The following is a 72089-nucleotide window of genomic DNA, read 5'->3' on the forward strand; positions in this document are numbered from 1 at the left end:
CAGTATTAATCTTCCCATAACACTTCAAATATCATTATTGGTACACCTGGATGACATAAATCTTATAATATCGTCTCAGTCATCAGAAATGCCAAAGAAAGAGTCTTTCCTCTTCATCTCATCCCAAACTTTCTTGGTGTAGTCACAATGAAAGAACAAATGCCCAATTGAGTCTGAACACTTTTTACACAATGAACACTTCATATTTGGAACATTGTTCCACTTAGTTATTCTATCTTGAATCTGTAACTTACCTAAAACTGCCATCTACATTACAGACATGTGTTTAGGAATTCCTTGTGTGAACCAAACAACTTTATGCCAGGGTACCTTAGTTTCACAGCCCCTTGTAGATATATATATATATATATATACTAAAACCTATAAAAATGTAAAAGTACTTTATGCGTGGAATGTACAAGCTTTTAAAGAACATAATAATTTTAATAAAATTTCGTTTTAATCCCTAAAAATTTCAAATTTTTAACTTTTACCCCATATCAAAATTTTTGTTTTCATTTTCGTGACACTAAAATTTTAGGTTCTTATGTTTTCATCAAAAAACTTTCACACAGTTACACCTTTACCGTTAAACATTTGGTCTTTGATATTTGTTCATTTGTCTTTTTATACATATAGCGTTGCATTATACAATAACTTTTATCATCGTTACGTCTTACGTTCAAGTTACATTTAATACATTAATATAATTATTCTTTATGTTTTTACACATCTTAATAATCTTTTACATTATTTTTTGTTGTATCGCTACATGTTTAGTTATTTTTTTTAATGAAAGTTTTCATCTTTTAACTTGTATCACACATTAAAATTTCGATTTTCATTTTTATTCACACTAAACTTTTGGGTTCTCAGGTTTTCATCAAACAATTTGCACACAATTATGGTTTTACTTTTAAAAATTCGATTTTTGATCATTTTCTTCCGTTTTTATACATATATATATATATAACGTTTTAAATATATAATAATCTTCATCATGCTTACGTCTTACATTTATGAAATATTCAAAACATTAATATAGTTATTGCCTGTTTTTTTGTACGATTTATTATTCCTTTACAATATTTTTAATGTTATTGCTAGATTATTTTTTAAAATTTGGGTTCGAATATTTGACATAAATTTGCCAAAATGTTATTGTATAAAAAACATACTCTACGGCAACGCGCGGAGTCATAACTAGTTTTATTTTTATATTGGTTTATGCAGTTTTTTTACTTTTTTTTTTCACTTACCCTTAGAATCTTCGTTTATGGAAATTGGAAATAATGCTAGAACTATGCATGGTCTGGGAAGTTGGAAAACAGGTTCAGATTAAAACAATTGATCTTTACTATTGGGTGACATGAAACCCTTTACACTACGTTCTTGAGTTATATTTTAAAATTGAGTTATATTTTAAAAGAAAAGAATTAAAATGATAAGATGAGAATATAAGAGATATAATCCTTCCAAATCATCATAAAAAAAGGAGAAAGATTTTTAAAACAAAAACAACTAAATAAGCTTTTCAAATCGTATCACTTCATTTTATTTCCATCATTAAAAAAAATCAAGAACTCAACTTATACAAAAATCATTTGGAATCTTTTCTTTTCTCTCCTACGAAAAACTTAAGAAGACAATGTTAGGGTGGTTGTTGATCGGTTTTAATTTTACCCAACTTATAGGTTTTACTTCTTAGATATCTGTGTCTGACAATATGCCAATATAACCCTTTACTATTTGTGTTGTGATTAACATGTCTGTTGTGAAGTAAAGAATCCTGTATCATAAACCACATGAGTGATACAAAGAAAGTGGAAGATTGGGCTTGTACTGAGAGTTCTGATACACTGGTTGATTTTTCATCTAGAGAAGGAGAAATAGAAGGGATATTGCAGAATGAGCAACGGGTAGTGGAAGTTTCAGTTACAATCGATTTTTTGCTGTTGGTTTGTTTTGTCTACCGGAGTTATCAAATGCAATGGAACCAACCATCCTAGAAAAGGTACAAAATGTTTGGTTTCTTTTTCAAGTACAAGTCAAGGTAACAAGTTAATTTTTTGTTTCAGTCAGGGTTGTTTTTGCACGGGTTGAACGGGCTATGTTGGATTGGATTGACACACAAATACTTGTTTGCTCTAGTCAAACTTTTAGTATAACTAATACAAGATTATTGATACGTCCCACGGTGTATCAATATACCAAAGTATATTGTACACATGATAGTTGTAGATCCGGTGAATATAACTTTTCTTGAACTTTAAAAACTTTTAAATAAAGGTTTTAAATAACTCTGATTCAAATATAAAGAAAGTAAAGAACAAGAATTAATAAAACTGTAAAGCAGAAATAAAACATTCTTTAACATAGATTGTGGTTTTCAAATGTAATCCTTTATTAAGAAATAATCTTTACAAAGAATTACAGGGTTGTTGCGGAATAAAGATAGCCTACAGATATCTAAACAACCGTATGAAATGACAAACAACAATCAATAAGTTCTAGCTCAAGAGAATCAACCCAAGCTGATCTCGTACACACAAAGCGGTGCGTAAGATCAGAGAAACTTGTGTGAAGAACAATTCTCACGAATGCATACAGGGAGTGTAGCTTTTATAGGCGAAAACTCATTCTTATCTTGGTATCCAATTCAGCCACGCATTCTTCTATTGTTGGACGACCAAGGAATAATCAATCATGCCTTCATCGTACTTGTGGTCCCCCACGTACAGCTGCACATTCTTCATCGTCCAATAACAGTATGGACACGCATATGTATATCTAACCACCAACCTAGATCCTGGGATTCTTCCTAGTCACGTCATTTATCCTTATCTTCAATTCAGGTTGTTATCTTCACTTGATTGTCAGACACAGATTGGACTGTTTGTCAAAGCACCAATCTACCTAAGTGTCTCCAAACTGACTACTAATCCCAAGCTGCCTTCCACTGCCAGCTTGGTCTTCTATCTTCAATCCTCCTATTCGACTTGGATTGAATGCTATAAACTTGTTGATGCAGCTTGAATAACACTATCTTCCATAATATTACATTACAAAGTATGAAGCATGATCTGGGTTAGTTATAGATCGCAAGTTGTGTCAGCTTTGTCTGACCCGGATTAGATTACAAGAACCAAAAGATTTATAAGTGTTTATAGGTCAGATTTGTCATCATTAAATTTATATTTATCAATGGGACTCAATAATCTCCCCCTATTTGATGATGACAAAACCCAACTACACTTCTAATTATCAGATTACAAAGAATCAAAGTAAAATAAGACTAACAGTTTGTGACCCTTTGAATCTTTTGGGTTCTTTTCAATCTGATTTGAAGTTTATAAAATATTACGATTTCTACACTGAATTCACAGATTCAATGATGGATTGGATGTGTGTGTGTGTTCTTGGTGTGGGAGTATGTGTAAAGGTTACAGGAAAAATGAAAGGAATGTTTTTGATCTTGTTAATGATTTCTAAGGTGTGAGGGTATTTATAATCTATCCCTATACATATGCTAATTATCACAACTAGTCCCTCAACCTTAGTAATCATTAAACTATGACTTAACAATAATTAAGTCCACTAATCTAAATTACAATTTATCACTATTTTTAGATTTCTAACATTCTCCCCCTTAGTGATATATTGTAATGAATGAAGTACGTGTTATCTTGTCTTGTAGGAATGAATTTGATGAGCCCGGTGGTGAAGACAATTGGTATGTTGAAACAATTCTTGGTCTTGGACTTCTTGAAGTTAAATCATAAGGCGATTCTCAATGTTCTTTTTGAACAGAGAATAAAGAGTGTGTGTGTGTGTCTTGAATCTTTGAAGATTGTTGAATCATGAATCAGAGTTGTCTTTTGAAATGCGGAAGGTATGAACATGGTATTGATTCTCCAATCTTTGATTCTTGAGCGAAATTCAACTTTCTTGAAATGAAGTATCATGAACTTGTACTCTCCACTTGATGTATGCATTGGAGCTTCTTGGAAGAGGAAAACAAAGTCGAACAAGTCTTTATGCTTTCTTGGAAAAAATATTATTGTATGACTTGAAGATCTTGAATGAAGTATGTTGATGAAGACTCTTTTGAAGCTTTACTTCTTTGACTTGAATTTTCTAACCAATCTTTCAACTTTTTGTAGCTTTGATCTTTGTCACATCGACTTGAACACTTTGGAGAGTAAACATTTGAATGAAATTTGGATAAGTCTCTTATGAAGTAATCATGCTCCCCCTCAATTCATGAGTATAAACATTTTGGAGAATCTTTGAACATATGTTCCATCTTGAGAGAATATCCTTTCATCTTCGGTCTCATTCTTATCTTTGTAATCAAATCAGTTCTTATTTTTCAAGTCAAGATCTCAATCAACTAAGATTTAGTAAAATTTTGAGTTCAATTGACTATCATGAGTAACTTTTTCTAGAAGGCTCCGCTTTGGACATGTGACCAGTCAAAACAACCAAGCACGAACTTTTCTCCCCCAATCAATCATAATATTTTCTCCCCCTCATAATGACAAAGTTGGAAACCAATGTCATTATGCAAACGTTATAGTATAGTGTTGGTGTTTTTTGTGTTTGTGACATGAGAAATGAGAAATGAAACCGGATAAGAATGATCCGTTATCATGTTCAAAAATCAAAAGGATTAATGAAATGACCGATAAAAATGTATAACATTTGTCGGATTTCCTATGTATCATTGAGACATGTACAAAGCAATACTCTAACATAGTTTGGTCTGCGGCTTTTCAACCACGAGATTGTTTCAAAGAATACAAATCATGGTTAGTACAGCCTAAGCGTTCGATAACCACAATCTATTATCCTTAAAGACTTTTAGGAAATATCCGAGGTCACTGTTAGACTTCTCGTTAACTCAACAACCACATAAATGTAATTATGAGACCTACGTTCAACGTTGGAAAAGATGTTAGCATTGGTAGGATTTCCATTTGATCATCGTAGAATATCAATTAAGATATCACTACAAATGTTCCGGCTATATCACAAAGATAAGCAATAATATCACAAAGATATGTCTCGAATGTGTCCTAAAGAAATGAATAATGAACTAATTAATGATCAATCAAGATAGCTCTAGACACAATGTGATCAAATGAAGTCGGGGACTGGAGTAGAGTGTCGCCTTTGTTCAATATCAACATCTTCCAAATGAAGAGTCAATAGAAATGTGAAAATCTCCGTGAGAAATAAAACAAGTATTTGTTAAGAAACACTTGAGTGGTTAGGTAAAGATGTGCATCGCTTCACTGGGTCCGTGAAGACTTATTCAATATCAACAAATGACATCCGATAGAAATATGTTTTACCCGGCGATTTGAGAATTTAGGGAAGGGTATCATTTCTTTTAACCCTTTTCTCACAACATATCACCTTAACCTTTCACTTTTCGACTTTACTCCCTCCATCCTATTTGCACGAAACCATCATCACTCACAATACCCTTACAATCTAATGAAGGAAGTGAATACTCCGGGGTTAGAACTCATCGGCGATGATAAAGTTCATGGAGTGAACGAATCGCTCATGTGCAAACTAATCACCGAACTTCAATTGATTGAAAATCATCAAATGTTTGTATGAAAAAGGTTTAAAACACATTTGAAGTTTTGAAAGTTTTGAAATCACAAACTCTCCCTTAATCTATGCAAGAATAGATCAAAATGTTTTCCATAGAAAGGTAGAGCAAAAATTGGTTTTTGTGAAATCAAAAAGAGTAAAATCTTTGTTGTGATATTTGACAGAAAAATTTGAGAGTCTAAAGTGAACTAGATTTTTCAAATTAAGAATTACAAAGTTTTGCTTCAACAACAATATTAATAATAAGAATGCTAGGGAGTACACAAAGGCGTTCGATCCGTCGCATCTTACATCAACATGTTGGAGGCAATAAAACATTTAAGCAAACTTTATTTGAAAACAATGAACTGCCATTACATATACATATTGATATAAGACCACTTGGAAGTACACAAAGGCGTTCGATTCCTTGTTTTCTTATATCAATCTATATGTGTAACAACATAATCTTAAAATGTATCAATATTTCAAAAAAAAATAAAGCATTTAAGAACGGGGTATAAACAGAGTATGTATAAGCCATAAAGAAATAAATAAAACAATTAAGAACGGGTTACATACAGAGTATATGTAAGCCACTGTGAAATAAATAAATCAATGAAGCCCGGGTTACATACATAGTATATGTAAGCCACTTTGAAAGAAATAAAGAAAATCTTTTTGTTATTTTCAAATTTTATATTTTTGTATTTGATTTTGTCTTTTCAAATTTTGTATTTTGTTTTTCTAGAATGTATCAAGAACAAAATAATTTAAGGTTCAAGATTTAACATGCCAAGCTTGGAGATAAGAAAGTTAAACCTCTTTTCATCCAATGGTTTTGTGAACAAATCTGCAAGTTGATAGTCAGTTCCCACAAAGTAGAGCTCGATGTCACCTTTCTCAATATGATCTTTGAGAAAATGATATCTAACATCAATATGCTTTGATCGAGAGTGGTTTACTGAGTTGACTGCGATAGCAATGGCACTCTGAGAATCACAATAGATAGGGATATGATCATATTTCAGACCATAATCAGTTAGTTGTGTCTTCATCCATAAAACTTGAGCACAACAACTAGCCACAACCACATATTCAGCTTCAGCCGTTGATAGTGACACACAATTCTATTTCTTGGAAGACCAACTCACAATTTTATCACCTAAAAATTGTAAAGTACCGGAAGTGCTCTTGCGATCAAGCTTACAACCTGCATGATTTGCATCTGAATAACCAGTTAGATTGAATCCAGTATTCCTAGGATACCAGAGACCTAAATTGGGTGTACCCTTCAGATAACGAAAGATTCGTTTCATAGCTTGATAATGTAAATCAGTTGGAGCAGCTTGATACCTAGCACATATACATGTTGCAAACATTATATCTAGGCGAGATGCTGTTAGATACAACAACGAACCAATCATACTTCGATATCTCTTTTGGTCAAATGTTTTCGCATTTTTATCAGCACTTATGTTTGTTCGAGCAGCCATTGGGGTGGAAATTGAAGAACATGAAGTCATATCAAACTTTTTCAACATGTCATGTATGTATTTACCTTGTGATATAAACATACCATTTGGTAATTGTTTGATTTGAAGACCCAAAAAGTAGTTCATTTCCCCAATCATGCTCATTTCAAAATGATTAACCATAAGAGATGAAAAGTTTCGACAAAACGTTTGACTGGTTGACCCAAAGATAATGTCATCAACATATATATGGACAAGAAGAACATGTTTACCTTGTTTGTGAATGAACAACGTAGGGTCAATTGTGCCTTTGGTAAAGTCAACTCTTAGCAAGAAAGTAGTTAAGGAATCATACCATGCGCTGGGTGCTTGCTTAAGACCGTAGAGAGCCTTGTCTGACCTGTAGGCATGGTTTGGCCTTTTAGGATCAACAAAAACTTCTGGTTGTTCAACGTAAACTTCTTCTTTGAGATCACCATTCAAGAAGGCAGTCTTCACATCCATTTGAAACACAGTAAAGTTTTGGAATGCAGCATAAGCTAAGAAAATTCGAATGGCCTCCATTCTTGCAACTGGAGCAAAAGTTTCGTCGAAGTCAACACCAGGTTGTTGGCAATAACCCTTTGCAACAAGTCGAGCTTTATTCCTTACTACCACTCCATTCTCATCCTTTTTGTTTTTGAAAATCCACTTTGTGCCGATTGGTTCATCTTTTCTTGGATTTGGAACTAATCTCCATACTTTCAGTCTTTCAAACTGTGCGAGTTCTTCTTGCATTGCCTTAACCCACTCTGGATCACGAAGAGCTTCAGAGACAGTTTTGGGTTCGATGTTGCTAAGAGAAAGTGCAACAAGACACTCGTTTACTGAAGTACGAGTAGTTACTACCGCTTGTGGATCTCCAATTATTTGATCAGTAGGATGATCTTTCAGCATACGTGACCATTTGCGATCATGAGGAAGAGGATCTTGTTGTTGAATATCAACATCATCATCATTAAAACCTAAGTTTTGTTGAGAAATGGAATCATAGCTTGGTAGATTTGCTTCCTCATAGGATGGATGATCAAAGTCAAGTGGCACATACACATTTGGAGTGTTCAATGGATTTGTTGTCTGAGTAAAGCGGGTAGGTTGTTCTTGAACATTCACTTGAGAAGAATTATCAGGAGAGGATGGTGAAAAAGAATCATCAAAAGAGGATGAAGAACTACTACTAGAAGATGAAGCACCTTGCTCTGAAGAACTTGATGAAGATTCATGATTGTTGTCAGGAACTGGTTCATTGATTTGAATTGGGTCATTGTCTGGAATTGGTTCAACGATGACTTGAGGTTCTTTATCATGAATTGGTTTAGAATTGTAGAATTCTTCAAAAAGAATATCTAATTCATCACTTGTTGGAGTTGGAAACTTCTTGAATTTAGATGCTAAAGTAGAAGCCCTTGTAGAAGTATTTGAAGCACTTGGATCATCACTTGTTGGAAGCAAACTTTCTTGCTCAAAGATCATGCCCGACATCTCATCAAACCAAACATTCATTGTTTCTTGAATTGTGTTTGTTCGGCGATTGTAGATTCAGTAGGCAATTGATGTCTTGGAATAACCAACAAAGTAACCTTCATTACTTTTCTTCTCGAATTTTCCAAGGTTCTCCCGATCATTCAAAGTGTAACAAACACACCCAAATATGTAAAAATAGTTGATGTTGGGTTTTCGTTTGTTAAGAACCTCATAAGGAGTCTTCTCGAAACGCTGATTGACGATGGACCGATTCTGAGTGTGACAAGCAGTGTCAACAGCTTCAGCCCACATATTGGATGGCAACTTGGAATAAGCAAGCATTGGCCTTGCTGCTTCCACTAGCGTTTGATTTCTCCTTTCAACGACACCGTTTTGTTGTGGGGTACGAACCGCTGAAAATTGGTGAGTAATGCCTTTGGATTTACAAAACTCATCATAGACGGAATTCTTGAACTTAGTTCTGTTATCCGAACGGATATAACGAACTGGAAGTTGAAGATTTACTTGAGTAGAAGTGATGAAATCAACAAAATTTGAGTTGTTTCATCTTTTGATGCAAGGAATTTGACCCAAGTATATCTTGAAAAATCATCAACAATAACCAAGATGTATTTCTTCCCATTTCGGCTTTGTACTTTCATTGGTCCACAAAGATCAATGTGAAGCAAATGAAGAGGTGCTAATGAGTTTGGAGATTTCTTCGGTTTCTGAGAAGCTCACTTAATCTTCCCAACAGCACAAGAATGACAAACATGCTCACTTTCATACTTATAGTCAGGCAAGCCTTCAACAAGATGCTTGTTGACCAAAGTATTGATTGTTTGGAAATTCAGAGGAGAAAGTCTTCTATGCCATAACCAAGAATTCTTTGATGTAGCCTTTGAAATGAGAAAAATATTATCGGTTGGTTGGTTATCATCGAGATTGACGGTAAAAAGATTATCATCACGGTCACCACAAAGAATGTGAATTCCATCTAGAGTTAGGACTTTGCAAAGAGATTGTCGAAAAAGAACTTGAAGATTGTTGTCACAGAATTGTCCAACACTGAACAAGTTATGACTTAACCCTTCAACATAGTGAACTTTCTTGATGACAATTCCATTGCGTTCAATGTCTCCATAACCTACGATAGGAGCAAAATTGTTGTTTCCAAATCGAACCGTTCCCATGAAACATTCGATAAAGTTCTTGAGCAATGCTTTATTTACAGTCATGTGCTTTGAACACCCAGAATCGAGTATCTAAACACAGATGGTTATTTCTTGCAATCAAAGAAATTTAACCGGCTTTAGGTACCCACTTGAAGACGGGTCCTTTGTGGTTAGTTAACATAGGCAAGGTATATAACTTAGGAACTGCATTCAAACATGCTTTAGTATCAACATAAGCATTAACAAGCACATCATCAATAAGCACATTTGGATAAAAGGTACGAACATTCATACATGAATTAAAAGTAACATGTCTACAAGCATTCAGATCAACCACACGAGAACAAGAATTGAAATTGTTTACAAACACACGAGGCCTTGCCTTGACAACATTAACATTGTCTAACAAAGATGAATTGTTTGAATTAATAAGAACACTCTTTTTCCTATTACCAGCCTTTCTCCTTCGCCTTTTCTTCTTTTTCTCAACATTAGTGAACTTAGGTACTAATGACTTAGCTAGCCATTTAGTATCACTATTTATGCTTTTTCCACCTATTGAATTGACACTAAGAAGATTAGAATGAGGGGTTTTAAACACTTTCATCTTTTTAGAATCTTTTGGAGGTGAGGAAACTTCTTGTTTCTTTGGTTTGTCATGTGAAAACCATCCATATCTATCCCTATATCTAGTTGCACCATTAGATGTATCCCTAGTTAGCAAAACTGAGCTAGATTTAGACACCTTAGGTAGAGAACTAGATCGAGAGTTAGACAAAGAAACATTAGGATAGTCTTTTGGAAGTTTCACTTTGGTGTACTTTAATCTGAGAGTGGTCTCAGCTTGTTCCTTTTTGATATGTTTAATCGGGGTAGGACACTTTGGTTCTAACTTAATGATCTTTGGTTCAGTCTTGACGAGTTTGGAATTAACTCGTTTCTTTGAATAAGATGAAGTTGGAGCTTTGGACAATGGATTTTGAGATTCCTCAGTTGTTTCAACTTTGATTTTGGTAGATTCAATCTTTTTCTCAGTTTCTGAGTCAAAAGCATATTCTCCCTCCATGAATTTATCAAAATCATCTTTTGTGAAGAATTTCACTGAAGGTTGAATAGTTTTAAATTCTTTTGAAAGTTTTGAAAAATCAGGAATCTTTGTGTCCAACTTCACATCATGGGTAGTCTCAGAAATTAGGTCAACTTGAACTGACACATTTTTGGTCTCACAAGAAAATTGAGTAGAAGTATCAACACCTATACTATCACTAAGCTTAGGGTGAACAACTAACTCATCAATTGAATTGCATGTGAAAAACCTATAGAAGTACCATATCAAAACTAAACTACGTGCAAGTTCGTCGTCAGATAAATCAAATTGCACATAATCATCAGCTATAAAACTGGCAGTATTTTGACAAGTACATTCAAGAGAATCAGTCAAGGTTTGAGTGGAGGAATTTGTAGATGAAACACAAGTAGTTTGGGTAGAATGGTCTACTAAAGCACTTAGGTCGGTTTGAGTAGAAACATTCACACAAACTTTCTTAATATCAACAACAATACATTTATCCTCTGAATTCGGACTTTGAGACTTTAGGTGATTAATAACATTTTGTTGAGATTCCACCTTTTGTTGTAAACCTTCTATTTGTTTTTCCAAAAATGTGGTTGGAACATACATTTTAGTTGGTTTAGGTGGAATACCGACAGATTCTTGGTTTTGAAAATTTGATGCAATTTCTTCCAATTTGAAAATTGAAGATTCTTTAGTTTTGTACAAAGTATTTAGAGCATCATAATTAACCAAAAATTCATGTTTTGGTATTCTCTCAACTTCATCAGTCACAAATTCGTCATCCAACGGACGAATAAATCGTTGTATCATACCAAGTCGAAGGAATTTTTCATCATACAAAGGTTCAATTTCTTCTTTGGCCTTTTGTAATGGAGTGATATTCGCAAATCCCAACCCGTGAAGAAGATCCGTTTTGTCAATTTTTGACTTGTTGAAATAGGCAGTAAAATCCAAGAGAGGGTTTTGTTCAACTTTATATAACTTTTCTTGATAGAAAAGTATATTCTTTTTAAATTCCTCAACTTGTTTTTCAAGATTTTCAATCTCAACGCCTTTCAGAAAACAAGTATGATTTAAGTCAAAAATTTTTCTTTCGAGTTCAACATTGCTTGGTTTAGCTTCTTGGAGCTTTATATTAAGAATATCAACATCCATTTGTCTAGCATTTGCCCGAAGCCATTCATTGGTCTTTTGAATTTCAAGATCTTGATTGGCCTTTTCAAGATTATGAATGGTCTTTTCAAGATTATGACATTTTTGCAATAACTTAGAATCAGGAGAGGCATTCAACTCACATTCTTTAACCAACACTTGATCTTTATATGTTTGAAAGTCTTTTTTAATAGCATCATGTTCAAAAAGTAATTTTGAATGTTCTTCAAGAAGTTTTGAAAATTCACTTTTAGAAAATGAAACACTATTTTTCAACTTTTTGTTTTTGTTGGCTAAAGATTTGATGAGTTGTCAAATTTGACAAAGCTAATCTACATGACTCTTTATCTTTAATTAATGAAAAAGTAGAGTCAAGATTTACCTCATCATTCGGTTATTCATCATCAGTGCTTTCTGATTCAAAGACCTTGTCCTTGGCCAACCTCACCATAAAGCAAACATTAGCAGAGAGATCTTCATCTTCATCATCTGAGAGCAATAGCCATTTGTCATCTTCAGCAAGCAATGCATGACCTGCTTCAACTTGTTTGGCTAACAACATCTTCTGCTTGTAGTACTCATAGTTCCGCTTTCGAGGTTTCTTGCAATCAATAGCAAAATGACCTGGTATTCCACAATTGTAGCCCTTTTTGTCTGATGCTTTACCCTTCTCAACAACTTGTTTCTCATAACCTTCCTTCTTTTCACCATGCTTTGATCCACTTGATTCACCTTGTTCATAACTCTTGGAATGATAGTGTTCCTTCTTGGGAAATGCACTTGTAGAAGAAGTGCGGAGATTGTTGTTTGTTGGCTTCGCCTTGTAAAATTTCTTCTTGAAATGTTTTGTTACCGCGGCAAGAGCTTGATATAGTTCATTTGAGACACCATCTCTTGTAGCCAACATGTCATCTTCCTCCTCATCAGATGAAGAAACAACTACCATTTGCTTCTTAAGAGCTTTAGAAACCTTCCTCTCAACAAATTAATGCCAAAGGATCAGAAGATACAACTTCTGGCATTTTGCTTGATGAGGCTTTGCTTAGAACTTGGTTTTCATTGAGTTTGGAGGATTCATAGAGAGTATGAATGGTGAACTTGGTCAGATTTTGGTGTTGCTTGATCTGAGTTCCAAAATCATCCCATTCTGGACCAAGAGTTTTGATGAACTTGATGTTCAACTCAATCTCTGTTTTCTTGACATTGTTCTTCCTCAGTTCATTTATGACATTGCAAAACCTATAGTAGACACTCTCAAGAGATTCATTTGGTAACTTGTTGAAGTTGTCAAACTCAGTCAAAACATTGGTCAATCTGATTGTCGAAGTCATGTCAGCTCCTTCCATCTGTCTAGCCACCTCATCCCATATCTCCTTGGCTGTTTCATAAGAATCAACTGAGTCATAGATTTCATCTGGTAGAGCTTGATACAAGCATTATCTTGCTCTGTTATCTGCAGCTGTTCGATCTTTTTGTTCAGCATTCAAAAGATCAAGAGTGAGAATTTGTTTGACATTAAGGATGGAATCTTTAAGCATGTGACCATTTGTTTGACATTCCACATAGTCCATAAATCTTTTCTTCCATAGTCCATCAGAACCACAGTAGAGAACTGGAGGTCTTGTATCTGAACCCAATGCCAATGCTTCACGAGAAACCATTTGAAAAAGATTTGATCTGAAACTTGAATTGAATTAAGAGTTGAAGAAAATCAGGAAATGAAACGATCTTGATGAATATCGTCCTAGAATAAAAGAAAAAGTGAGACGATTTTGAAGATGATCGTCTTGGAGAATTTAGTGGAATTTGGCTAAGTATGAAATGAAATTGAAATTGAGGTTTGTTTTTGGATTTTTGAGAAATGAGAAATGAAATGAATTAAAGAAAATTGTTTTGAAAATAGTGAGAAATGGAACGGTCTTGAAGAGAATCGTTTTGAGATTTGAAAGGTGAGACGGTCTTGGAAGATCGTCCTGGGGTACTTGAGAAATTGATGAAATTTTCTAAGTATTTTGAAGAAAATTTGACAGGGTATTAGTATGAAATGGAAGTAATGAAATTTGAGCAAAACCAATCTTGAAGACCAGTTACCCAAGAAGTGTGTGATTCCCAATCACAACAACTTTGAACAACAACCAAACACACCAACTTTCAAAGAGACACTGAGACGATCTTGATGAAGATCGTCCGAGGGTCAAGAGCTGAGACGATCTTGGTGAAGATCGTCCTAGCTTGCTGTCTTAAAATTGTCAAGTATAAAGAATTTTCCAAGTATTTGAATTGACCAAACCAATCCTTTCGGATTTATTAGCCACAATCAAACACTTGTCAGAACGATCTTGAGAGGATCGTCCTACAAGCCACAAATCTCAAGAATGAAGTTTGAGGTTTCAAGGACTAAGACGATTCTGAGAGAGATCGTCCTAGTGAAGATCGTCCTGTGGTCATCTTCTTCATTAGGAAATTAGTTATTTTCATAAACTCCATTAATGACTTCTAAAAACTTCAATATCTTTTGAATTACTGGGAGTTAGAACTTGAAATAACTTGCAAACTGCTCGTTTTCACCTCAGCTACAAATCTACAAACAAAATTCAACACAAATTCGAAACCCAAAAATTGCGCCAAAATGTCAAAATTCAAACTCGAGATTTAGATCAAATTGGAACTTGAAACTTAACAGGAATATGTTTTAAACTATCAGGAATCTATTGGTGAACAAAAAAATATGATTTTATGAGATTTGATAGGTGAAAAATGAAGAAAAATGGACAAAAAAAATGGTTTTGAATTTGATTTTTGATGAATCTATGATCGAATTCAGTAATGGATCGATATCAAAATGATGTTTTGCTCTGATACCACATGTAAAATAACACGATTTCTACACTGAATTCACAGATTCAATGATGGATTGGATGTGTGTGTGTTCTTGGTGTGGAATTGTGTGTAAAGGTTACAGGAAAAATGGAAGGAATGTTTTTGATCTTGTTAATGGTTTCTAAGATGTGAGCGTATTTATAGTCTATCCCTATACATATGCTAATTATCACAACTAGTCCCTCAACCTTAGTAATCATTAAACTATGACTTATCAAGATCTACGGTTTCCTGTTTGGCTTCAAATGTGGGAGTAACTGTTACATTAACTTTTCTATCTAAACCCTCTTCCACAAGAAACTGCTCATACCCATTAGCTTGTTCGCTATAAGACACACAAAATCTGTATAAGGTAAATAGGTGCATAGTTGGTACTTCTTTCAGTTCAGCAGTCCTTTGGAAGACCAGTTGCCCTCTAGCATTGACAAAATACATGCCATGTATTGGTTCAGTAATGTGCATCCCACTCCGTGCATTTGGTACACCCTTAGGCAGAGACAGGTTTAGATGGTTCAGAAGTTTGTCAACAGCTTCAGGTGCTAGTTGCTCAAGTAATTATGAAGGGTTCAAATTTTTGATGAAATCTGTGTGTTCACCTTCAGGACCATCAAGCTTAACATGTTTTCTCTTTTTCCTTTTGAGAGGCTCATCAGACTCATCTTCATCTTCCATATCATAAGCTTTAGGTCTTGGAAGGCCAGTGATATCAATCTTGTTTTTCACTACAATGGCCAACTTTTTCTCAATAGCTTCCAAGACAGTTTCTTTGTGGATGCTAGTCATACCAACAATTATATCATGTAACTCAACCTACTTAGAATAACCTAGATCAAACAGCTTATCTAGATCATAGGTTTCCCAGCTGGTTTCATAACCTACTCTTGTAAGTCTTACGCTAGGAATGGTCTGTCCTCTTCTTCTCTTTAATTGAACATGGGTGATTGGCTCTGGGTGCCTTTTGTAATTTAATCTTTCTTTTACCTTGTTGATGTCCAGAGCCACCCACCCAACATGGGCTTTAACACTTTTCTTTACATCTCTGATTTCCTGAGATGGCTTAGTGTAAACCACCACTTTCTTCTTTTCTTTTTTCACAACTTTCCTTTTGGATCCTATAGCTGCAAGGTCTTCTTTTTCTTACTCATTCAGTGTTTCTTGAAAAACCTTGGCAACTTCAGGATCTGATTGTAATTTAGCCATCTTTTCCCTTTCTAGTCTGTCTTCCACCACCAGTTTATATGCCTCTTTAACTGACATCTTAAGATGAGGTGCTTGTTGAACAGCCAACTCCCAATCCTTTTCTTCTTGTGTTAAAACCATCACACCACTTGACCCAGTTTCAATTTTTCTTTTCTTTAATTTGAACTAAGACAAGGTGACTGTATCATCACTTGAAGAAGATTCAAAATTAACTTCTTTAGGAGCTGTGTCAGTTTTAGAAGACACAACTTGCACAGGGGCAGCTTGGACAAACTTCCCTTTATCCACAACTTTTTCACCATCTTCTCCCTCAACAACTTCTTTTTCAACATCAACAACATTTTCAACTCTAACATCCTCCCATATATCTCCAATTTCACCATTAGTGGTCTCCCCTCAATTACACCACTCTCCTTCACAGTCTCTTCATCTACAATTCTGACATTTGCATCACCAGACTCAGATTCTGGCATTTTTATCTCCTCATCTTCCACATTTGAACCAAACACAACCATCCTTCTATCATTAGCCTCCCATTCTTTTCTGGCCTTTTGATTCATTTCATCCAACTTCTTCAAGTACTCAGATTTGTCTTTTTCTACCTGAATTCTTTCTTACTCAATCTCAGCATCACTCCTTTCACTCCTTTTCTTCTCCCCTTTTTGGTCATCATCAGCAGGGAAGGAGCTAACTGGAGTAGCCAAGACACCACTAAGTTTAGTACTTCTTTGATCAATATTGAAGTTGTTGATGGTCCAGGCCCTATGAAGATCAACACAGTCATTGTAAAGGTTTTCAATGTTAGTGTTCACACTTTTTGAAATGTCCACCAGTTCTTTTTTGAAATCAGCTTGAGATTTGTTAGCATTTTTGAGTTCAATGGTGACATCTCTTATCAACTTGGTTGTTTCTTTTTCAATCTGACTCAGAGTGATTGATGAGCGATAATTATATAAAATTTTACCGCACTTGTTTTAGCCATTTTATAGCCATTTGAATGAACTTATGATACTTAATGACATGTATGTGTGATTTCAGGTTCATTGCTCGTGGCATGAAGGAAAACGTCAAGAAATGATGATAAAGGACTTAAAGGAAGATAAATGATGATTCGATGAAGATTCGGGTCGAGATTCAAGACTTAAGATGAAGGAACTTGTGTTAACTTGAAGCCTATGACCATGTGTTAGTATTTTGGGCATAACTTCTTCATACGGACTCCGTTTTAGACGTATAAGCTATCCACGGGACCGAGAGAGAAAGATCTACAACTTTCGTGTTTAGCTCCAGGACCAACGCCGCTCACAAAAGATCCAGCGCCGCTCACAAGCAGCCAGCGCTGCTGGAAGTAGGTCGGCCAGATTTGGACTTTTCGTAAACCTATAAATACCAACCCTAAACCCTAAAATTCGACACTCTACTATTCCAGACGACTTTGGGGGCTGTTCTAGAGTATTTTCATCAGATCTAAACCCTCGTAACAAACTCCATATCACACCGGAGATCATACATCGATTCTGTACTGCAGCATCATCAATCTAAGTCTCTTTCATTGTCGGTACATTATGTCTTCATATATTATTGACTTTGATTGTTCTACTATGTGAGACTAGATATTTAATCATCTACTAAGATGAAGTGATATGATTATGTGACGATTGCATTATTATTGTTATTACACTTACCGTTTTGTCGTGATCTTAGTATATTTAATCTTTGTTCTATATTATTGAATTGTTTGTCATGTATGCATGCTTGTAATGGTATTATTTGTGTGTCTTCATGATCTTGATTGTCTAAGGTTTAGATAGTCGGCTTTATGTCATGGACTGGTAAAGAATAGTTCAATAATAATAAGATTAAACGTATTAACGGATTGGTAATTCAGTAGACATAATTGTTATTTATATAGTTAAACAAACTAATTGGTTAGACAACTATAGGTGGATAGGGTGGTACTCACACCTGTAGCTAATCGGTTAGGGGATTTGGGCAGGACACACGGATTTGTTAGCGGATAGGCGTGACCAAGTCTAGTGACTTATTTAGATCCCAACTATTGTATTGAAGTAGTGCAACCTGAAACATGTCATGGATCTGATTCGAAGTAGATGATCTTTTAATTAAATTGTGTTAGAAATATTATTTCTAGTAGTTGATTTGTATTTCATCATATTTTGTACTTATTTCTAATGTAAATTGTATAGAGGTATATAAAGCCCCCTCCATAGCTTAGTATTGTCACCTTTTACACATTCAAGCAATCCAATCTTTCAACATACACTTTTTCTCTTTCGACATCTACACACACTTACACACACACAACCTCCATTAACATACACTAAAACACATACTTAATCTCAATTATCATCATTACAGTTGGTATCAGAGCAAAATTAGTCAATCCGAACGATCCATAATCAAAATTGAAGCTGAATTTGTTCTTAATTTTGATGTTTTGAGCTGTTCATACATATATCCATTTGCCGAGAATACTGTACAATCGATTACAGCATAAACAATGTGTTTTTCTTCAACATTTGTTCACCGATCGTCTAGGATTTTGATAATGATCATTCAGTATCAAAGAGTTCAATTCCATCAGAAGATATGATTTCATATAAGCTCGGCAAAAGCATAGATCAGTGGGTTTAAATTTTGTTTGATTTTCGATATTACTTTGTTTGAGGATTTGTTCGCACTTGTATTCTGAACAAATTGGTATAAGTTTGGAGCTTTAATTCACAAAATTGAAGAAGAAAATGGAGATTTTCAGTGAGCTCGGCATTTAAGTATTGCTTTGGACGAAGAAGACGACTGCAAATCGACAATTTTGTCATTTTGTGATCTCTAGTGTTTGTAGAGGTTGTTGATTTAGATTTGTTCTCTTTACAGAGCTCCTTGCTCGGCAATTACAAATATACAGAAGTTAAACAAAGTGTGGAGAAATTGATTTATTTGCAGAGTTATTAACTCAGCAAATAATTAAGTTTTTAACTCTTTGATTTCTTGGTTAAGATTTGGAACGACTTGTTCAGTTTGCAGAGATATCATCTCGGCAAACAAGAGAAGTTGAATACATTAGTTAAGTATTGGTGATCTGTGTTAGTGATTGTACTATTTGCCGAGATATAGTCTGTATACCGAGATTTTAGCTCGGCATTCTTCACAAATCAAATTTTGTCAAGAACATCTTGTTCTATTTTCCGAGGTCTGAGCTCGGCATTCTTCAGAAATCCAGTTCCAAAATCTTCTAATTTTTCTGTAATTTCTCAAATCTTTTACCATGTCTTCAAGAGAGGCTTTGGCTCTAGGTTCGGATGGAAGACCTCTTGTGTTGTTTAGAGGATCTTACCCTCTATGGAAGAAAAGATTTCTGAATTGGATTGATCGACAAAAGAATGCAAAGAACATCAGAAAATCTTTGAAAGATGGCCCTGAGATTCCCAAAAACCCAGTGAACAATGAACCTCTACCAAAAGAAAGCTGGAATGTTGAACAGAAAAATCGTGTGGAGGCTGATCAAATGTCCATTGCTTATCTTTATCAAGCACTTCCCCGATGATATATATTGCAATGTTGATTCATATGAAACTGGAAAGGATATTTGGGATGAGGTTGAAAAACAAATGGAAGGTTCCGATGTTTCAAACACCATAAGGTTATCAACTGTTTTGAACATATATGATACATTCAAACAGCAGAAAGGAGAACCTCTCAATGATGTCTACATCAGATTTTGCAATATCATCAATGAATTAAGAAAGAATGATGTCAAAAGAACCAACATGGATTTGAACATCAAGTTCATCAAAAACCTTGAAGAAGAGTGGCAAGTTTATGGGACTCAGCTGAACCAACAAGCAGACTTTGGGAACTTGACAATTTACACCTTGTTTGAAAAATTGACATTGAACACTGATCAAGTTCTAAAGACTCAAAAGATGAAAGATGAAAGTGTTCATTCTAATCCACTGGCTCTTGTAGTTGAAAAGAAGTCTTCAAGAGGTTCAAGAAAAAGTAAAGTTGAACTTGAAACTGATTCGGAGTTAAGTGATGTAAGTGATCCTGAACTAGATGAAAAGGACCTTGAGATGTACAAAGAATTAGCTTACTTCACAAAGGCTTTCAAGAAGAAATTCTTCAAGAAGAAACCTACCAACACTCAGCTTCGGTCTTCCTCAGTTTCATCATATGCCAAGAATGCAAGTGTTCCTAAGTTTGAGACCTACAAGGAGTCAGTTGGGGAAAAGAAGTTTGATAATGAGAAAAAGTTTGAAAGAAAAGTCTTGGAAAAGAAGAATGGGGATAAAAAGTGTTACAATTGTGGGACTCTTGGTCATATTTCCACAGATTGCACCAAACCTCGTCAGAAAAATTCAGAGTACTACAAGTACAAGCTCATGTTGGCAAAACAAGAAGAAAGTGGGATTGCTCTTCTAGCTGAGGATGATAAATGGCTTCATCTCACTGATGATGAGACTGATGAACTTGCAGCAAATGTGTGCTTCATGACGAAGATCAAGAAGTAAAGGAGCTTGATGATGAAGCTGCAGATTCTACTGAAGAGGATGATGAGGTAATCACAATTCCCAAGAAACTTTTAGGATTTTACATGGATAAAAGTGAAGCAGCTATTCAAGAAGGTAAAAATAAAAGCAAAGAAATTTCAAAAATAAACAACGATTTGAAAGAAAAAGACCAAATTTTACTCAATTTTCAAGTTAAGTTTCATCTTCTTCAAAAAGAATTTGACAATTTGAAATCTGAAAAAGCTGCAGTTACTTTTACTCCAAATTCCAAACTTCATCTTGAGAAACAAGAACTTAAAACCAAAGTTCTTGAGTTAAACAAGATCATGAAACAATTGGAAGTCGAGAAGACAAATGAGATGCTTCTGGCAAATGCTTTGGTTGAGGACATAGAGTTATTAAATGTCAAATTGAATGAGTCTACCCCTGGTTTGAAAGAAATGGAAGATACAATTTCTAACCTAAAATATGATTGTTGTATAAAAGATTCTCTTTATCAACAACTTGAAAAGAAAAATGAGGAACTCGAAACTGAAATAGATTTTTATCAAGAAAAGTTTTACAAGATTAATCGAACTTATCAACAAATCTATTTGAATAGGCCAAGAAATTCAAAAACTCAATTCAACTCAGGGTTAGGTTATGTCAATCCAGAACATTTGCTCAAAGCACAAGAAGAGGTTCATTCACTGTATAAAGAATCTCATATGAAAAGTGGGATGACTGATCAATTTGGGAGACCAAGTCATGGTGATGTTGCGGCAGATGATTTTCTAAAGAAGGGTGCAAATGTTTAATTCAATTATGAGTTAATTGATGAGTCATTTGATTTTTTTAACACGCCCTGTGTGTCAAAGCAATAAAGATAATCATGAGGTAGAGGTTCCTGATATACTTGAGTGTTTTAAGGAAAAACCTTTGGATGATTCAACTTTATTTCCAAAACCTGAAAATGTCAGACCTTATATACCTCAAAGTGTTTTGGAAAAAGAAATTGATGATTTGAAAAAGTCTCTTGATGAAAAACATGCACTCATAGAAAATTTGAATGCTCAAAATCGCTGTGATAACAAAAGAAACCCATCAAAGACAAATTCTCCAATTTGTGATCAACCGGGGTGCTCTATATGTGAAATTGTGAATGAAACTGAGCAAACCAATTCTGAAAATATTAAAACTTCGAATCAGTCTACTTGTTCAATTTGTGAAATTTTGAATACATCTGTACAAACTGATCTTGAAGTTGTGCATGTGTCTGTTCAAACTGAATGTACTCAAGATGAATATGATAATGTTTTTGTTAATCCAAATGATATTTGTTTTGATACATCAATTCCTAAGCTTTTAGAAGACACTCAAACTAACTTGAATGAATTTGATGATGCAATCAAAAAGTTTGAAAAGGAAAAGGATCAACGAATAAAAGTGGTTGAAGAACTTAATATAGTCAAAGTGGAAACTAACTTTGACAAAATTGCAACTTCAATCATTTTTGAACAAAGAAAAAACATCACTATCATTTAAGCAAAGTTCATGTCAAACAAATGTGACTGAATCGAGTTTGAAATTGAAAACAGAATCTCAGCTGTTCAATGATTTTATGAATGAAAATCATAAGTTTAATCCTGACTTTGAAAAAATCTTTGAGAAAAAGGAAAACAAACTTGAATTTGCTGAGACAAAGAATCCAAAATCATACTCTTCAGCGCATACCCAACAAGGTAAGAAGACAAGACCAAAATTCACAAAAGCTTCTTATGCATTTAAGACTTCTGGTGACTCAAAACAGACTAAAGTTAAAACTGAAATTAAGTCACCAAAAGAAGTAAAACTCCACAAGATTTCAAAGAAGGTGTAGAATGATTTATTAGGTAACACACAACTGAAGACTCATACGACATCTAGTATTCCTAGGAAGTCTCAGACGACCTCTAAGACCACTTTAAAGGTAGTTAGAGACACAACCTCATGGATTACTAAATATAAAGATCAGTATGGTTGGTTGTCACCTAATAATATTAAGAAAGGTCAAATGAGTAATGAAACCATCAAAAAGAATCCTGGCAAGAACACAAAGACAAATTTGTTTTCTAATTCAAAGAATGTTCATGTTTCAGGTGACGTGTGCTTAACTAGTAGCAGTAAATGGATTCCTAAAGATAGATTTTTACATGCTTGTAGAAAAATCAAGCTTGATGGCATTTCAACTCAAATCAAACAAGTGTGGATTGTTCGTAGATCAAAATCAATAGTGCTAATACATCTAGAACTACTCCCGCTTGTATCAAAACTTGTGTTTAGTCTGTGTTTTTGTTTAAACTTGTAATTCGTATGTCACATTTGAACAATTATGTGTGTTTGTTTGTTATCTTTGAATAAATTCATGTTTGTGTGCCCTTGTTTGCTTTTGATTATGTATATGTCTTTTTGCATGTTATCTCTCTCACTCGAAAGGACCCAGTATATGTGGGTACCATAACACTATAACTTGTCTTTGCAGGAATATCCGATCTGTGTTTGCATGTTATCTCTCTCACTTGAAAGGACCCGGTATATGTCTTTTTGCATGTTATGCAGGAAGAACTCAATCAATTTGAGAGGCTTCAGGTGTGGAGATTGGTTCCGAATCCTTACAAGAACAAAGAACCAATTAAAACCAAGTGGATATTCAAGAACAAAAAGGATGAAAACGGAGTTGTTGTCCGAAACAAAGCACGTTTGGTTGCAAACGGATATTGTCAACAAGATGGCATAGATTACGATGAGACGTTTGCACCTGTTGCACGAATTGAAGCAATACATATGTTTCTTGCCTATGCTGCTTACAAGAACTTTACTGTATATCAAATGGATGTCAAAACAACATTTTTGAACGGAGTTCTCAAAGAAGAGGTCTATGTTGAACAACCAGAAGGTTTTGTGAACTCTACACATCCGGATTATGTCTACAGGTTAGATAAGGCATTGTATGGTTTGAAACAAGCTCCTCGTGCCTGGTATGCCACTCTCACTGCTTTTCTCTTGAAATCTGGGTTCAACAAAGGTTCAATTGATACTACCTTGTTCATTAAACGACAAGGTAGTGACATTATTTTAATCCAGATCTATGTTGATGATATAATTTTTGGGTCGACTAACCCTAAGTACTGCAAGAATTTTTCTGCACTGATGATTAGCAAGTTTGAAATGAGTATGATGGGTGAATTAAACTTTTTCCTTGGTCTTCAAGTTAAACAATTGTAACATGGTACATTTATTTGTCAAAATAAATATATTCTTGACATTTTGAAAAAGTTTGATATGCTAAATTGCCAACCAATTGGAACACCCATGGAGACTCGAACAAAAATTCATGCGGATTTAAATGGTAAATCTTTTGATCAAAAGAAATATCACAGTATGATTGGGTCACTCATGTATTTGACTGCCAGTCGCCCAGATATTATGTTCTCCACATGTATATGTGCAAGGTACCAGGCCAATCCTAAAGAAAGTCATTTTCAGACCGTCAAGCAAATTTCCGTTACCTTAAAGGCACAGTGAACCTTGGTTTGTGGTATCCAAAGGATACCGGCTTTCATTTAGTTGCATATTCGGATGCTGACCATGCAGGTTGTAAGTTGGATAAAAAGAGCACTTCGGAAAGTGTACAGTTTTTAAGAGATAGGTTGGTAAGTTGGTCTTCAAAGAAATAGAATTGTGTATCTACATCTACTGCAGAAGCTGAATATGTTGCTGCAGCTAGCTATTCTTCACAAGTTCTGTGGATGAAGACACATTTAACTGACTATGGATTTCAGTTTGAGAGAATTCCTATCTACTGTGACTCAAAGAGTGCCATTACTATATCCTGCAATCCAGTTCATTATACAAAAACCAAGCACATAGATGTTCGGTACCATTTTATTAAAGATCATGTTGAGAAAGGTAACATCGAACTCTATTTTGTCCCCACTGACTACCAGTTGGCAGATCTTTTCACTAAACCACTGGATGAACAAAGGTTCAATTTTCTGAAAACCAAACTTGGAATGCTTGATTTACAAACTTAACTGCTTTCATGCTATGTATTCTATATTCATTTTATGTTTCAAACATTGATGTGTTTTACTTGTTATTACGTGCAATGTTTGAGGGGGAGAAAAAGGGTAGAATGCATGATTTTAGGGGGAGTTTGTAAATTTATTTTTCTCTTATATGCTTAATTCGAGGGGGAGTATGCAAATGCATGTAAATATTTGTGTGATTGTTACTAATTGTCATTTTGTGTTTATATTATTCTGCTATTTGTGTGTTTGTTTTAAAATTGGAAAACCAAATACAAAATTAGATAAGATTAAAAGATTTTATTTGTTTTATGTTTTAATTTTTTTTTTGTTTCATATGCCTAGTATTGTTTTTTATCCTAGAAATGAGCCCACAAATTTTTTTTTAAGCCCAAAAGGAGTGTGATCCGGGTTGACACGCGGGTCATACCCAGACCCGTGACCCGAAACTGATAGTTAAAAGGAAAAAGGAAATGGGTGGGCCTCATTTAATTCATTTCAAATTCAAACCAAATACTTTTGTCGGCTCTGAAACCGATCATATCATTCATTTTTTCATCATTCTGCTTCATTTGTTGGGTTGTAATTAAAGAAAGTTTAAGTTAATAATCATATTTGTAGTGTTTTCCGTACCATTTCATCAATCAGATCATCCTTTTAAGGTAAGCATCTCGTTCTTGAGTTTGTATACCAACTGTTTGATTACATGCCTATATGAACTGATCATGTTTGATATGATTTCTGTGATGATTTGCTGTATAGTTTGATGTGTTTAAATGCATGATTAGGGTGTCTAAATGATGTTTATCTGTTTTTGATGCTTTAATTTGCATGATTGGAATGTTCTGGGTTTGATCATCAAAGGGTTGGGTAATTTTCTAAGTGTTTGAAGATCGTGTTCTAAGTGCCGAGGTTTTTGTTCGGCAAACAATACAAGTGTCAATGATCATCTTCAAATATTCATATTTTCTGGGCTTACTTGTTAAAATCTTTCGTTTAATAAAGAATGCTGAGGTGTTTACTCGGCAAACAATTGTTTTCACAAAACTCATTCAAGTGTTTTCAACTATATGCAGAGTTTTGAGCTCTGCATACTTCAGTTTTTCATGAAAATCATTGTTTTTGTTGAAAATTTTGGCTAAGTCTTAAACATTATTATTTACAGAGCTCTTTGCTCGGTAAATAATACATTTTGGAGAAAATTTTCTTCTAAGGCATACTTTAACTATTTGTAGAGATCTGAGCTCGACAAATAGTACAAGTTGGATAGAATTTTGTCTAAAGTCATCTTCAACTATTTGCAGAGCTTTTAGCTCGGCAAATAGTACAAGTTGATCAATTTTTTTCTTCAAAAGACTTTCTTTGTCTATCTGCAGAGCATTTAACTCAACAAACCACACACTTTGATGGAAAATCATTTCTAAAAGCTGTCTTTAACCATTTGCAGAGCATTAAGCTCGGGCAAATCATTCATTTTGTTGAAAAATTTTCTAAGTCTTGTTTTTCAAATTGTACCATTTGCAGAGCAAATTTCCAAAGTGTTTAAAAAGATTTGAAGAATGTTCACTCAACTATTGAAATAATCCTTTATCAATTGACAACATTCTTGTTATTTAATCAAAGGATTTTTCATATATTCAAAATGAAGTCTAATCTATTTGTTCTATACGCCGAGGTATTTGCTCGGCATATAATAGACTTCACTTACATTCACACTGGAATGCATTTCTTATGTCTGCCGAAGTTTTTGCTCGGCAAATCATACAAGTTGCCCAAAATCTGTTCCAAAACCATTTTCCATACTTGTAATATTACTGGGCAAAAATTTTTTTACTTATGCTATCTGTCGAGCAGTAAGCTCGGCAAATACATAATTTGTCAAGTTTTCTTTCTTGTTTTAAATTTCTTGTCTTTGTCAACTTTATTATGTCTAAATAAATGTGAATGTGTTATAATTGTGTGTCAATTTATAGTTTTCATAGGTATTAGGATAAGAAGCAAGGTATCAAACGCCTTTGTGTACTACCTTTGTTGTCTTATCTTTCAATACTTACGTGATTCTATAAATTATCATGTTTCTTATATATATTAGGGTGAGAAGCAAGGTATCGAACGCCTTTGTGTACTACCTTTGTTGTCTCATACTTAATATATGTACGAAATATTGTTTTTTATGAAAATAATGTGTCAAAGTTGTTTTAATGTGTTTATTTCTTTGTGTGGTGTCTAAAGTTTTGTTTTCTGGTCAAATGTTGGTCAATTTCTTTTTCTTTCAGGTTTTTCTTAAATTTATAAAAGATGACAATGTTTGAAGAAGGTGCCTCAAAAAAAATAGAAGAAAAAACTCTCTCAAGCAAATGGCGATTCCGAATTTTCAGTTTCCATTGCTTTTTGCCCTATTCTCGTGATTTCCTTGCTGATAATAGTCATCATTACATGATCATTGTTCTGATCATGCTTGATTTCTGTTTTTAGTTGGTTTTTACGTTTTTATGGTTCTTTTTTCTTTTCTCTTAATCATCAAAAACCCTATCTTTTTTTCTTTTTTTTCGTTTTAAACCCCAATCAAGATCTTGTTGTTTTGGATTAATTAGTGGATTGGGTTGCTCGGTCCTGCGGGGTTATACCTAGAGATTACCTGATCTACTAATCGATTTTGAGCTTCATATTTTGATTTAGGATTTCTTATTTTTATTAAGGTTTTTTTTTCTGTTGTGGCGGCTGCTGTTCTTTGTCGCATTCTGTTGGGTTCGTGGTGGTGTGGTAAGTTTGTTTGCATGGTTCTGGTTTGCTAATGGAGAGAGCTCCGAATTCAAAAGGTGTACCCATTGGGGTTGCATCAAAGGTCAAAAATATTGATGGTAAACGTGTTCTGATCCGTAGTATTCTGAAAAACCCTAACCCTAATACGGGGAAGGAGGGTAGTGGCAGTAAGAAAAATGTGAAGGTTTCGTATGAATCACCTCAGGTTGATAAGAGTGTGCCTGAATGTAATGCTCACGTAAACATGACTAGGTCTGATCTTCCAACAAATGAGGAAACTAAAGATACCATTGAAAGTTTTGATGCTAATATTGGTATGAGTTCCCATAATAAGAACGAGGAGAAAAAGGCTGATCAAAATAACGATGAGCCTAAAATTTCTTATGCAGCTAAAGTGCAGATGTCCGCTGAAAAAAAGAAAGCTAACTTCAGGAAGCTTGAAGCTACGGAGGCCAGAGAAGGTGTGGATATTGTTATCCCTAGGGATTCTGTTCGTGCGGTTAATAATCGGTTCCAAAATACTCTGGTAGGATATTTTATAGGCAAACGACTTGCTTTTCCTGTAGTTGAAAATTTTGCTAAGAATAATTGGATGAGGTTTGGAATTTCAAAGGTAATGATGAATGCAAATGGGTTTTTCTTCTTTAAATTTAATGATAAAAATGGTATGAATAAAGTATTGGAAGAAGGACCATGGATGATACATAGTGTTCCTCTGTTACTTAACATATGGACGCCTGCTATGTCGCTTAAGAAAGAAGAGATAAGGAACATAGCGGTGTGGGTCAAACTACATGATGTTCCTATGGCTGCCTATACGGAGGATGGATTGAGTCTTTTAGCTACTAAGCTGGGTAATCCCAGGTTGCTCGACACATATACTAACACTATGTGTTTAGAATCGTGGGGAAGGAGTAATTATGCTCGAGCACTAATTGACATTTCAGCAGAAAATGAGTTTAAAAAAGAATTACTTGTTGCTATTCCTGAATTAGATGGTGATGGATTTACAAATGAAAAAATAAAGGTTGAATATGAGTGGAAGCCACCCAGGTGCTCGACATGTCATATATTCGGTCACAATGATGATCATTGTCCAAAAAGGATTAATATTACTCAAAAGACGGGACCTAAGTTAGATGAAGAGGGTTTTCAGGAAGTCAAAAAGAAGAATAAACAAGGTATCCCGATGAAGAAGCAAAAACAGAAAATTATCTATGTGCCAGTAAAGAAAAGGAATTCTGATGCAACAGGAAAGAGTTCAGCAACAGTACCTCATTAGTAATCCTTATGAATTACTCAATGACTATGGTAAAGGAGTTGAGGAAGATGTTATACGACCGAGTGAAGAAGATGAGGATATGGCTTCTCGGCTTAACAAAAAACAGGTAGCTAAGCATCATGATGAATCTGATGAGGAAGAGGTGGAGGTTGTTTTTGATGAGTCGGCACAAAGCTTCTCTTCTAATACAGATGCAATGGAAATTCCTGAGGGGGGCAAGCACTACTGGTTCAACAGGTGTTAATGGGTAGTATTGCTTCTTGGAGCATTAGGGGGTTGAACTGCCCTCTGAAACAACAGGAGGTTCGATTTGTAGTTGATGAACACCATTTGAATGTTTGTGCGATTATGGAGTCTCATGTGGATGTGTCTTCTCTTGCTACTGTTTGTAAAAAAGTTTGTCGAACTTGGGATTGGACGTCCAATAGCAGCCAAAGTCCTAAGGATACACGCATTATTATTGGTTGGAATCGGGATATTCTTGATTTGATGGTCATTGCTCAGACTAGTCAGGTTATTCATGTCCAGATTAATTTTAAAGTTGATAATAAGGCTCTGTTTTGTTCTTTTGTTTATGCAAATAATTATTATAAGGATAGAAGAGAGTTGTGGGATGATTTGTGTATTCATAAGAGATTTGTTAATGGTAAGCCGTGGGTAATTATGGGGGATTTTAATTCGTCTCTTAATATTGAAGATAATTATACTGGATCTTTCAATATTACTACGGGTATGCGTGATTTCAAAGCTTGTGTGGAAGAGATTGAAGTGTTTGATATAAATAGCTCGGGGCTCCACTATACCTGGAATCAAAAACCGAAGAGAGGGAATGGGGTTTTTAAAAAGATTGATCGAGTTATGGGGAATATAAGCTTTACGGATTCATTTCCTTCTTCTTGTGCTCTTTTCCAGCCTTATAGGGTTTCGGATCATACTCCGTGTATATTAAAACTTCCTTCTATTGCTAGAGATCGTCCTAAGCCATTTAAATTTGCAAATTTTCTGGTTCGTAAGGAGGGTTTTTTGGAAGCTGTCAAAGAAGGTTGGGTGATGGAAGCGCAAGGTCATCCTATGTTTCGAGTAGTTAAAAAATTGAGGGCTTTAAAAACTCCAATGCGCAGGTTGCTATTTAAACAGGGGAATTTGCACAAGAAGGTGGAGCTGCTTAGGAGTGAAATTGATGATGTTCAAAAGCTTCTAGATCGTGACCCTTCTGATGAGGATTTACGGTCCAAGGAAGCTGGTCTATTGAAGGAATTTCGAGCAGCAACTCTTGATGAGGAAGAGTTCTTAAAGCAAAAATCCAAGGTGAATTGGCTTAGTGTTGGTGATACTAATTCTAAGTTTTTTCATAATACAATCAAGAGTAATAACCACCGTAATAGAATTGAGGTGATTAATAATAGTGTTGGTGAATCTTTTGAGGGGGGTGAGGTGCCGATGGCCATTGTCCAGCATTACAAGAATTTTCTTGGAGTTGAGGGTGCTATATCCTTGTTCCCTGATATGGAGATGTTTACTAGGAAGTTATCTAATGTAGTTGCTGAGAATATGATCTGCCATGTTACTAATGAGGAGATTAAGGAGGCTATGTTTTCGATTGATGATAACAAAGCTCCAGGGCCTGATGGATATTCGGCTGCGTTTTTTAAAAAGGCATGGAATGAGATCGGTAATGATGTTTGCTTAACAGTCCATGATTTTTTTTGTACAGCTCAGCTCTTGCAAGAAGTTAATCACACGTTGCTTGCCTTGGTTCCTAAGATTACCACTCCTTCTTTAATCACTGACTATCGGCGTATTTCTTGCTGCAATACGATTTATAAATGCATTAGTAAGATTCTTACTAATAGAATAAAGGAAGGGTTGCATACACTAGTTAGCTTGAATCAGTCGGCTTTTGTTCCAGGGAGGAAAATTACAGATAACATACTCTTAACTCAAGAATTTATGCATGGCTATCACCGTAATTATGGTCCCCCAAGGTGTGCTTTTAAAATTGATATACAAAAGGCGTATGATACGGTGGATTGGAATTTTTTACGGTCATTACTTGTTGGGTTTGGTTTCCATCAGATTATGATCAATTGGATAATGAGATGTGTGTCTACTGCCTCGTTTTCATTAAGTATTAATGGGAATATCCATGGGTATTTTAAAGGCAAAAGTGGATTAAGACAAGGTGATACATTGTTGCCTTATCTCCTTACTCTTGTTATGGAGGTGTTGACTCTGATTTTGCAAAAGCATACGGCGACTCGCTCTGGATTCAAATTTCATAATAAATGCTCTAAGGAGAAGGTTGTTAGGTTATGCTTTGCAGACGATTTATTCTTATTTATGCGTGGTGAGCTTCATTTGGTGAAGATTCTGATTAAATCTCTTAATGAGTTCAGAGACATGTCGGGGTTAGTGCCTAGTCTTTCTAAGAGTACAGTGTATTTTTGCAATGTATCTCCACATGTCAAGGTTGCTATTATGAACCTGTTACCTTTTGAGGAAGGTTTTTTACCGGTAAGATATCTTGGAGTGCCCCTTGTTTCCTCCAGATTAATTTATCGAGATTGTAATGTTCTTGTGGAGAGATTGGAAAAGCGTATAACAGATTGGAGAAACAGGACACTATCCTTTGCGGGTAGACTTGAACTCGTTAAATCTGTCTTATCTTCTTTACATGTATACTGGGCAACGGTAATTAGTCTTCGTTCTCGTATAATTAAGGAACTTGAACAGAAAATGCGAGCTTTTCTATGGTGTCAGGGGCCAATGAAAAGAGGTAAAGCGAATGTTTCTTGGAAATCGGTCTATTTACCAAAAAATGAAGGAGGGCTTGGGATCAAACGTATTGCTACTCATAATAAAACTCTATTGTCGAATCACATCTGGAGTATTTTAACTAATAGAGAATCTTTATGGGTTAAATAGGTGCACTCGTATAGGTTGAAAGGGAGAAGTTTTTGGGCTGTTTCGTTGCCTGGCTCGTGTAGTTGGGGTTGGCGTAAGTTGCTGCAGCTACGTGAGGAAATTCGGCCATTTATTTGGTCTAAAATGGGTAATGGTAATTCGACACTTGCCTGGTATGATTGGTGGTCAAATTTAGGACCTTTGATACAGCATATCACTCCTCGAGAAATTAGTAGAGTTGGTTTTACTTTATCTACTCGGGTTGCTGATATATGGGATGGAACTAATTGGAAATGGCCGGCTGCTTGGTATGACCTCTTTCCTATTTTAATTCAGCTCAACAACCTTCAGTTAAATGATTTTGATGATATGTTGTGTTAGAAAGATCAAAATGGTGATCAATCGACGTTTGCAACGAGGACTGTTTGGGATACGTTGAGGAGGAAGGAACCGATGGTTCAATGGCATAAAGTTGTGTGGTACTCGCAATGCATTCCTCGACATTCTTGTCTTCAATGGCTTATATTCAGAAGGAAATTAAAAACGCAAGATAAGTTGAAGCATTGGGACGTGGGGGGCAATATGAACTTGAATCTGCAGTGTTGTGCTCTATGTCAGGGTGGCCCAGACTCTCATAACCACTTATTCTTTGAATGTTCCTTTTCTAAACAGGTTTGGAGCAGTTTGCGCTCCCTTGCTGGAATGGAGCTTATTTCGGAACTTTGGGATGATATCTGTACGGCTCTTATTGCTAAAGCTCATTCAAGATCAGCTAGGAGTGTAGTGGGTCGATTAATTGTTGCTGCTATTGCATATTTTGTTTGGCAAGAACGAACTAACAGGTTGTTTACTGATAAGATCAAACCTGTTGGACGGGTGATTGCTTTGATTAAAGAAACGGTCAGATTACGGCTTGTTACTTTGAAGTTCAAGAATACTCCTCGAGTTGTTTCATTGCTTGAGGATTGGAAGCTGCCAAAGAGCATTATGTTTGAAGAACTGATGGCGCCGATTTAGTCTATTGTGGATTGCTTATTTTCCATTGATCTTGTTTAGTTTATTGTAGATCTTTGGTTGTTGCCTTTGATTGCTAGTTAGCTTGTTTTACGCATATTTGGCATGTCAAATATGTGAACTGATATGGTACTCTGCCATTTCACTTGTACTTATTTTTTTGATGGGATATAATATACTCACCGGGGTAACCCTTTACCCAAAAAAAAGAAGGTGCCTCAATGAAGATGCAAGCTAATCAAGTTTTACATATACCATTTGCATCTAAATTCCCGATCATAACTGAGATTCTTAATAATCATCCGTTGAATATTGCTCTCACTAATGGTGCTATAGTTCCAGAAAAGTATGTCTTCGATTTATGGGAATCCATTGAATATACAAAAGCTGATAAGAGAAAGAAATCTGAAGACTACTTTCAATACACCTTAGAATCAGAAGGAAAGTATTATCTGTGCAAGTTTAACTTGGAACAGTTCAGATCCATTTTGGGATTCCCTGAACGAGAAGAATATGAAGAACTGCCATCTGTAGAAGATATGTTGGTTGCAGTTCAAACCTTGGGCTATGAAGGAGAATTGGGATCTTTGAGAGGTTTCAAGAGAATGAATGTGGCTACTTTATGGCATACAATGTATAATGTTTTGAGTACATCCTTGATGCCTTCTCAGAAAGGAATAGATGCCATGACACAACATTCTTTGTCATTATATTATGCAGTCACTCATAATGTGGAGTGTGATTATGCTAAGATTGTCTTGGAGAAGATGGCTCAAGTTGTTAAAGCCAAAGACAGACAAGATAAGAAATGCATCCCTTACATCAGATTCTTCACATTGCTGATTGAAGATGTTCTTGATTCCACGGATGTAATTCCAAAATTGGATGACAGCTTCAAATGTGTCATTGCCATGTACAAGTCAAACCTCAGAGGCACAGGCAGTGAGATTGCTAAACCATTTCCTATTCCACCATTTTTGCTCACTCTAGTACCGGTTAACAGTCCCCATCTTAGGACTCATAGAGAGTGGTTAGTCACAGTTATGGGGTCTGAAAGCCGACAGACTCCTACCAAAACTGTGCATAGGTCGTCAAGTGAGGGTCCTAGGAGTTCAAAAAGAAAAAGAGCGGATAGTGGAGAGGGGACTATTGTGCCACAAAGCAGGAAATCAAAAAGAGTATCTTTTGAATCTCCCATCACACCTATTATTCCATCTTCTCAAACAACACCACCACCATCACAATCAACACCATCAATTCCATCAACACCACTTCCATTTATTTCTTCTCCAGTTCCACCAATTTTTTCCACCTCAATCATCAACAATTCTTGCTACAACTTCAAATATTCCTACTCCAATTCCTGGGAGAAGATTAAAAATGCGAGCTAGAAGGATTAAATCTAAATCTGGTTTGTTGAAGATCACAAAGAAGAAGCACAAAAAGAAACATACTGCTTCATCTTTTAGCTTGCAGAGAGAGGAGTCGGGTACAGTTGATATTAATCAAACTTTTGGTACCTCGACGGATTTTGATGAGGAACATATCACACAAACCATTGAAAGTGTGATATCTGACGTTAATATTGAGGATCAGGGCACTGGAGATGATGTTGTGCCGGAGGAACAAGGAGGGAATGAGGGAGGTGTCGAAAATACCAGAGAGGTTGAGAGGTCCGGGCTAGGACAAGGGCATAAAGAAAATGTTAGCCCTCCAATACTTGAAACACATGAGTCTAGCCGGGATGACAACCCTAGGGTAAAAGTCGAGAGCTCCCCACTCTTGCATGCACATAACTCTACCAACCATTCTGACTCCTCACAACAGGAGTTAGTCTCATAAATGCACGGGGAACAACCACGTTCACCACACTCTCCTCATTTGGAGGATGAGAGTGTTGAAATAAGAGAGGACCAGCCCCACCTCTCGCCTTCAATTAGTGCACTTGAGTCTAGATCTCCTAGGGACACGGACCTGCAAGCTCAGTTGAGTACTGATGCTGGAATAAGCGGAGAGGGACCCAGTTTGTGTGACCCTCTAGGACAGCTTGGAAGTCCTGCCTTAGCTAACATTATGCCAGCTTTAGCCGCAGGCAACAGTCCTCAAACAGAGACTGAGAGACAGTATGAATGCCAAGGTGACACTGCTGTTTCTCAGGATCGACCTGAGACTGTATTAATGGGCATTCTTAGTGACCCCGGTGTTGTTAGTGGTGTTGCCTAACAACAAGTCCCGGACAGTGATTTATCACAGTCTAGGATACAACTCAATTCTGGTTGTGAAGCCAATGAATCTGAAATTGCTGGTGAGGGTCTAACCCGAGGATCTGCAGGAAATCCTGAAACAGCTTCAGCTGGTTTAGGTCACACCACAAGTGTGCCAACAACCTCCAGGTTGGTTTCACCATCTTATCAAACACCAACACCAATTCAAACAACACAAACACCCAACAAACTTCATCAATGTCTCACCAACAAGAAAAAGACAATACTTGCAATCATCTATTACAAATCTTGAGGTCTGAAGGTGATATGATTAACATGATTGACAGGGGAGTGTTGAATGCCTTGCAGTTGAGGGATAGAGAACTTGAGCATGCGCGTCAAGTCAAAGCTTTGAAAGAGCAAGTACAAAGTCAGAAGGTTGAATATGATGCGAAACTTGCTGCTTTTGATATGAGGTTGATTGCTCTAGAGTCTTGCCGACCGGCCTCGGTTTCTACAAGACGGGATGATCCTGATTCAGATGATCACCCCGAGGGGGAGAACCAAGGAAATGGTCAAGCCAATGATGTTAATACTGTTGGGTCTTTTGGGTTTTATCAAAGTCATATTATCCTTATAATCATGAAAAACGCAGCGGAAGAAATGAACCTTTCATTATGTTATATGTAGTTAAAATCAAATTTTAACATATAAAAGAAAACCCCAAACAATAAGGATCCATGTATATGAATGTCATACAATCAAAATAACAACCATAGGGTGTTTAGAAGACTACCTTCTTCCAAGCTTATGAGAAGGTTGATATGAAGAAGATGATGTTCCTAAAAAGGCCAAGCCTTCAAGATAGAAGTACCTCAAGCTTTTGCATACCCCAAGTCTCCAACAAACACCCAAATATGCTAGGATTTAGACTTGAAAAACCCTTCTCCTTTTGCCTTGTTTGTGCCGAAATCAAGAGAGGAAAAAGAGAGAGTTTTTGCACTTGAGAGTTGAGAGAACACTATATCAAATGCATGTAACAATTGTGTGTTTCCAATGTAGCTAGTGAGTTATGTAAAACAAGCAAATGCATGTGCATTTTGGGTGGGGGTGGCCGGCCACAAGGTGAGACCACATAGGTCTCACCAACTCAAAATCCACTTGCATTTTCCTTTTATACAATATATATAAATGTATTATAAAATGTTATATACCTTATGTAACATATTATGTATTATACATAACACAGATAAGTGTTTATTTTGCCAAATAAACACATTCACATATTTCTCAAAATAAATTATCCATATAATTTACTTATATTTCTCAAGTGCATTTATTTAGAAACCCATTTCCTAAATGCTTCAAGTATTGATATTTATTTAAAGATCATATCATATAAATACATATCATAAGTGTTTGTCTAACTTGTTATTGGGTATGACCTGACTTGGATCATCACATACTAGCCACGTCAATTTAATATGTGTCTTGGGCATCCGGAATTCCAACAAATACTTCGGAATTTAAACCTATTAAGTGCCTTGATCTATCCCTATAGATCCTTATCCCCAAAATATAGGCGGCTTCACCAAGATCCTTAATGGAAAAGCAACTTCCAAGCCAGGCTTTTACACCTTCCAAGGTTGGAATATCATTTCCAAATAGAAGAATGTCATCGACATATAATACTAGAAAAGTAATGATGCTCCCACTAGCCTTCTTATACACACAAGCTTCATCAGCGTTTTTGATGAAGCCAAATTTCTTGACTTCTTCATCAAAACGATGATTCCAGCTTCTTGATGCTTGTTTCAATCCATAGATTGATTTCTTTAACTTGCATACTTTATTAGGATGTTTAGGATCGAAAAAACCTTCAGGCTGATCCATATAGACATCTTCCTCAAGATATCCATTTAGAAACGCGGTTTTAACATCCATTTGCCATATCTCATAGTCATAATGAGCGGCTATGGCAAATAATATCCTAATAGACTTTAGCATTGCCACGGGCGAAAAAGTTTCATCATAGTCGACCCCTCGAGTTTGAGTGAAACCTTTTGCTACAAGTCTAGCTTTATAAGTAAGCAAGTTTCCATGCATATCGTGTTTCAATTTAAACACCCATTTGCTTCCAACTACTTTGGAATTTGGTGGTTCATTAACCAATTCCCAAACTTGGTTATCATACATGGATTGCATCTCAGCGTTCATGGCTTCTAACCATTTGTCCGAATCCGATTTGGACATTGCATCATGGTAGGTGGTAGGTTCATCAGAAACCATCATATAGCATTCATCCATAAGAAATCCATATCTTTCAGGTGGATAAGAAGCTCTACCAGATCTGCGAACGTTTTGTGTGTCTTGATCAACTCCTTGATCATCTTCAACATACTTTTGTTGAAAGCTAGTTTCACCCAAGTGTGTATCTGTCAGTGGTTCTTGATCTTCTTCAAGTTCCACTGTTCTAGAACTAGTTCCTTCCATAAGGAATTTAGTCTCCAAGAACTCAGCCTTTCGAGCAACAAATACATTTTGCTCATTAGGATCGTAGAAATAATATCCCAAATCATCTTTAGGATATCCTACAAAGATACATTTAGTGGATCGGGGTTCTAATTTGCTTGAGGTATCATGTCTTACATAAGCCTCACAACCCCATACTTTAAAATATGACAAAGATGGAACTCTTCCATGCCATATTTCAAAAGGTGTTCTCTCCACTTTCTTGGTTGGAGCCATATTTAAAATTCGGGCAGCAGAGATTATGGCATAACCCCAAAATGACAGAGGTAGTGAGCTTTTGCTCATCATAGAACGAACCATATCTAATAGGGTTCGATTCCTCCTTTCAGACACACCATTATGTTGTGGTGTTCCAGGTGGAGTTAGCTGTGAGATGATCCCACAACTTCTGAGATGATCTTGAAAAGCATCACTTAGGTATTCACCTCCTCTATCAGAACGAAGAATTTTTATTGTCTTGCTGAGTTGGTTTTCTACTTCATTCTTGAAAATTTTGAACACTTCAAAAGCTTCACTCTTGTGTTTTAATAAGTACACATAACTGTAACGACTATAGTCATCGGTGAATGTGATGAAGTATCTTTCACCATTCCTTGTTATTGGCTTAAAAGGACCACATACATCCGAATGTATGATACCTAATAAATTTTTTGCCCTTTCATTAGTGCCATTGAAAGGAGCCTTAGTCATCTTGCCTTATAAACAAGATTCACATACTTCAAATGAATCATTTGATTTTGTTTTCAAAAGACCATTCTTTTGAAGTGTTAGTATGCGATTCTTATTTATATGGCCAAGACGACAATGCCAAATATAGGTTTCACTTAAATCTAATTTAAGTTTCTTGGTGGTAGCTTGGTACATTGAGTTATCATATGTTATGTTTTCATGAACCAATTCATAAATACCATTTATAGGCATGGCTTTAAAATAAAATACATCATTCATAGAAATATGGATATCATTGTTAACAAATTTAAAATCATATCCAACATGTCTTAAACGGGAAACTGAAATAATGCTCCTAGTCAAACTGGGTGCATACAAAACATTGTTCAATACAATTTCCAAACCATTTGGAAGTTTCAAAAGATAGTCTCCTTGGGCTTCAACTTGTACTTTCGCACCATTGCCCATAAAGAGACTAATGTCCCCCTTCTTGATGTTCCTTTTTCTTATGAACCCCTGTAACATATTACAAATATGAGTTCCACATCCGGTATCCAATACCCATATGTAAGAAAAAACAGTATTAAGTTTAATATATATCATAAATATTGTACCTGAGGTTTGCCCTGCATCCCTCTTAGCTTTCAACTCTTTGAGATAGGTTGGACAATTACGCTTCCAATGTCCTACCTCCCCACACTCAAAGCATGGGTCATTGACAGCAACCTTTTGCTTCTTCGTTTTTGGAGTATCCATTTTTGCCTTTCCTGTTCCTCTGTTGTTCCTTTTGTTGTTTCCCTTTCCTTTAGCAACATTTGCCTTTGGTCCGGGGTTGGCCCTTTTCTTTCCGCCTTCATTGATCATGTGAACGGGTTGAACCTTTCCTCCCATGCTAGCCTCGGCCGTTTTGAGCATCCCATGGAGCTCGGAAACGGTTTTGTCCCATCCGTTCATGTTATAATTTAACACGAAGGTCTCAAATCTCTTAGATAAGGAGTTGAGGATCAAATCCGTAGCCAACTCGGTCGAAACGGGACAATTTAGCCTTTCGAGGCGATCAATGTAGCTTTTCATTTTAAGAACATAAGTTGAGACGGGTTGAGAATCATCCATATGACATGCATGAAGCGCTCGAACCATTTCGAAGCGTTCAACCCTTGCCTTTTGTTGGAACATTTCCTTGAGTTGGGTAATCATGTCGTATGCCCCATGGTGCTCGAACTCCTTTTGGAGTTCGGGAGTCATACTCGCCAACATTATGCAACTAACTTGCACGGAGTCATCGACATATTTAACCCAATCATTGTAGGCATCAACATTTGTTTCTTCGGGCTCATCGGGAATAGGATCGTCTAGTATATAGGATTTCTTTTCAAGCTTGAGAACAATTCTCAAGTTACGAAACCAATCCACAAAGTTGTTTTGGTTAAGACGCTCTTTTTCAAGGATGGATCTTAGTGAAAAATTATGGACGTTTGGGTTGGGGTTGATTGGATTGTTAGCGGCCATCTACAAGATTAACAAAGTCTTTATTAGTATTTTCGATATTAAATATAAATTTTAATTGTTAATACCCTTTTATGTCTCATGGACAATTAATAATTAAAATCTAGAATCCAATGTTACATTTAAATGATGGTTAGGTGACCTTTATCCCATTATTTAAATTAACAAGGTAGTCAACGTTTGACAATTGTAACATTTTACAATTTCTAGTGGTATGGGATCGGTTTTAACATCTTATGTTAAGTCGGCATGTTTAATCCCATCAACGCCTTTGGTTACCATGCTTCGGTGACCCTAATCACATGGCTTCCAAGTCAAGTTGTCTCACTTATACACACATGTAAATTTATCTATACAAATGGTTAGGTGACCTTTATCCCACAAGTATAATGAATTTACCTTAACTTATAAGTTCCCTCAAGGTAGTTAGGTGACCTTTATCCTACAAAGAGTTCCCAAATAATTAAGTGTTGTATAAAAGATGGCGTTTTAACTTGTTTTTAAAGGGTCGTTTGAGTTTTTATATTCTAGTTAAAACTTTATATCATGATGATAATTTTGAAATCCATATTTCAAAGTTCTTTTATAAAATCCATTTTTATAATAGTAGCCATTAACTTTTAATAAAACTCATTTTATTTTACCAAGTTAATGTCAATTTTAAAACCAATTTTTAAACTTTTATGTATGTCATTTAGTTTGTAGTTTTGAACATCCACATGACAATATTATCAAACAACCACACAAACATGACAAACATAATAATAAGTGCACAACATTAGCCAACTAATTTGACTACACTTGTTAGCCGAAACAAGTGTGTCAAAAGGTCTCAACCTAAGGGACAAAGTGACACAAAATTTGTGTCAATGAACTCCCATTTGATCTTGCATCCAAATGCTTCAAGTAATCTTTTGTGATGTGATTTGAATGTCTTTCTTCACTCTTCCTTTTGGCCTCCAAAACAGCCCCTAAACTCTTTAAAGCCTTCTTGGAGATTACATTTACAAGAAAAAATGAAACTAGTCTACTTATTATATTCCAAATGAAATAAATAAAATTACATAACCAAATGAATGAAGAAAATCCTATTTAACTATTACAACCATTGAATAATTAAATAAAATACAAACACATCCACACATCACAAACAATCACAAGGTCTTTTGGCTAAGTTGTGACACTATAATACACAAACAAAAATCAACTTTTGATGCATACATCCATATAACCGGCTCTAGATGCCATTGTTGGGTCTTTTGGGTTTTATCAAAGTCATATTATCCTTATAATCATGAAAAACGCAGCGGAAGAAATGAACCTTTCATTATGTTATATATAGTTAAAATCAAATTTTAACATATAAAAGAAAACCCCAAACAATAAGGATCCATGTATATGAATGTCATACAATCAAAATAACAACCATAGGGTGTTTAGAAGACTACCTTCTTCCAAGCTTATGAGAAGGTTGATATGAAGAAGACGATGTTCCTAAAAAGGCCAAGTCTTCAAGATAGAAGTACCTCAAGCTTGCATACCCCAAGTCTCCAACAAACACCCAAATATGCTAGGATTTAGACTTGAAAAACCCTTCTCCTTTTGCCTTGTTTGTGCCGAAATCAAGAGAGGAAAAAGAGAGAGTTTTTGCACTTGAGAGTTGAGAGAACACTATATCAAATGCATGTAACAATTGTGTGTTTCCAATGTAGCTAGTGAGTTATGTAAAACAAGCAAATGCATGTGCATTTTGGGTGGGGGTGGCCGGCCACAAGGTGAGACCACATGGGTCTCACCAACTCAAAATCCACTTGCATTTTCCTTTTATACAATATATATAAATGTATTATAAAATGTTATATACCTTATGTAACATATTATGTATTATACATAACACACATAAGTGTTTATTTTGCCAAATAAACACATTCACATATTTCTCAAAATAAATTATCCATATAATTTACTTATATTTCTCAAGTGCATTTATTTAGAAACCCATTTCCTAAATGCTTCAAGTATTGATATTTATTTAAAGATCATATCATATAAATACGTATCATAAGTGTTTGTCTAACTTGTTATTGGGTATGACCTGACTTGGATCATCACATACTAGCCACGTCAATTTAGTATGTGTCTTGGGCATCCGGAATTCCAACAAATACTTCGGCAAGAGTTGAAGAAACTAGTGTTGATGTACAAATGGGAGATGGAAATGAAGAAGGAATCTAAGAAGAGGTTGAAGATCAAGCTGAACTTAACAGACTAGCTGAATGTAGAGCTAAGTCTGATTAAATGTGGACGCAGCTTGGTCTAAATGTTGAAGAAGTTGAAAATGTTGAAAGCAGGGATGAAATAAGAAGAAGATTAGAAGAAGTATTTGGTATGGGAGAGATTGAAGGAGAGGAAGAAGAAGAGATTTTCGATGAAGATATTGTGGATGAGGCATTAATTGAATTTGCTGAAGGAAAGGCAGACGCAGAAGCAATTAAAGACAACATTGTGTTGAGTGTTCTGGAATTTGTAGAGACTCAAAAACCTACTGATGAACCAGTGTTTGAAGAATTTGATGATCTTGATTACTTTACAACTGGTCCTTCATGTAGAAATGAAGCCGTTTCTCAAGATTTTGAAGGGTTTGATGAGCTGAGAAAAACTCCTAAAGCCGTTTCTCAAGATTTCAAGAAGTCTACTTTCAAACAAGTGTTAAGAGAAGTAATCATTTCTGAAGAAGAACCACTTCTTGACTACTTCTCTACAGAACTAACTGAAGAACAATGGAATTTCGTGAATAGGGGGTACTTCCTCAGAGATCAAGCAAGAATGGTTGGACTTGGCATTAAGCCAAAGCAAGTTGCAATCAAGTCAAGATTTTTGGAGAAAAGAGCATTTCCGATCTTCTGCGTATCTACTAAGGTTTTCAAAGTAGAAAGACCAGAATTTGTTGCTATATATAAGTTTAAGGATCCAAAACAAGTTGAAGAATACAGATCTCTCCTTAAACTTACACATAGCTACAATCCATATATCCTTGAAGATCAGAGGAAGTTCAGGATCGTGGTGCTGATTAGAGTGATCTTGATAAGGAAAACTCACATCTCTATACCTTGTTTTCATGTAAAGAGAGAAAATGGCTTGATCTACAGATTCAATGAAGCTCGCTTCAAAATTTTGCCTGTTGATGACATAATTTTCCTCTACAACCACTATGTTAATGCCATTCAAAGGTATCGTGAAGATCTTATTGCTTTTGATGCAGTGAAGAGATACATGTCCAGTGTTGTTCAACATGCATCATTAGAAGATTTTCAGATCGGATTTGAGTTGGTTAAGAGGAAGATTAATGTTCCGTATCCAAATCAAAGTCTTTATACAGAAGATATAGAAAGGCTGAATATTGGTCATGTTCTTGAGAAACCAACACTTGGAGTAATTTTTCTTAACAGCAGAAAGAAGAAGATATTTGTTAAAATGTGTGACCTTGCTTCTTACTCTGATGGAACCCTGGAATTTTGCAAGAATGTGCTATTATGCTTATCTGAAGATGAAGAATCTGATCAAAAGAAAGCACTACTTGATAAGGTAATCAACAAGATTGATAAAAGACTGGGTTTCAGAGAGAGTATTAGAATGATAAAGGAAGCAAAGAATGTTAATAAGTCCAAGTATGTTGAGAGAAGAAAGGGAATGTTGGATCAAGTATGAACCTAGTAATGTTTTGGGACCACATAATCTTCCTCCTAAAGACTATGAAGCAAACATGGTGGTCCCCGAAGATAAGCCAGAAGGTGACAACTGGTTCTGGCAACCAAACAAGAACAGACCAAATACTCGAGCTTAAAGACTGTTGATTCTTGGATACATTTTGACAAATCACTACTAAGGGGGAGATTGTTAGAAATATTATTTCTAGTAGTTGATTTGTATTTCATCATATTTTGTACTTGTTTGTAATTTTCATCAGTATGGAAGGGGGTCTAATGTAAATTGTATAGAGGTATATAAAGCCCCCTCCATAGCTTAGTATTGTAACCTTTTACATATTCAAGCAATCCAATCTTTCAACATACACTCTTTCTCTCTCGACATCTACACACACTTACATGCACACAACCTCCATTAACACACACTAAAACACATACTTAAGCTCAATTATCATCACTACAAATTGTTTTTAAATCAAAATCTTTTCGTTGTGTCTTCCGACACAACCTGCCCGGTAATACCGGATTCTCTGTCTTTTATTTTTATTAGTTTAGGAAACGTGACAACTCGGTCACAAAACCCCCAACCAATCTTAGTGTTACTTAATCTTGCTAGTTCTTAAACATAGTCCCTACGAACGAACCTGGTGTCATCTATTAGCTATATTACAAACGAACGGATCCACTATCTGTGAGTGTGTGTTTAGTTTGGTAATTCCTTGACTTATAAATTTAAAGCTTGAGTACTTTTAATTATACACAAACGACACATCATGTTTTTGACGCCGCTGCCGGGGACTATATATCTAGGAATTTAGTGAGATTTTGTAATTCGACCCTTTTTCGTGTTTACTCACGAGAAAGTTACTTCTTTGTCTTTTATTTTCGGTAAGTTAGTTTAGATTTTGTTTTCATTAATATAAAAAACTCAAAAATATTGAAAAATTTTAAAACTACAAAAATATTTTCTTTTATTTGTCTAGATTAATTTTAGTTTTTGTTTTGTCTTTCTTTTTTATTTTTATCATAAAACTGTTGCTTTTCACGGGTTGCTTTTCTTGTTTGTTTTACAGAGATTAGCAGCAACATGATAGTTCAGAAGGATTTTGATCTCTCGATGATGGAGACTTGGGTAGTTCCATCTAGTCCTGAATCTCCCATTTGTACTCCTGACCTACCAGGCGTGTTCACCCCGAACAAGCTTCATTTGGAGTTAGTTAGGGAAAACCTGTTTGACGGGAAGGAGAAACGGGATCCGCATAAGCAAATGAAGGATTTCACTTATCACTGTGGAATGTTTAGATACAAGGATCCTATCCAGGATAATGTTAAACTAGTTCTTTTCATGTACTCATTGGCAGGAGAAGCATTAGAATGGTTTGATGAATTAGAGGAGCTAAGTATTAGTACGTGGAAAGAATTGGAGGATAGGTTTGTTGGTAGGTATTTCCCTAGAGAAATGGTAAAGAGGTTAAAGGAGGAAGTTAGGAATTTCAAACAGAAAGAAGAAGAGACAATTGGTGCATCATGGAAAAGATTAATTAGGATGAATAGGAAATGTTATGGCGAAGGAATGGACGATAAGGAAGTTCTAGATATCTTTTATGATGGAGTAGATGATCAATCAAGAAAAGGCTTAGATATCATAGGAGGAGGTATGTTCCGTATTTATCAGTAGGAAAGGCTAAGAAGATCTTGAACGATTTGGCGGAAAGAGAAGTAGAAAGAAGTTGGGGAGAGTCGGATAAGCAAGACGAGTTAAAAGGAATAACAGCTCGATCGGGGGAGGAGACAAAATCACCACCAAACCCACTGGAGGAAGAAGAAAGGAGTAAGGATAAGAATGAAGCAGAAGCGGGAATTGGAAAAGAGGCTGGAAACGTGAACAAGGAAAAATCAGAACCATTTCAGCAGGACCAGCGCCGCTGGGCAGACACCAGCGCCGCTGGTAGCATCAGGTACACTCCCAGCGCCGCTGGTGAGCACCCCAGCCTCGCTGGAGCCCCCAGAAACACAACTAGCACCGCTGGTGAATACCCCAGCGCCGCTCAAGCCTACAGGAATCAATCCAGCACCGCTAGAAGCACCAGGAACCCAATTTCGACACCGAAAAACACCCCTACCGTACCTTTCTCTCAACACATGAAGAAAAGATGGAAGCAAGAACCAGAACACTCCGTAACATATTAAAAGAGACTCTTGTAAAAATACCATTACTTGAATATCTTGCAGGTACACCATCTTACCCGAGGGTCTTGAAGGTAATTGTTGGTGCAGCATCTGTGCACCTATTATTGTCCGTTGCAATGAAATTCAGGAAATGGGCTATATGATGTTAACGTATACTACAAAGCTCTATGTGATGATGTCTATGAGATGATGTCTATAAGATGATGCTTTAATACGTGACATTAGTTGTATGAGATGTAATCTATACTACATTAGATGATATCTATAAGACATTAATCTCTATGAGATGATATCTATAAGACATTAATCTCTATGAGATGATATCTATACTAAACTAATCTCTATGAGATAATAGTGTAGTATACGTCCTGTAAGCCCAAGTCCAGCCCATCTATTATGAGTCAGATATATATATATGTCATATATGTCTAGGGTTTTAGTCAATGGTTTAGACTAGTCAGAAAGCTATTCACTGGAACGGTACCATGATGTATACTCATTTGGTGCTTGTAATCATATAATTAATGATAATATATGAGTTTTACATCTTGTTTCTATCTCCTGCTCATATACATTTGTTTATATATATGTGTGAATGTTAAAAGCCTCAAGAACGGATTTAGATGGATTCCGCATACCTGGATTCAGACAGATCTCGATGTTAATGGGTCAACGGGACCTTACAGTGATGATAAAAAGAAGCAGGAGGTTTGAGGAGGCAAAAGGAATAGAAGTGGACAAGGAGTGCTCTACACCGTTAGGAGATGAATTCCCACCAAAGTTGGGGGACATAGGGAGATTTCTTGTTACTTGTACTTTAGATAATAATGTTACTTGTGATGCCTTAGCTGACCTAGCAGCTAGCATTAATGTAATGCCACATTCACTTTATCGTAAAATTTGCTCTAAGAATTTAGAAAAGACTTTTATGAGCCTTAGGCTTGCAAACCAATCATATGACTACCCAATAGGAATAGCTAGGGATATGCGAGTAAGAGTAGGGAATTTAACATTTCTGGTAGATTTTGTTATTCTAGAGATGATAGGAGATGCAAAGGTACCCTTAATATTAGGTAGACCATTTTTACATACAGCAGATGCAATCGTTAGGGTTAAGGATAAAGAAATTTCCCTAGGTAATGGAAAGGACAGACTTAGATTTACTATTGGTAAAGGATTAAATACCCTTGTAGCGATAATTATATAGAATTTTACGGCACTTGTTTTAGCCATTTTATAGTCATTTGAATGAACTTATGATACTTAATGACATGTATGTGTGATTTCAGGTTCATTGCTCGTGGCATGAAGGAAAACGTCAAGAAATGATGATAAAGGACTTAAAGGAAGATAAATGATGATTCGATGAAGATTCGGGTCGAGATTCAAGACTTAAGATGAAGGAACTTGTGTTAACTTGAAGCCTATGACCATGTGTTAGTATTTTGGGCATAACTTCTTCATACGGACTCTGTTTTAGATGTATAAGCTATCCACTGAACCGGGAGAGAAAGATCTACAACTTTCGTGTTCAGCTCCAGGACCAGTGCCGCTCACAGAAGAGCCAGCACCGCTCACAAGCAGCCAGCGCCGCTAGGAGTTTAGCCAGCGCCGCTGGAAGTAGGTCAGCCAGATTTGGACTTTTCGTAAACCTATAAATACCAACCCTAAACCCTAAAATTCGACACTCTACTATTCCAACAATTAATAAGTTCTAGCTCAAGAGAATCAGCCCAAGCTGATCTTGTACGGACTAAGCTGTGCGTAAGAGTAGAGAAACTTGTGTGAAGAATGATTCTCAGGAATGCCACACATATGCATACAAGGAATGCAGCTTTTATAGGCGAAAGCTCCTTTTTATCTTGGTATCCAATTCAGCCACGTATTCTTCTATTGTTGGACGATCAAGGAATAATCAATTGTGCCTTCATCGTACTTGTGGTCCCCCACGTACAGGTGCACATTCTTCATCGTCCAATAAAAGTATGGACACCTATATGTATAACCATCAACCTGGATCCTAGGATTCTTCCTAATCACGTCATTTATCCTTATCCTCAATTCAGGTTGTTATCTTCACTTGATTGTCAGACACAGATTGGACTATTTGTCAAAGCACCAATCTGCCTAAGTGTCTCCAAGATGACTGCTAATCCCAAGCTGCCTTCCACTACCAGCTTGGTCTTTATCTTGAATCCTCCTCTTCGACTTGGATTGAATGCTATAAACTTGTTGATGCAGCTTGAATAAAACTAGCTTCCATAATAGATTACATTACAAAGTATGGAGCATGATCTGTGTCATTTATAGATCGCAAGTTGTGTCAGCTTAGTCTGACCCAGATAAGATTACAAGAACCGAAAGATTTCTAAGTGTTTATAGGTCAGATTTATCATCATTAAATTTACATTTATCATTGGGACTCAACAATCTCCCCTATTTGATGATGACAAAACCCAACTACACTTCTAATTATCAGATTACAAAGAATCAAAGTAAAATAAGACTAACAGTTTGTGACCTTTGAATCTTTTGGGTTCATTTCAATCTGATTTGAAGTTCTAACAAGATGTCTGAAATAGTACAAATATGAGCATTTATTGAGAGATAAAATATTACAATAAGAGTTATCTCCCAACAAGATCTACAATTTCCTGTTTGGCTTCAAATGTGGGAGCAACTGTTACATTAACTTTTCTATCTAAACCCTCTTCCACAAGGAACTGCTCATACCCATTACCTTGTTCACTATAAGACACACAGAATATGTATAAGGTAAATAGGTGCATAGTTGGTACCTTTTTCAGTTCAACAGTCCTTTGGAAGACCAGTTGCCCTCTAAAATTGACAAAATACATGCCATGTATTGGTTCAGTAATGCGCATCCCACTCCGTGCATTTGCTACACCCTCAGGCAGAGACAGGTTTAGATGGTTCAGAAGTTTGTCAACAGGTTCAGGTGCCAATTGCTCAAGTAATTATGAAGGGTTCAAATTTTTGATGAAATCTATGTGTTCACCTTCAGGACCATCAAGCTTAACATGTTTTCTCTTTTTCCTTTTGAGAGGCTCATCAGACTCATCTTCATCTACCATATCATAAGCTTTGGGTCTTGGAAGGCCAGTGATATCAATCTTGTTTTTCACTACAATGGCCAACTTTTTCTCAATGGCTTCTGATGATATACCTATACGGAGCTCTAGCTCCGTACCAGAAACAGAAGCAGAATACGAAGTCATCTTCGTATAGGTAATAAGTATATATGTCCATAACGGAGCTTACCTCCGATCAATATGATTATCCCGGAGCTCCAAAAGGTAACGATTACCCAGCCTCGAGGAGATATACAAGAAAGATTGGATTAAGATCTTCCCTATAATTATCCCATTAAAACATTTATTAAACTCCGATATACTCGGACTTGATTCGGTAACAAGATTACCACAAATCTCCTCAAAGAAGGAAAGAAGATATTCACAAAGGAGGAAGAGATTTACCCTAATTATCTTACCCTCCTCTCCAAGTCATTTACCCCGGAGCGCTTCTCCCCGGAAGAACACATGCCACGAGCACCTACGTCACAAGAGCAGGCCACGGAACAGACCATCTTGGGAGAGTGTACACCGGATAGGCCCGCCTCAGAGCCAACTGGACCGACGGTGGCACCCCAAAGTGAAGGGGCCGAGAGACCAGTATCACAATAGTTCAACCCATTTAGAGCTTCGACACTTCCGCAAGGTCAGAACTCCGGAGGGCCAATAATGAACTCGCCAGATCAAGGATCAGATAGGACCGCAGCGCCACCCTTCCGGAGCAATAGTAGGTTCGTATTGTCACCACTTTAGAGACAAATCTCAGAGCAAGCCAGGCCAGGCTTCGCATCCAAAAGTCAAAGAACGCATATACCCTTAGGAGGTAACAACTGGGCTTCAACGTCGAGTGAGAATGAAATAAACGAAACTTATGTACGAGCTAACTACAACGCGCTAAATACAATCATGAACCGCTTAAGGGAAGCATATCAGATTCGTAACGTCACCAGAAATTTAGAAAACAAATACGACTTGGACTCTGTTGACGAGTACATTGAGGCAGAGCTTCCCCCAAGAAGGACAACCGGAGGGACAAACGCCTAAGAGGAAAGACGGTGATGCAAAAATGGCAAGGCTCAATGAACTGGTAGGCACCAGTGAACTGGAGAATAGAAATGAACTGAAGGAAAGTGAACTGGTAATGCCATCTGAACAAGCCATGTTGGTTCTACCAGCAGTGGCTCATTTTAGACAAGTCTTCACTGAACCAGTCCAGTCGCCAGTGATAACACTTCTCCAGTGGAAGGGAGTTCCAGTGATAATAAGCCGTGACGCGCCAGTAAAGTCCACTGAAGCACTCCAGATGAATGCTCCAGATTTATATTCCAGTTTCCAAATAATAGAATGGTTCGAAAGTCACGTGTCTGGTGGACCCAATAAGAGAAGGTGGATGACAGCTGTGATAAAGACAAAAAGAGGGGCGTGTGACAACGTTATTCCTAACGGTTGTGGGCCCAACTGCAAAAGGAATATTTCTAGAAGCTTTATGTGTGCTCTTTCTATTAGTCCATTTTGTTAGTGATTATCCCTACCATGTGCCAGCCTTTTATTTATTTTATTTCCTTATTAATTTTATTATAATTTCGATGATTCCTAGGCAGGTAGTTATCTATAAATAGGGGCTCATTTTCCTTGTAAGAACTTAGATTATGTTGAGTTGAATGAAATTAATAGAGCAGCCTCTATTTCTTAAAAATCTTCATTTACCTTTATAGATCTTTGATCTTGGTGGTTTGGAGTGATCCCTTTATCTATAATTGTGGTGGTTCGTCCTTTATCAATTATAGTGGTGAGATCCAAAATCTTCGATTGTTTTATCTGTGTTTGTGGTGGCTAGACCTTTATCAAACATAGTGGTGGGTTGGAGTGTTTCCTTTATCCTTGGTTCCGGTGGCTTGGCCTTTACGAATCTTGGTGGTGGATTCTTTTATCTATCATTTTATTTATCTTCTTGTTTTGTTGTTTATTTCATAAAATCCAGAAAATACCAAAAATATTTAATTCCAATTTGTTTAATTTTCGCTATGCTTGAGTTATTGTGTGATTTACGCATCAAATTTGGTATCAGAGCCAGGTTAGAAAAAGGGTTTCTTAATCTTTTTGTCCGTGGGTTTTGTTGTTTGGTTGTCTATTGTTTAGATCTGTTATTGTTGAGTTTGATTGTTAAGTATTAATGGCTTATAGAAGAAATATGACATTAGAAGAAGCTCATAATACTAGGAGAGATAAGCAGATTGAAGATTTACAAGAAACACTTGGTAGGGTTGTTAATTTGTTAGAAGATGGTGGTTTAAGGTTCAATAGGGAATGTGTTGTAGGTGAAAGGGATGATGAATCTCCAGATCCTAGTGATAGATCTGATAGTATTCATAGATCCTCTAGTGATTCTGATGATGGGTCTAATCAGTCTAGAAGAAGGCATAGGAGACATAAGGATGATACTAAAGATATTAAAATAGATCCACCAGATTTTATTGGTTCTTCAAATCCTGAAGATTATTTTGAATGGGTTCAGGTGATGGATAGAATAATAGAGATAGAAGGGTATGATGATAAGAAAAGTTTTAAGGTTGCCATTATTAGGTTGAAAAAGTATGCTTTATCCTGGTATAATAATATGAAAGATGAAAGAAATTATAAAGGGAAAAGCAGAATCAAGACCTAGTCCAAACTGACGGAAATTATGCAGAAGAGATTTGTTCCTCAGTCGTACAAGCAAGATCAATATCTTCAGATGAACAATCTGAAGCAAGGCTCAAAAGAAGTTGTGGAGTATATCAGGGAATTCGAGCAACTGAAGACTCGAACTGGTGTGAAAGAAGCTGAAGAACATACTATTGCCAGATTCCTTGGTGGGTTGAATGCGTCTATTATTGAGAAGATAGAATTGCAGCCCAACTGGACATATGAAGGTGCTTGCAAATTGGCTCTCTAGATTGAGAAGCAACTGAAGAAGAAGGTCTAGTACAAGCCTTTTACTAAGACTTCTTCCAGTTCTAGTCAACCAGTTAGTCAACCAGTTCTGAAGCCCAGTACAACTGGTCAACAGTCCTTCAGAGGCAAAGAAAAGGAAACTGGAGGATTCAAGGAGCCAGTTGGAAAAAAAAACGTTTTAAGTGTCATGGGTTTGGTCACTTCCAGGCACAGTGTCCTAACCAGCGAGCACTCACTGCTAAAGAGATTGAAAGCTTACCAGATGTTGACACTAAAGAAGACGAACCCGTGTATGATGAAGATGAAACTGAAGAGACATGCATAGGTGCAGATGTTGGAGAGATGCTAGTGGTAAGAAGGGTAATGCAGACTGATGAAGTTGTAGCTGACACTGCCCAAAGAGAAAATATTTTCCATTCCAGATGTACTGTTAAAAGCAAGGTGTGTAGTCTGATCATTGACGGTGGGAGTTGTGCTAATGTTGCTTCAACTTATATGGTGGAAAAACTGGAATTGCCTACAGTTAAGCATCCCCGTCCTTACAAGTTGCAATCGCTTAGTGAAGGATCTGAGGTAAAAGTTAATCGACAAGTTACTATTCCTTTTTCCATTGGGTCTATTTATCAATATAAAGTTGTTTGTGATATTGTTGGGTAAACCATGGTTGTTTGATAATTATGTGTTTCATAATGGTCGCATGAATTCTTATTCATTATTTGTAAGTGGTAAGAAAATCACTTTGACTTCTCTGAAACCCAATGAGTTATTAAGAGTTAATAAGAAGGACCAGCCCAGTAAGTCTTTATTTATGTCACAAACTGAAGTTGAAGAAGAACTCACTGGAGGTACTTCAGTCATGATGTTACCGGTGCTTGAGCGTACTGAAGACAAGGAGTTCACTGGAGTCCCCAGTCTCCTGAAGTTTCTACTAAAAGAGTTCACTGATGTCTTTCCTGAAGACCTACCTGAAGGTTTACCGCCAATAAGAGGTATTGAACACCAGATTGACTTGGTTCCTGGTTTAGTTCTCCCAAATAAAGCTGCTTACAGATGTTCATCGACTGAAGCAAAGGAGTTGCAAAGGCAGGTGGATGAGTTGGTTGTTAAAGGGTATGTGAGATCAAGTATGAGTCCTTGTTCAGTCCCAGCTCTTCTGGTTCCCAAGAAAGATGGTTCGATGAGAATGTGTGTTGATAGCAAGGCCATAAATAATATAAGAATTAAGTATAGATATCCCATTCCCAGATTGGATGATATGCTTGATGAATTACATGGTTCCAGTGTATTTTCTAAAGTTGATCTCAGGAGTGGCTATCACCAGATTCAAATGAGAGATGGAGATGAATGGAAGACTGCTTTCAAAATCAAAGGAGGCCTTTATGAATGGTTAGTAATGCCTTTTGGTTTATCTAATGCTCCCAGTACTTTTATGAAGTTATAGAATGAAGTTCTCAGGCCACTTATTGGAAAATTTTTTGTTGTTTGTTTTGATGACATTCTGGTATATTCAAAATCTGAAGATGAACATGTTGATCATTTAAGAAGTGTGTTTGAATTACTGAGAAAACACCAGTTGTATGGCAAATTAGAAAAAATATGATTTCATGGTGGAAAGTGTAATATTTCTTGGTTATGTGGTATCAAAAGAAGGTATTTCCATGGATCCTTCTAAAGTGGAAGCCATCAGATCATGGCCAGTTCCTACTACTATCACTGAAGTAAGAAGTTTTCATGGACTGGCATCATTTTATAGAAGGTTTATTAAGAATTTCTCTACAGCTGTGGCTCCTATTACTAATTGTCTGAAGAGAGGTATATTTGACTGGTCTAAGTCAGCCCAACTAGCATTCGAATCACTGAAGGAGAAGCTCAGTTCAGCTCCAGTTCTATCTTTTCCAGATTTTGATCAGTTATTCGAGTTAGAATGTGACGCTAGTGGAGTAGGTGTTGGTGCATTTTGGTGCAGGCAGGGCATCCATTTGCTTATTTTAGTGAAAAGCTTAATGGCTCCAAACTAAAATATAACACCTATGACAAATAGTTTTATGCAATTATTCGTGCTATCAATCACTGGTCACATTATCTGAAGCCAAAACTATTTGTTTTATTTTCTGACCATGAAACACTAAAGTACATTAACGGTCAGCACAAGCTTAATGCTAGACATGCAAAATGGGTAGAATATTTGCAGTCTTATTATTTTGTTTCTAAACACAAAGCTAGAGTAGCTAATGTTGTTGCTGATGCACTATCTAGAAGATATTCATTGTTGTCAATTTTGGAAGCAAGAGTTCTTGGATTTTCCTTCATAAAAGAATTATATGCTGCTGATCCAAACTTTTCTGATCGTCTCACTGAAGCTAACCAGAAAGTACCATTTCTTGTTCAAGATGGTTTCTTGTTTAAAAATGGAAAGTTGTGTATTCCAAAGGGTTCTATTAGAGATTTATTGATAAGGGAACATGGAGGAGGTTTAGCTGGTCATTTTGGCATTAACAAAACTGGAGAGATTCTAACTGAACACTTTTACTGCCCAAGTTTGCTGAAGGATGTTCAAAAATATTATCGGTCGCTGCCCAACTTGTCATCAGGCAAAGGCTACTTTTCACAAAGGATTGTATACTCCTCTTCCAGTTCCATGTCAGACATGGGAAGATCTTAGTATGGATTTCATTGTTGCACTGCCCAGAACCCAAAGGGGAAAAGATTCTATAATGGTGGTTGTTGATCGATTTTTGAAAATGGCCCATTTTGTTCCTTGCAATACTACAAATGATGCTTCAGCGGTGGCAAACTTATTTTTCAAAGAAATTGTTCGTTTACATGGGATTCCAAAAACAATTGTTTCAGATAGAGATGTTAAGTTTTTGAGTTATTTCTGGAAGACACTATAGAGACTGATGGGTACCAGATTGATGTTCAGTACGTCTCATCATCCTCAGACTGATGGACAAACTGAAGTTACTAACAGAACCATTGGTATGCTATTGAGAACATTGGTGAAGAAAACTTTAAAAGATTGTGATCTGAAACTAGCTCATGCGGAATTTGCTTTCAACAGAGCTCTTAATTATTCTACTAAGAAATCACCATTCGAAATTTGTTATGGAGTCAATCCTTTAACTCCCATTGATCTGATCCCATTTTCAATTGAACCTAAGGCAAGTATTGAAGCTGAGGCCAGAGCGAATGAAATTAAGAAAATTCATGAACAGGTGAAGGCTAAAATTGAAAAGACTAATGAAGAATACAAGGCAAGAGCAAACAAGTCCAGAAAACAGCCCAGTTTTGCTCCAGGTGATCTTGTTTGGGTGCATTTGAGAAAAGAAAGATTTCCATCAAGACGGAAAAACAAGTTAATGCCAAGAGCTGAAGGACCTTTCAAAATTTTAGAGAAATTTGGTGAAAACGCCAGCTTTAGTTTTTCTTTTCTTTAATTTGAACTAAGACAAGGTGACTGTATCATCACTTGAAGAAGATTCAACATTAACTTCTTTAGGAGCTATGTCAGTTTTAGAAGACACAGCTTGCACAGGGGCAGCTTGGACAAACTTCCCTTTATCCACAACTTTTTCACCATCTTCTCCCTCAACAACTTCTTTTTCAACATCAACAACATTTTCAACTCCAACATCCTCCCTTATATCTCCAATTTCACCAACAGTGGTCTCCCCCTCAACACCACTCTCCTTCATAGTCTCTTCATCAACAATTCTGACATTTACACCACCAGACTCAGATTCTGGCATTTTTATCTCCTCAGGTTCCACATTTGAATCAAACACAACCATCCTTCTATCATTAGCCTCCCTTTCTTTCCTAGCCTTTTGATTCATTTCATCCAACTTCTTCAAGTACTCAAATTTGTCTTTTTCTACCTGAATTCTTCAAGTACTCAAATTTCATCATTAGTCGGTTTATTCAACTTTGGACGTTTAGTCAACTTTAGTCGATTTAGTCAACTTAGTCAAACTCGTAATTTGGTCAACTTTGGTCAAACTCGTAAAATCTGGTCAAAGTTAAACTAGTACACTTTTGGACAACTTGGTCGACACTTGGCGACATGTTATGAACACGTTTACCTATATTGAATGAATACTTAATTGTGATAACTTGTAACAGATTGACTGTGTACCGGTTACTTGCTTTCTGATATCTTTTGTAGCTTGATCTTGTTGCTAGCAGTCAGGTGAGTTTCGTTGCCCCTCTTTTTATATGTTTTGGGTTGAAGGATACTCGTGCCTTTGTGTCTATCATCATTTATGGCTATTTGACTGTACTGTATGATGTGCACTGTGATACTTGACACTTGACACTTGATACTTATGTTGGAGTTTGAGATGCTTGATACTTGATACTTATGGTGGAGTTGGAGGCACCAGATACTTGATACTTATGTCGGAGTTTGAGATGCTTGATACTTGATACTTATGGTGAAGTTGGAGGCACCAGATACTTGATACTTGATACTTGCACCTTAGGCCTGGTATACCGTAAGTGCTGGTAGCATAGAGATACTTGATTCTTGCTATCATAAGTAAGTTGATAGCCATACCAATGATGTTGTTTGCTAATTTACTTCTTGCCAAGGGAATAAAGTGATCAGATATATCTTTTAATTTAGCAGGGATGTCATGCATATTTGCCATATCGCGAACCAGATTCCACACTTGAGTAGCAAAAGCGCATTTAAAGAAGAGATGGTCGTAGGAGTCTCTACCTGTTTTACAAAGAGAACAACAAACAAGATTAAGGTTAACAGCTCCCCCTACCTCCCACGGTTCGAGCCTGTCATGGATCTTTAGTTTCTTATTCATAACCATCCATAGGAGAAACGAGTGCCTAGGTATACAACTCGAAAACCACACCAACTCAACCCATAATACAGGATCTCTTTTATACCTCATCAGCTCCCAAACATTAGCAGCTGAATAATCCAATTCCACGCCCTCAAGAGTGCGCAGTATAAGCCTATCGTTTTTGTTGTTGTTAAGAGTCGGAACTGTACAATCTATTAACACAGGAAATAAATCATACCAAGCAACAGGCCACCTCCAAACACCGTTATCAATGAGGTCAGCAACTTTACCAGTCAAGGAGAAACCTGCCCAATAGATCTCTCGAGTAGATATACAATTGATTAAAGGACCAATATCACTCCAGTTATCGTACCACGTAGACGTGGATTTGCCATCACCAATTTTATGTTTTAAGAGTGGTCGAATAGTATGTCTTTGTTGCAGAATCTTCCTCCATCCCCAGCTCATAGTACCCTTCGGTTGCACTTGCCAATAATGAGCTCCTCTAAGCTTGTGTGTATGGATCCATTGAACCCATAAGGAATTACGCTTAGATAGGATGCTAACAATATGTTTTGTCATAAGCGATTTGTTGACATCAACCACCCTCCGTATTCCCAATCCACCTTCATATTTCGGTACACAAATAGCTTTCCAGGCTACTCTAGCTTTCCCTTTATGGATCGAATCATGACTCCACAGGAACTTTCTCATTTTTTGTTCTAGTTCCGCCATAAGACGTGTTGGAAGAACAAAAACAGAGGCCCAGTAGTTATATAACGATGAAAGGACAGAAATAATTAACTGAAGCCTACCTGCAAATGATAACGACTTGTTTCTCCAATCATTTATTTTGTTCTCCATTCTTTCCAATAAGAGTTTTCAATCTTGGTATAGCAGCCGAGATGATATAAGGGGAACACCCAAGTACTTAATTGGTAAACTACCTTCTTCGAATGGCATAATATCAAGAATATCTTGTTTCACCTGATCCAAAACGTTACAAAAAAATATGGTGCTTTTAGGAATGCTAGGAACCAGACCTGACATGTTCTTGAAATTGTTCATGGTTTCCATAATCATTCTAGCTGATATGATATCACCAAGGGCAAATAGGAATAAATCATCCGCAAAGCAGACATTGATGATATGCTGTTCTTCACACTTTTTATGGAACCGAAACCCATTAGTGTCTTTGGCAGCCTGTTTTAGGAGGAGAGAGAGGACCTCCATAACTAGTGTAAATAGATATGGTGACATAGGATCCCCATGTCTGAGTCCTCTTTTCCCCTCAAAGAAACCATGTAAATTACCATTAACACTGATGGAATACGTAGGAGTAGTAACACAAGCCATGACCCATGCAACCATATTTGGATGAAATCCAAATTTGAGCATAATGGTTCGCAAGAATTTCCAATCTACAGTGTCATAGGCTTTCTGAATATCAATTTTAAAAGCACACCTCGCAGCTCCTCTATTCAAATGGTAGTTGTGCATCAATTCCTATGTAAGAAGAATATTATCTGAGATGCTCCTACCTGGAACGAACGCAGATTGGGAGGTACTCACAATATCGTCTAAAACATCCTTCAACCTGTTAGTAAGGATTTTACTGATACATTTATAAATAACATTGCAGCATGAAATCAGCCTGTAATCAGTAATAAGAGTTGGGGATGTTTTCTTTGGGATAAGAGCAATAGTGGTATGGTTAGTACCTTTTGGCAGTCTACCATTACGAAAGAAATCTTTAATTATAAGACAAACATCTTTTCCCACTAAATCCCAATCATTCTTGAAGAAAACTGAAGAGAAACCATCTGGACCTGGTGCTTTATTGTCTCCAATTGAAAACATAGCCAACTTGATTTCGTCATCTGTAACATGTCTGGTCATGGCTAGAGCTTTCTGCTGGTCTATTTTGTTGGTGAAAATAATGTCGTTGGGACAAGTAGTAACGACCCCTTCACTGCCTAAGAAAAGATTATAATGATTAACAATCACAGTTGGTACATCACTACTCTCAAAAACATGACCATTGGAGTCTTTAATCACATTAATACGACAATGGTGATTTTTACTTTTAACTGAATTGTGGAAATAAGCAGTGTTTGAATCACCCACTTTCAGCCATTCTATTTTCGCTTTTTGTTTAAAAAAAACCCTCCTCATCCAATATAGCAGTCTTGTAATCTTTTAAACAATCAGCCTCTTGCTCTCGTAAGCTACAGTTTGATGGATCTTTATCAATCGCTTGTTGAAGATCATCAAGTTGTTTCCTCAGATTAGTAACTCTGTCGTGCAGATTCCCTTGTTTGTGAAGAAAACTCCTTAAAGGATTCTTAAGGGCCTTTAGTTTTTGAGTTATTCGATACATATTGTGTCCCTCAACTTCAGATTTCCACACTCGATCAATGATCTCTCTATATTCAGGTTTGGAGACAAGGAAGTTTGCAAACTTAAACGGTTGAGGCCTATACCCCGAGACAGAACGGACGTTTAGAACACATGGGCTGTGATCCGAAACTCTATATGGCTGAAAAATAGCGTGGGACGAAGGGAAGTCAGCCATAAATTGAACATTACCCATAATTCTATCAATTTTCTTGAGAATTCCTGTTCCTTTCTTTGGTTTTTGATTCCATGTAAAATGGAGGCCTGAGCTATTGATATCCATAACTTCAATGTCAACGACACATTCTTTAAATTCTCTCATTCCAATAGAAATCTTCGAAGAGCCCGCAAACTTATCATTCAAGTTGACTGACGAATTGAAGTCCCCAAGAATACATCATGGTCTATTAGCTACGAACTGTTTATGCACACTCAAGTCACGCCACAAATCTCTTCTATCTTTATAATGATTATTAGCGTACACAAACGAACAAAACATAGCTTTATTACCAACTTTAAAGTGGATTTGCGTATGAATCACCTGATTAGTTTGAGATAAAACCATGAGGTCCACCATATCCGCATTCCATCCTAGAATAATTCGAGTACCTTTAGAACAGAGATTGCCATTCGACATCCAGTCCCAAGAGCCACAAATTTTCTTACAAACATCAATTAGTTTTGTAACATCCATATGTGATTCCATAATTGCACACACATGAAGGTGATTGTCCCTCACTACCTGTCGAACCTCCTTTTGTTTCAGGGGCCGGTTCAAGCCCCTAATATTCCATGAAGCTATATGTAGATGCAGATTCGTTGTGACAATCGCAACATAGATTTGATTATCGTTTATGTTTTAGGAACTATGTTTGTAATCATTTAAATAAGAACTTGTGTTGATATTTAATGATTACGTTTGAACTTCAATATTATATCTGTTTATGTTTTGTATTGTGTTTGTGTGTTATATATTGTTTTGCAGGTACAAGAACATAGAATCAAGGTTTATAAGTGTCATAGAATACTTAAACGATGATTGGATGTTATGTACGAGCCAAATGAAGCTAAACGAAGAGTCAAAGCTCGAACCTCGTGCTGACGTCATCAGCATGTAGGAACAACCTCGTGCTGACGTCAGCACGAGGCAAGTCGATTGACTTATTGTTTCGGGCCTAATCTTCGATTAAGGCCTAAGCCCACACGATCCAATACATAACTAGTATAAATAAAAGACCTGATCTACGAAATTAGGTGAATCTTCGTTAATTGTTTCTAATCACTTTAGATCATTTTGATTATGCACGAATCAAGGTTATTTGTTCCTTCGTGTGACCTCGTACATGAACCACAAGCCTTGTGCATCTCCTTGGGTTGGTTAATTGCTCATTAATCAGCAAAAGGTAATAGCAATCTAGTTATCTCAAGAGGATTCCACACTCTTGACATAACGAATCACATCTTATTACGATCCACGCAACAATAGGACACCTTACAAGTGGTATCAGAGCCCTAAGGTTGATTACCAGAAGGTTTAAGATCGTTTGATTCGCTATTGATTGCAAAATCAATTCGAAATTCGTGTTTTTAGTCAAGTTCGTGCTCTTCTTCGCATGACTTCGTGCTTACGTCAGCACGAGGTAGTGTATGCTAAGTGCTTCGTGTGACGTGCTACTCGTGTGACTTCGTGTCTGTCTTCGTGTCACGTGCTACTCGTGTGACTTCGTGTCACTTGCTACAAGTGTGACTTCGTGTCTGTCTTCGTGTTACATGCTACAAGTGTGACTTCGTGTCACATGTTACTCGTGTGACTTCGTGACGTACCTCGTGTCACGTGCACTTCGTGTGATCTCGTTTGACTTCGTGCCGAACGAATTACTTGTTATTTCGATTGATTTGTTTACTGAAAGATTCGAAATGACGACTATACCAGCTGCCGCAAACTCTCTTAATGCTCTACTTATCAGCCAGATGATCATACATGATCATGAGGTTGGTCGTGGAAACACACCTCCAAAATTGTTCCGTATGGAAAATTATTGGATGTGGAAGAAACAACTGACATGGAAATATGGCTTGTGATAACTCAAGGTTTTGATTGGCCTTCGTATGAGAAGAATGGAGTGATCGGTAGGTATACTTATGCTGATATGCCGATTGAAGAACGTAAAAGATACGCAATTGAGGGAAAGGCCTTGTCCACTCTTACTATGGCCTTCCCTCAAGATAGTGTACATTTGTTCAAAAAGTACACTACTTCAAAGAACTTATGGGACACTCTTGAAAGATATTGTGAGGGCGATGTAACCTTGAAGAATAATCGTATCAAACTCCTGAAGCGCCAGTATGAAGCCTTTAGTAGACTGAAAGGAGAATCTCTTGACGAGATTATTATTCGATTCACTCATTTGACCACTGAGTTGTCGTATTTTGAGGTTGTTTATCTTCAAACTGAGCTAGTTGATAAGTTTTTGGACTCATTGCCTAAGACATGGACTGATTATGTTCATCAACTTCAAGATGATCAGGAATACAGTACATGGGACTTTGAAAAGGTAGTTTCCAAGCTGAAGAACAGAGACATGAAAAGAAGAATTAAAGATACTCAGTTAGATTTTACACAAGATCCATCTTTATATCATGCTAAGTCTGTTCATTTAGCAAGCTCTAGCTCGGGAAACAATGCATTTCTAAGTGGTGCAGATGCTACACCAATAGTAGATGCTGAAGGTATTGCTGGATATGTTGCTTATGACAATGCACATACGAATGTTAAGAGCAATGTACAATCTTTCCACTCTATGCCAATGAGTATGAGTTCTGCAGAAGGTAGAATGAGTCTTTACTCAGCTTTTTGTAATGCTCATGAAGCATTTATCGGAGGGAAGATTACTGATCCTGCAATAATTGATGAGGATTACAATCAGATAGATCCTGATGATTTGGAAGAAATGGATCTACAATGGCAGCTAGCTATGCTCACTATTAAGGTCAGAAGATTCACTCAGAGAACTGGGAGACCTATAGGTAATGGCACTAAAGGCTTTGACAAATCCAAGGTGAAATGTTATAACTGCGATGGATTTGGTCACTTTACAAGAGAGTGTCAACGACCTAAGAGGATTGATAATACCGTTGCTGGTCGTCAAAATTACAATCAAGGCGGTATTACTCCGAGTAATCATAAAACTCAAGCAATGATTACATATCCTGCTACTCTACAACAGCCAGTTTCGTCACCATTTTCGGAGTCAAAGGCTGTTGTTGTTCAAAATCCAGATGGTACTTATCAATGGGATACACAATCCGATGATACCTCGAATCATGCCTACATGATAGAATTATATGATGAGGTAGCTGCAACAATTGATTATGCTGTATACTCAAGTGAAGAAAGTGCATCTGAGATAGCTCAGAAGAATGTATGTAATGTTGCTGAGACTGTAAGATCTGAGAGTGAACAAATGACAACAGTGAAAGCATCTGAAGAAAAGGAAGAGTCATCAAGTCCTGTTGATGACATTTCCATGAAGAGCATTGAAGAACAGATGAAGAACTTCATGAAAAGGACTTTAATTCTTAAGAAGGAAAGTAACGTGACTAAAGATTCTGATTTACTTCTACAAAGAGACCAACAACAAGCTGAATTAGGTTTTAATCCAGATGAAGTAGTATACTACATGTTGAAAGACTGTGATACTGTTTTCTATGATAAAGAAGTATCTATAAATAGGATTGAACCTAAATCAAAAATGGATAAAGTTTGGTGTGTGGAAAATAAAGAAGAATGGTTAGCTAAACAAATTCCATATAAGGATAGACATTATGCTCCTTTTAAACCAGTAAAAACTATGGAAGAAGCAATACAGACGCTTGATACCATAAATGAAATGAAGGAGTATGGTATACCAATCCCTGAAATAGAAAATGGTCAATCTAGAAAACAACAAGTAAAGAAGTGTTATACTTGTCGTGAGAAAGGCCATATAGCTATTGAATGCCCAAATAGGAAGGTCAAGAATCCTAAGAATGACAGTCAAGTCAAGTCAAAGGATGTTAGTGATATTCCTAATACTAAAGGGAAGGGTAAATTAGTTGAACAAGTAGCTTCACCAAAATTTATGAGTGCATATAAAATGGATTATTATGAGTATGCAAAAAGACATCCTGATAATAAAAATGCACAGAATTATGTTAAGTTACTTAGAAATGTGTCATATGGAGAGTCTATGGTTACAGATCAAAGGATTAATTTCAATAGATCTAAGACTCCAAAACGACAGGGACCTTCACAGAATACTACTTCTAGTAGTGTAAGTCCGAGTCATTCTCGTACACCTCAAAGGAGTAATTCACCTAGGAAGATGGCTTAGCAAAATCGATCTCCTCCTTCTAGAATCAATAGTTTGTCTAAATTCTATGATCAATTAGGGAGTCAACCTAGATTCGGTACTCACTCACCAAGGAATTCACCTCCTAAGACTCGTTTCACTTCACCTAAGAAACAGTCTGTGACACCATCTTCATCCAAGGCTCCTTTACAGAGCGATGGATGTTGGACCGAATTGATCATTAGAGATGAATTTGGAAAACCTAAACCTCAAAAGGTTTGGGTTCCATTCAGAAACTAACCATCTTATTGTCTGATGTGCAGGGAGAACCAAAGAAGCCTATAAGTCTTTGGTATGTTGACAATGGATGCTTTCGACACATGACAGGGGACAAGAATGTTTTGTCCAATTATGAAGATGTAAATGGTTCGTATGTTAGTTTCGCAGGTCCCAAGGGCGGCTACATCTCGGGCCAAGCTGATGTTGTCAATGGGAAGATTACGCTGGAGAAAGTCAATTATGTGGAACAGTTAGCACATAATTTATTAAGTGTTTCTCAGATTTGTGATAAGGGAAACAATGTCCATTCTACTGAGAAAGAAGCACTTATATTGAAACCAGGATATGTTATTCCTGAAGACTGGATCCTGCTGAAAGCTCCTAGGAAGAGAGACATCTATGGCCTTGTGTTAGGTGTTGATGATCCAAAGGAGTCTGTTTGCTTGTTATCGAAAGCAAACGAATCTGAATCTTTACTATGGCATAGAAGAATGGGACATATCAATTTCCGAAAAATGAATGACATTTTCAAACATGGTTTGGTTGACGGCGTTCCCATGAAATAGTTTGGAATGGAAGACAAATGTCTACCTTGTCTGAAAGGTAAACAACAAAAGTCTGCACATAAACTGAAACAAGAAAATTCTATTGCCAATCCTTTCGAGTTACTTCACATGGATTTATTTGGTCCAGTGAATGTAAGAAGTATCGGTGGGATGTATTACTGTTTGGTGGTTACTGATGATTACTCGAGATTCTCATGGGTATTATTCTTAAATCGAAAGATGAAACTCCGCAGATTTTGATAAATTTCTTTGTCAAAACTGAAAACATTTATGGAGTTCGTGTTAAGAGAATCAGGAGTGACAACGGAACTGAATTTAAGAATAATGTGATGGATGTCTTTTGTTTGTCAAAGGGAATCCAACATCAATACAGTTCTCCGTATGAACCACAACAGAATGGAGTTGTTGAAAGAAAGAATAGGACTCTAATCGAGACAGCCAGAACTATGCTTGCAGATTCAGGGCTTCCTAATATGTTTTGGGTGGAGGCAGTGAATACAGCTTGTCATATTTTAAATAGGGTTACTGTAGTTAAGCGTCATAATAAGACATGTTATGAGCTTCTACATAAGAAGAAACCGTTACAGAATGTTGAACCATTTGGTGTACCGTGTACTTTCTTGAAGTATCTACCTCAGTCAAAGTTTGATTCAAAGGTTGAAGAGGGATTTTTCATGGGTTATAAACCGGGAACATCAATTCGACGGGTTTACAATAAACAGACCGGCAAAGTTGATTTGGGAACAAATGTCTAGATTGTCAGTCATAAGCCCGCTATTCATTCTGGAAGTGGCAAAAACTTCGATTACGATATGTGTTTAGTTCGCTACATGGTCCTCATTCTTATTCAAATCCTAAGACAGTTGATGATGTGATTATTTTAAGAGATCACATGGATAATACTCCTACATTTCCGCCTACTCGAAATGTCGATACTACTTTAACCAAAGTTCAGTCTACTACTGATATTGATGAAAGTGGTAAGGACGCGAATAAGACACCAAATTCAGATAATAATGAACCCGAGAACACTACACCATTTACTCCATCGAAGGTTACACTGCCTGATGATGATCCTATTTCTGAAGAATCGGAAGATGATTTTAGCTCTCCTGAGTTTCAGATTAGAACAAATTTAGGAGAAAGTCTAAATGTTGATTCGGTTCCTCAATATCGAATTAATAAGGATCATCCAGTTGAAAATATTCTTGGTAATGCTACAGAACCTGTTCGAACTAGAAATTAGTTAAATAAGGACCTGACTAGTTTGTTTTGTGAAGTGAAAGACAATGGATTGATAACTGAGTGTTTATATTCTGGTTTCATTTCACAAGTAGAACCTAAGAATGTTAAGGCAGCACTTCAAGATCCATGTTGGGTTGAAGCTATGCAAGAAGAATTAGCTCAATTTGAAAAACTTGGAGTTTGGGAGTTAGTAGATGTGCCTAGAGGTAAAGAACCGATTGGAACTCGTTGGGTATATAAATGCAAACGAGATGACCAAGGGATCGTTACTAGAAATAAAGCACGTTTGGTTGTTCAGGGGTTTGTACAACGAGAAGGATATGACTATAACGAAACTTTTGCACCAGTTGCTAGGATTGAAACTATAAGGTTATTTTTAGCCTATGCAAGTTTCAAAGGTATAAAGGTGTATCAGTTAGACTTTAAGAGTGCCTTCTTATACGGTGAAGTTAAAGAAGAAGTATATGTTCACCAACCACCGGGGTTTGAAGATCCGAATTATCCAAGAAGAGCACATCGACTTGATAAGGCTCTTTATGGATTACATCAAACACCCAGAGTGTGGTATGAAAAGTTCTCTACACATTTGTTGACAAATGGTTTTACAAGAGGATCGATAGACAGCACATTGTTTATCAAGTGGAAGAAGCGAGATTATCTGATTGTACAAGTTTACGTGGATGATATCATTTTTGGTTCATCTAATATAAAGATGTGCAAAGAGTTTGAAATGAGCATGAAAAATGTATTTGAAATGAGTGCTATGGGGGAATTACAATTTTTCCTCGGACTACAAGTAGTTCAAAGGAAAGATGGATTCTTTATTCACCAGTCTAAGTATGTCGATGACATCTTGGAAAGGTTTCAAATGCTAGAGTCCAAGACATATGGTACTCCTATTCAGCAAAATCGTGGTTTAGGGGTTCTTGATCCGAAAGATGAACTTGTGGATGCAACTTATTATCATGCTATTATTGGCTCATTGATGTATCTGACTGCTTCGCGTCCAAATATTATGTTCGCTATTTGTCTTTGCGCTATATTTCAAGCTAGTCCGAAAGAGTCACATTTGACTGCAGCAAAACGTATTCTACGTTATCTTAAGGGAAACCAAGGGCTTGGTCTATGGTATCCGATGGGAGGAACGTTTGATTTTGTTGCATATATGATTCGGATTTTGGCGGTTGTAACAATGACAGAAAGTCTATGACTGGAGGTTGTCAGTTGTTAGGAGGAAGATTAGTATCGTGGCAGTGTAAGAAGCAGACATGTGTTGCTCAGTCTTCATGTGAGGCAGAGTATATGGCTGCTGGTAGTTGTTGTTCTCACGTATTATGGATTCAGCAACAACTTCGTGACTACGGTTTGGATGTTCTTGATACTCCTATTAGAATAGACAATAAGTCAGCTATAGACATTACAAATAACCCTGTCATGCATAAGGTCACCAAGCATATTGATATTAGACATCATTTCTTGCGTGATTGTGCCCAAAAGAAGTTAATTCATTTGGAAAAGGTTATAACCGATGATAATTTAGCTGATCTATATACCAAAGCATTTGATAAGGCTCGATTTGAGAAGTTAATTCTTCTCAATGGGATGAAGAATGCTGATTCATATTAAATCTCTCAAAGAACTAATTTTGTAAGTTTGTGTCCATAAATAGCTAGAGTCATAAAAATACAAAAAGAGTTCTTAGTGTCATAAAAACCATAAAATGTGAAAATCTGAAAATGACAAAAATATGAAGAGATTTAAGTTAATGCTGTAAGACGATTAGAAGTGAGGATACTTAGCTTTTAAGTCTGCTTAATCGTAATATAACTGCTTAGTTCAGTGATTACAATTTGGGATATATTGGTAGACACAAAGTAGCAAGGTTTTCTTAAATCTGAACTTAATGTATACAATGTTCTTGTGGGAAACATATTCAGATATATGGCTGAGAATGCTTGCTTTTCAGTAATGAATTGATCTAGTCCTTAAATTTTGTGAAAGATCTAGCATTACTATAAGATTTGTTCAAAATATAAGCAAAAACCTCTACAACTCATGAGCATGAAAGCTAAATGTGATATTGTTTATGCAAATGAAATGAATGTTAATTGAGGGGCTAATGCGGGGTGTCTTTGTATACCTAGCCCACCTAAAGCTTCCAACTTGGGATAGGTTGTTAGAAATTCGCTACATGGGTCTCATAGAAAATTACGGGTTCCTTATAAATAATGAAATGCAGAAGCAAATAAGTTAAATCACAAAGTAATTAAATTCTGTTATCTAAAAAGTGTCTCATGATTTGTTTAAGGATGTTTTTGAATATATATTGAATATTTGTTATCTTAGTGCTTGTATCGATTACGGAAGTATATCTGAATGTGGGTCACATAAGTTCGCAAACTATTCAATGGCATATTAGGCTACTCGGGTTACATGGTGACTGTCCTTGGCCAGGGTATGTCGAAAGTGTCATAACTCAAAGGAAACTGGAAGTACCGAGTGTTTAAGAGGACAAATATACCGGTAATTGTGGTTGGGTCACTATTCATAACTAATAATAAGAGAATTATTTCTCACTTGCAGACTTATGTAAATGCTAATCTGATCTAATCTGCAAAAACTTAGAATTTCTTGTAAATAAATAAAGTAGTTTAGTTTTTTATTTTATTTTATTTTATTTTTATTTTTATTTTGTTTTGTTTTCGTTCTTATTTTTATTTTTATTTTTGTAATAAGTGTCAGTTTGTGTGTCAAACTAGTTCTTATTGCACGAGAGATTTGATAAGCATTAAAAGTTATAATTCTTAGTGAATTATATAAATCTTGTTCCTTACGGTATAAATGTTTAAAAGATGGATTTTCTAATTAATACATAAGTTGTTTAATGTAGAAAATGAAATGTTTTGAAAATTGAAAAGTCAAAATATTTTTGAATGTGTTTCAAGTAAATTTTTGAAATTTCAATTGTTTTTGGTTGATAAGTATGCTTGACAAAGATTGGACTTGCCTTAGATCTTGTAATGATTGCTAGGTTAAGATTTTGGTTGTTTTGCATATTTATGATATTCTATTGTTTTTGGTGCATTGATGAAGTTTGTTAAATGTGTAGGTTACAGATAATAAACTCATTTTACAATGAAATTGGCATCAAAATTTCAGATTGTGATTGAAGGCAAAATTGTTTTCGCTTGCTTATTAGAATTGCATTGCGACGGAAAATAAAAGATGCTCAGAAATTACAAGAACTGTGCTACAAGGATGGATTGCCTTGTATTTATTAACCTAATACTTAGTGTGATAGGTTACCATTGTATTATCAAGATCACAACCTAAGATGTAATGTGATAGGTTGTTGATATGATATTTTGATGTATTGTAATGCATTATACATTAAATATGTTTTAATGTAAGTTTGATTTGTTGAGTTAAACATCAATGAAGAAATGATCGATTTTATGTCAAGATAATAATGTAAGATTTATTTGATACATTATTGTGATGACAAGTTAGTACGGATGATTTATGATTGTATATTCGAGTAGATACAGGTTTTTAGTAACGAGTATCTACAGGTTTATGTTTCTAGAATTTTCGTAATTTTTCCTTGTTTAGAATTCTGGAAAATTCACGAAATTTGGCTAAGGAATGAAGCCTGTGTGAATAAAATACTGAAAAATTCGAAGTCCTTCGTGCTGACTAACGCACGCCTCGCGCTGACGTCATCACGAAGCCCACGAACTGAGTGTTCGGCTCGGCCCATGAGGATTCGAATATAAATATGGGTTATTACTATTCATTAATTACCATTAATCGAAAATTAACCCTAAGTAAATCACACGAACTTGCCTCCCTTGTGCGCACTATTCATTCGTATCTCTTTTCGATCGATTTCATCCTCGTTTCGTGTTTGTTACTTAGATTTGTTGGTACTTTCACGATCTATGATTGATTATTGATGTTTTGACTATAAGAACTAACGATTTCATGTCGTTATAATGCCCAAATTTTGAATCCTCTTCACGTGAACAGTAACTAGGACGAACCAAGAATTTAATCTTCAATTTTTGATGATTTGGACTTAAAATTGGACTTAAAATTGGATCAATTGATGTTTGTACACGTTAAATCTATCATAAGTTCATGTTAACATACTTAAAATCAAGATTAATTGAAGATAGTATGTTTCGGTCACTATTCACACGAAGAACATCAAGAACACGAACCACTTCGTGTTCATCGAATTTGTTTCGATTTTTTGGTTTTCTGGGCATTCACGAATCATAAACAAGTCCACGATGATGTTTTAAAAGTGATTTTGATCAATTTTAACATCATATGGAGATGTTTTTACTTCGTGTTTCTGGGTTTCATTTGAAGCTCGTGCTGACGTCATGACAAAGAAGATCTTCTTCGTGATGACGTCATCATGAAGCAGTCGAGCCAAAAACCCTAATTTTTTGTGTTTTCTTGTCGTTTTTGTCTGTTTTTGTGCAGGTATGGCAGGACAAGGTACTAATTCTCGTGTGTTCGTCAAGGAGCACAATGCTGCACTCGATCTTAGCGTTACATAGACAGGGTGCACACCAGAGTTTCATGGTGTCCTACAGTTTCTTGCACGTTCTCGTGTACATTTTGCAGTGACAGAGAACCCTCCGTTGGTGATAAGTCTCATTCGGGAGTTTTGGAACTCAGCCCGTTCAGTGTAGATGGGTGATCATATGTACATTCGCACTACTGTTGGAGGACGTTCATTCTCGTTCTCGGCTGGAGACTTACGGACGATATTACACTTGGGTGATGTCGAGATAGAGCAAGGTCCGACTGACTTTTCAGAGGAATTTTGTGACGGTGCTCTACGTCGTATGGGTTATACCGGTGCTATTTCTCACCCATACTTCAGGAATCATCTTCGTGGCAAATAGAAGCTGCTTGCTTATTATTTGTTGAGGTCCATTAGTCATCGGAGTACAGGCTATGACCAGATGAATATACAAAACGCTTCTCAGATGGTTGCTTTGGTGCTGAATAAGCCGTATAGCTTTTCTCAGTACATTTTTGATAATTTGGAGAAGCAGTTGAGGTCATTTGGTACAGACAAGAAATTCTTTCTGTTTCCAAGATTTGTGTTGATTATCATTCGTCACTTTGCAGCTGAATTGCCATTTGATGGTCCTACGTTCAATTTAGGTCGTCCTACTCATAAGGCATTTGTGGAAAGCATGAAGCATTTGTCGGGAAGAAATGTTCCGGTTGATGTTAATAATCCACCATTGTTCGGACATTTGATCAATCCTAACTATGTTGCTCCTCGACAAGGTTGGGAAGATGAAGAACCCGTTGCTGCTGCTGCTGGTGGTGATGATCAGGCTCAAGAAAATCCTGAAGAAGAGCGAGCTGATTAGTTTGAAGGACTCAATGATGTTCCTTTATATGCTGGAGATCTGGAGCATGATTCAGATATGGATGCTCTTTTGGAGGATATTGATGATCCTGCAAATCTTGTTCCACCAACTACTGGAGTTTCTACTTTTACCTCTGCTCCAGTTGGTGTTGATGTTGGACCTTCTGAATTGCCTGTTAATGTTGTTGAGAATTCAGAAGATGAAGAAGAGGAAGAGAGATTGCCGAAGCGAAGAAGAAGACAAGGAAGATCTCAAGCTGAAGTTGATAGAGATTTTGTTGTATATCAAGCTGCTATGGAGAGGTCTCATGCACCTAATGTTGGTGATACTTCATTGGTTGCTGCTTTAAGAGCTTCTGACTCTGAGATTCCTGTTTCTGTGTCTGCTACTTCTCTTGCTGGTGTTGCTGTTGGGGAGAGAAGGTCGAGACCAAAGTTTATCATAAGAGGAATTGGTTCTCGTGCACAAGTTGTTACTAAGGCTACAACAGTTACGATTCCTACTGCTCCAGAGTCTACAGTTCGTCTAGAGCCAGCGCCAACACTTGTTTCTCCTAGGCCATCGTCTGCTCCTATTCAGGCGACAGTTCCTGTTTCTACAATCATGGGACGTCTGTTGGCTCCTCTGCAAAGACCTCAGATGCCTCCCACAGGAACTTTTAGTGCTCGTATGCTTTTTTTGAAGCTACGATGCCACCTCATGCCTCTACATCTGATGTTGCTTCTACGTCACGTCCAGTTGCTCCTGTTCAAGTGCAGCTGAGTCATTTGTTTTCTGAGAAGACGATGTTAGAGATGAGAGTCACAGCTTTGGAGAATCAGCTAAAGCTCCAAGCTGCTAAGCATCAAGAAGAGATGGCGTAATGACAACTCTTGTTCATTCTCTTGGTTCTAGACTTGACTAATTCTTGGCTCAAGGGGGAGATAAAAGTGGTTGTAACGATGATGAGCTTGCAAGGATGATGATCATAAAGATCAAGATCGAGCTCAAGATCCAAATCAATGACAACAAACAGATGGTGAGCCAGAGAATCAGAGTCAAGGTCAAGATGCTGGTGATGATGCTAGGGATACAGAGACTGCAGATATTCAGGGGGAGTCATCAAGACAAACTGAGTCAGAGATTGCTGGTACAGCTGGTGCTAGTACTTCTAGGACTCAAGATAAAGGCAAAGCTGTGATGGCCGCTCCAGATGCAGATCCTGATGATCCTAATAATGATGATGAGGAAGATTCCAATTCAGGTAACTCCGATTATAATTCTGATAGAATAGAAAGGGAGATTCGAGAAAAGCTAGTGAATGATCCTCATAATCATATAGAAAAAGAAAATCTTAGCAAAGAAAAATCTACTCAGGATAGTGAGTTAACTAAAACTGATTCTACTTAGTAATTGTGCATAGACTAGAAAAGAGATTGGGTTATGATCCACAAGCTCATATGAGAGCTAGAGCAGAGATTATGGATTATGATGATTATTATGATCCAGGATCACTTAGGGATTAAATGAAAGAACAGTCAGGGTTAACTCATACATCTTCAGAGTCAGAGTCAGATTCGGATTCAGATTCAGATTATGAACCTTAGTGCTAATGATTTTTGTTTTTGTAATGATTATAAGATAGATAT

Source organism: Erigeron canadensis, chromosome 1 (assembly GCF_010389155.1).
Source record: "Erigeron canadensis isolate Cc75 chromosome 1, C_canadensis_v1, whole genome shotgun sequence".
NCBI classification, from domain to species: Eukaryota; Viridiplantae; Streptophyta; class Magnoliopsida; order Asterales; family Asteraceae; genus Erigeron; species Erigeron canadensis.